The sequence below is a fragment of the Ipomoea triloba genome, chromosome 2 (assembly GCF_003576645.1).
Source record: "Ipomoea triloba cultivar NCNSP0323 chromosome 2, ASM357664v1".
NCBI classification, from domain to species: domain Eukaryota; kingdom Viridiplantae; phylum Streptophyta; class Magnoliopsida; order Solanales; family Convolvulaceae; genus Ipomoea; species Ipomoea triloba.
Window position 1 is genome coordinate 15642149 of NC_044917.1, and position 72089 is coordinate 15714237.

The 72089-nt window shown below is 33.6% G+C and overlaps 4 protein-coding genes across 5 annotated transcripts; all 4 read left to right on the forward strand.

Annotated features, from left to right (window-relative positions):
* Positions 1 to 2831: 2831 nt before the first annotated feature.
* LOC116010814 lies at positions 2832 to 4076 on the forward strand. Its single transcript, XM_031250320.1, has one exon. The coding sequence runs from the start codon at positions 2832 to 2834 to the stop codon at positions 4074 to 4076; it is 1245 nt and encodes a 414-aa protein (XP_031106180.1).
* Positions 4077 to 14860: 10784 nt separating this feature from the next.
* Positions 14861 to 18120, forward strand: LOC116005729 (cysteine-rich receptor-like protein kinase 29). Its single transcript, XM_031245969.1, has 5 exons — positions 14861 to 15194; positions 16395 to 16605; positions 16688 to 16925; positions 17038 to 17188; positions 17519 to 18120. The coding sequence occupies exons 1-5, from the start codon at positions 15006 to 15008 to the stop codon at positions 17888 to 17890; spliced, it is 1161 nt and encodes a 386-aa protein (XP_031101829.1). The 5' UTR covers positions 14861 to 15005; the 3' UTR covers positions 17891 to 18120.
* An 8921-nt stretch (positions 18121 to 27041) lies between these two features.
* On the forward strand, positions 27042 to 30132 carry LOC116011289. The gene is made up of 2 exons (XM_031250842.1): positions 27042 to 27389; positions 29029 to 30132. Exons 1-2 carry the CDS (start codon positions 27188 to 27190, stop codon positions 30027 to 30029), a joined length of 1203 nt encoding a protein of 400 aa, XP_031106702.1. The 5' UTR covers positions 27042 to 27187; the 3' UTR covers positions 30030 to 30132.
* A 12341-nt stretch (positions 30133 to 42473) lies between these two features.
* On the forward strand, positions 42474 to 45405 carry LOC116007660 (40S ribosomal protein S7). 2 transcript variants are annotated; one of them, XM_031248399.1, is made up of 6 exons: positions 42474 to 42604; positions 43151 to 43235; positions 43342 to 43415; positions 43498 to 43621; positions 44778 to 44960; positions 45070 to 45405. In XM_031248399.1, the coding sequence occupies exons 2-6, from the start codon at positions 43161 to 43163 to the stop codon at positions 45187 to 45189; spliced, it is 576 nt and encodes a 191-aa protein (XP_031104259.1). In that variant the 5' UTR covers positions 42474 to 42604; positions 43151 to 43160; the 3' UTR covers positions 45190 to 45405. The 2 variants fall into 2 exon arrangements, with proteins under 2 accessions (XP_031104259.1, XP_031104267.1); XM_031248407.1 differs by lacking the exon at positions 42474 to 42604 and adding an exon at positions 42724 to 42744.
* The last annotated feature ends 26684 nt before the right edge of the window (positions 45406 to 72089 follow it).

Below are 72089 nucleotides of genomic sequence, written 5' to 3' on the forward strand. Positions count from 1 at the left end.
GTAGGCGATTGGACGAGCTCCAAAGAAGATTGGAGATAGGGGAAGGAGCGCCGGTGCCGCCGGAAGCGCTAACCTCACCCTTCACGGAGGACATCATGGCCCAACCCCTGCCACGGGATGTGCGCTGGCCAACCATAAAACTTTATTCGGGGTCGTCCGACCCTCGGGCTCACATCAACAGGTACCTGGCGGCCATCATGATGACAGACGCCAGCGACGCCGATATGTGCCGAGGCTTCTTCGCGACCCTGGACTGCCAGGCTCAGGATTGGTTCACGACCCTACCCGAGGGGTCCATTTCATCCTTTGCCGACCTCTCGGGGCAATTTCTATCGCATTTTGCAAGCACCATCCCAAAGAAGAAACAATTCGCGACCATGTGCAAGTTAGAACAAGGGAGCACAGAGAGCCTGACCGACTACCTAGCTAAGTGGAAGAAGGAGGCGAGGTCAGTTGACAACTTCGACGAGAAGGCGGCCGTGCTGATCTTCACCAGCAACGTCAGGTCAGGACCCTTTCATCACGACCTCGTCCAGAATCCGCCGAAGACTTAAGCAGCATTGCTGGACCGAGCAACGAGGTTCGCAGAGGCGGAGGAGGCTGAGCGGAAGATGAAGGAAGAGGAGAGGGGGCGTCGAGACAAGGTACCTCAGGAGGACCGCCGTGCCCCGAGGCCCCAGCGCCAAGGCCCACGGTTAGCCCCATTGCGTTGTCTCACGCCCTTGACGCACCCGTTGGCCGCCATCCTAGAGCATGCCGAGGTCATGGGTATCGTGTCGACCCAGCTGAGTGTTTGAAGATCTCGCCCAACGCCGACCCCAACAAATACTGTCGGTTCCACAGGCAGATAGGGCACGACACGGAGGAATGCATGGTCCTCAAACGCCAGATCGAGGAACTCATTCAGAAGGGCTACCTTGGCCAATACGTAAAACGACCCAGCCAGGGCAAGGCTCAAGGCCCAGGCAACGTCTGGAAAAAGAAGGGTGGTTCTGGACCACCCGCTTCCGGGTCCCGCAAAAGGGAACTCGACCAACCCACGGAGGAAGAGGAGAAGGAATCGGATGACTCCCACTCCCCCCAGAAGAAGCAAATCCATGTCATATTCGGGGGGCCGGAAGGGGGAGACACGCAATCGGAGAGGAAGAAATGGGCTCGAAGCCTTTACGTAGGGGAAGTCGTCCGTCAGCCACACGAAAAGAAGCCGAGGAGGGATCCCATTGTGTTCACGGACGATGACCTCCCGGAGGGCCCCATACCACACCGCGACGCAGTGGTAATCAGGCTTGACATTAACAACATTATCGTGCACCGAGTGCTGGTGGACACGGGAAGTTCGGTGAATGTCATGTACCATGACACATTCGCCAAGCTTGGCCTGTCGAGGAAGCAGCTGATGCCAGTGCAGACCCAGTTGGCGGGGTTCACGGGGGATTCCATCGAGGCAGAAGGCTCCATCAACCTGGAAGTGGAAATAGGCGACCTACCACACGTCAAAAGGTGGGAGGTTGAGTTCGTGGTTGTGAGACTCGGGGGCGCGCACAACATCATCTTGGCCGCCCAGCCTTGGAGGACCTCCGGTGTGTCATATCTATGGAGCACCTGTGCCTGAAGTTCCCCACCCCTACCGGGGTCGGGACAGCGAGAGGAGATCAGAAGGTCAGCCGGAGCTGTTACTTGAAAGCGTGTCGCCAAATCGGCAATAGGGACCTCCAGGTCCACACCATCGCCGAGAAGGCACTACAAGGCGAGGAAAATCGGCCCCGTGCCGAACCCATAGTGGAGACGGAGGATGTAGTGTTAGACCTCGGACGGCCTGAAAGGGTCGTGAAAGTCGGAACGGGACTGCCGGCTGAGCTACGGGGCCGGATCGTAGAAGTCATCCGGCGTTTCAAGGACGTGTTCGCCTGGGGCCCGGAGGACATACCGGGACTCAGTAGGGAAGTGATCACACACAAGTTGGCGGTCGACCCAACGATCAAGCCAGTACAACAAAAGAAAAGGTACCTCTCGGCGGAGAGACGGGAATTTGTGAAAAAGGAGGTTAACACCCTCTTAGAGATCGGGCACGTTAGGGAAGTCTTTTACCCTGAGTGGCTCGCAAATGTGGTCCTCGCACCCAAACCGCCCACGTGGAGGATGTGCGTGGACTACACGGACCTCAACAAGGCATGCCCAATGGACCCGTTCCCGCTCCCGAACATCGACCAGCTGGTGGACGAGACAGCAGGCTGTGCGCTCATGAGTTTCCTCGACGCATTTCGCGGCTACCACCAGATTTTTATGCACGAGGAGGACGAGGAAAAAACGGCTTTCACCACGCCGGAAGGTGTTTTTTTGCTATCGGGTGATGGCCTTCGGGCTCAAGAATTCCGGGGCCACATACACGAGGATGGTCACCAAAGTCTTTAAAAAGGTGCTCGGCCGGAACTTACAAGCTTACGTCGACGACATGATCGTGAAGAGCGCCGAGACCGACCTCCACACCGATGACCTGACAGAGGTATTTTCAATTATGCGCCAGTTCGATTTACGCCTAAACCCCAAAAAGTGCACTTTCGGGGTACACGGGGGGAAGTTCTTGGGGTACATGGTCTCCAAGAGGGGCATAGAACCCAACCCCGACAAGGTCAAGGCCATACTAGAGATGGAGCCCCCGAGGTCCCTCCGCGAGGTCCAGCGCCTCAATGGTCGCCTGGCCGCCCTCGGACGCTTCCTTTCGAGGTCGGCCGAGAAATCCTTACCTTTCTTTGGGGTTCTCAAGAAGAGTAGCCGACTTCGAGTGGTCGGCTGAGTGTCAGAAGGCCTTCGAGGACCTCAAGGCCTACTTGATGTCCTTGCCTCCCCTGGCCAAGCCAGAGAAAGGGGAAGTCCTATATTTGTACTTGGGTATCTCGCAAGCCGCGATCAGTTCCGTGCTGGTCCGGGATGACGCGAGAGTACAACGACCCGTGTATTACGTGAGCAGGGCCCTACGGGGGGCAGAGCTCCGATACTCTCCAACAGAGAAGGCCATATTCGCTGTCGACGCCACAGCAAAAATGTTAAACCATTATTTTCAGGCTCACCCAGTGCACGTACTCACGAACCTACCGCTGGAGGCGGTGCTAAGGCGCGCAGGGTCGGCAAGCCGACTCGTGAAGTGGTCTTTGAGGCTCAGCCAATTTGACATCCATTTCAAGCCCAGACCAACCATCAAAGGGCAGGCCCTCGCAGACTTCATAGTCGAGTGCACTGCCCGCGACGCCACAGAGCAGGCAAAGAACGAGGAGGAAGAGTGGTGGACCCTATCAACTGACGGGTCCTCGAGTAGCAAGGCATGTGGAGGAGGGGTCGTCTTGGTAACCCCGGAAGGCTTCCGGGCATATTACGCCCTCCGTTTCCATTTTAAATTATCAAACAACGAGGCCGAGTACGAGGCGCTGCTGTGCGGACTCCAACTCGCAGTGAGCATGAAGGTCGAAAAGTTGAAGATTCGGTGCGACTCCAGGCTCGTGGTCGGCCAAGTGTCCGGCGAGTTTGAAGCGAACGAGGAGAGGATGATCCGGTACCGCGACGTGGTGCTCCGGGTCTTGGGGCAAATCGCCCAACACGAAATTTTGCAAGTACCAAGAGAGCAAAACGCAGAAGATGATACGCTCTCCAAGCTTAGCCAGGCTACCCCAGAATACATCTCGAAAATTGCAAGGATAGAGGACCTCCATAAGTCTAGCTTGGAGGCATATCCGGTCATGCCCGTGCAAAGCTGTCCGCCTTGTTGGTTGGACCATCTCGTGCAGTACAAGAGGACGGGCACCCTACCCCCGGATGAGGCCGACGCTAAGGCAGCCAAGAGACGCGCCCCGACATACGAGCTTATCGGGGACATCCTATACAAGAGGTCCTATAACGAGGCGCTGCTAAGGTGTTTATACCCAGATGAAGCTCGGGCTCTCATCGAGGAAATTCACGAAGGAACTTGCGCAGCCCATCAAGGAGCGTATACCATGGCCCGGAGAGCCATACTTTACGGCTACTTCTGGCCGGGGATGGCGAAGGAATGTGCGGATTACGCACGGAGCTGCCCGACTTGCTAACAATTCCAGATCAGCCCAGACCGACCTGCCACCAACTACACTCCGATTAGCTCTGTCATACCATTCTCAAGGTGGGGCATCGATATCGTAGGAGCCCTGCCCATGGGCTCGGGCAAGCGAAAATATGTCATCGTCGCGGTGGATTATTTCACGAAGTGGGTGGAGGCCGAACCCCTAGCAAGCATTACCAGCGTCCGGTGCAAACAGTTCGTATACTCCAACATACTATGCCGTTTCGGGGTGCCAATGCAAATCATCTCCGATAACGGTCGCCAGAAAATTGGAAGACAAGAAAAAAATGTAGGAAATGAAACATGACAGAAATGTACGAATATAAACAGTGTAAACGCTTATTTTCAAACTTTTTCTTTTAAAATAGAAACTTAAGGTGATCCCAAGTCCCAACTTTGTCAAACTACGAGTCACGCAATCAGTCCATCAGTCAAATTCTAGTATTCATGTAAACTCTACATTGCCGTCTCTAATCATGACTTATAAGTCAAGCGACGAACCCACTACGCTAAGCCTGGGGCTTTCAAACTTCTTTCTTAAATATATATCAATATTAATTAACTATCTACTAGTTCAATAATTAAAAGTAATGCATTAATAGTTAAATATTACAAAATCCACTTAAAATAAGAAATACAAGTTTCAAATAAGAAATGCGCGTATTCAAAAAAAAAAAGAAATGCGCATTTGGAAAATCAAAATTTTTTTAAAAAATTGTAATTGAGTTCTTGAAAATTTAAAAATTGTGCAATTAAATCAAAATGAACATGTTCCTCAGTACTACTAACATGGATTTCACCACTTTAAAAAATTAATTTATTAATTTATTTTAATAATTTTAAATAAAATAAAGTTAAAAAAAAACAAAACAAAACAAAAAAATTCACCCCTTCCCCGTTTTTGTCTCCAGTCGAAGACTAACCGGAGTCGAAGAAAATGTATTTGTCTCTAGCCTAGAGATGAAGAAACCTCTTTATCTTCAAGTCAGATATGGAAAAATGGCCTTTGTCTCCGCTGGTAGACAAAGAAAATGCATTTGTCTTCAGCGGGAGATGAATACAGGGAGGGGTGAATTTTTTTTTAAAATTATCAAAATAATAATTTGTAGAAAAATGATATTTACCCCTCTTAAATTTCTCCTAATGTTTTTCTCCTCATGATGTGCCTTATATTTATTAAGTGTAATGAATTAGTTGACCCACACTTTTAATTAAATGCCAAATGATCTAATTAGATGTTGCCACATCAGGATGGGAAATTCGGAGGGAAGTTTTTAAAAGGGACACCTAGCATTACTCTAATTTTTAATAGCGTGATCACCATGTCAATAGTAACCGCCTAACCGGGGAACATGTCAATTTTGATTAATCCCATGGTTTTAGACTACTCAGGGACCCATTTATAATTTTATTTATTTTTAGTTAAAATGGTCCAATTATATTTTTGTGCCTAATTCGGTAACCTATTTGTGATTTTTTTTTAAAAGCAGGCCATTTAAATATTTCACGATTAGAGATTTAAAACATGTCAAATTCACAACTAGGAGTCCAAAATTACTTCTTTTTTTTTTACCGGATCCTTTTGAGTCAAATGGCAGCTTATGCAGTATTTGGAGACGAATTCTACAAAACGCCCTCAATTATTCTGTATTAGTTTTTCTTTTAAAACAAATTCATAGATAATTAAATTAACAAATTTATTATAATATAATAAAGTTAAGAAATTTTTAAAATTTGGTGTATTTTGTAAAGTTGTATTATTATGTTTTGATATATAGATGGACATAAGAAAGAGTATAACTTACAAAACATAATTATAGTTTTATAATCCACAAAACATTGTAAAATTTTCTCAAAATATTATTTATTAAATTAAATAATAAATGCAAATATATTAAAATTATTATAATGAAAATAAATTTATTTTTGTTTATTTGTTAGAAATTCTAAATAAAAAAATATTCATTAATTATACAAATCATAAGTTATATATTTAATATAAATATTTTTAATAGTCATTTTTTCATTTTAATTACCACCACCATTAATTTTTTTTTTTCAAAAACATATTTTATCTTTCTCATTTTAGCTATCTTTGTTTACTATTTATTGGTCAAACCGTTTCATTACTTTTTAAATAATTTGTAAATTAAAATTTTTTGTTCAATAATATTTTAAAATAATTTCTAAATATATAAATCTATATCTATACTATATATAAAAAACAATATCCTCCCAAATTTTCCCGCCCAAACTTAGTGGCATTTTAGTAAAATCATTTATTTTATTCATTTATTATTTTATTAATTATTCATATATATTTATTCATAAAATCAGTCAATTGCTAAGAACATACCAATTTCATAGTCCAATTTCATTCACCTATAATTGATTAAGGAATAAGGTTCAAATTAGCCACTGAACGTAACCTGAAAGTGCAATTAGGCCACTGAACGAAAAAAATGTGCAATTAGGCCACTAAACAGTACAAATGCATGCAATTTCACCTGATAGCAGGTTACCTTCCATTTCATCAGGTTGCCTGCTTACATGGATGGTGAGTTGGAATTTTAAAATATTTTTTTAATAATAAATTTTAAAATTAAAATTAAAAAATATTAATATTAAAAATATTTAAAAAGTAATATTTTTTTAATTTTAATTTTAAATTTTAATATTTATTAAATAATAAACTTTAAAAATAAAAATTAATTAAAAATATTAGAATATTAATATTAAAATATTTAAAAATTAATATTAAAAATATTTAAAAATATTTAAAAATTAAATTTTTAATTTTTAATTTTTAATTTTTATATTTATTATTAAAAAATTATTTTAAAATGCCACATCATCATCCATGTAAGCAGGCAACCTGATGAAATGGAAAGTAACCTGCTATCAGGTGAAATTGCATGTATTTGGAGTGTTCAGTGGCCTAATTGCACATTGTTTTTCGTTCAGTGGCCTAATTGCACTTTCAGGTTACGTTCAGTGGCCAATTTGAACCTTATTCCATTGATTAATTATCCATATATATTTATGGTAATATGGTAATATTGTTAATATTAATTGGTGATTGGTGATATATTCATAATCTATACTATATATTCGTAAACATATATATATATATATATATATATATATATATATATATATATATATATATATTGAGTGCTACTGACTCTGTTACAATGAACTATCTATTCATAATTATTATATATTATTCTTAATAAAATCAAATCATGTATTATAATCTATACTATATGTATAAAATATATTATTTTATATTACTATATTATAATTATAATTATAATATTATAATATTATTTTGTAACATCCATACTATTATTTTGTAACATCCATTATATTATAATATTATAATATATTTTTATATATTTTATACGTATAGATTAGAATATATTTTGAAATGGCATTTAAAAATTAGAAAAAATATATTTTAATCTATATGTATAAAATATATTATTTTATATCAAAAGAACGAAAAAAATATAAAAAAAGTGTCCAGATTGGTGAAAAAAGGCATGAAGCACGTGTTACTATGAAAGTTATACATCTTTATAATAATAATAATAATAATAATAATAATAATAATAATAATTGGAAAAAATTATAATTTATACGTAGGATTAAAAATTTCATTTAGAATTAATAATTAAAAATGTCAAGCAATTAATTATACTTTCCTTTTGAAAAATTAACAAATTTATAATTCTCACCATTTCTACCTATAAATACAATGGATTGTTGATTTTGAAAATCATAATTCTTCAATTTTCACTGTTTGTCTCTTCTTCCCGTTCTATGTGAAATCATATATTGGTGGCTCTCTTATTTTCTTCTTCCACCGCCCTGTAAATAGAATGGATTGGTGTTGCATCCATTATAATATCGATTATAATATCATTTTACAATATCAATTTTATGATAACTATTATTTGTTGAAGCACAAGATTGCTTTTGTTTTAATACTTTGACATTAGTCTCAGTGTTTATACTTCGATTTATGTATGTGTATGAAATATTTGTCGCAGTATGAACACATGGTGTTGATGGAGTTACTAAACAAGGGTCATCTAGAGCCGGAGAAGAAGATATGCAAAGGAGTCGGTGACGATAAGAAGAAATGAGGGGTTTGACTAGTGATGTTTTTTGAATGCAATAAAAGGATAGCACACTTTTTAATTGTAGAATCCAATGTTTCCTTAGAACATTTATGTATTTGATTTTGAAGTAATTATTAATTTTTTTTGTCAATTTACCTTACGATATTGTATGGCATATATATATATGTGTGTGTGTGTGTGTGTGTTTTCCTCCTCATTTTCTTCTTCTTCTTAAATTTTTTAACCTTTTTATTAATACCTAATAATAATTACCATAAGTACTTATTAATAAATGTAAATTTATATTAGCTAATTATATTAATTATTATTAATTATTAAAGGAAATATAATTTATGTGTACTATCTTAACTAGTATTTTCGCCCGTGCGTTGCACGGAATGGATTTGTTATAATATTTTAAAATATTGTATAGCGCAACTGATGAAATTGGTTGGATCAATTATGTTGTCTGGTGTTTTCCTTGCTTGAATTAGAGCAAATAATTGTTCAATTACCGGTGCGATGCACAAATAAATTTTTTATTATATATTTAGATAATAAAAATAAAGAAAATTATTAAAAAAAATTATAATATTGAACTTGTACATTTATTTGATTATAAGATTAGTGCAAAAGTATAACTCAATTAATTGAAATATATATGACTTGTTTGTCTACAATTATCTTTAAAAGATCGATATGTAATATGACTTATGTAATTATATTATTACTAAAATAAATATGAGAAAAATGAGAAATAATTTAATTATAATTATTATAAAAATAAATTCAACGACCAGTGTTATTATCATAATAATTATTAGGCAACTATTATTAGTCAATTACACTAATATATGTGCAATTATACTTTTATACCTTAAGTATATTAATTTTCATCCTATCGCATTTAGTTTTTCTTCCTCCTTCATATTTGAATGAATTAATTGTAACTGTTATAAAAAATCTAACAGTCATGTTTAATTAATTTTTTTTAAGTTTTTAAATAATTTTCAGTCAATTAGTAAATCCATTCCCTTTTTCAATTTGCCTAATTTTCCTTTTCCATTATGATTTTTTTTATATTTTCAATCAATTAGTAAAATCAGTTTTCTTTTTCATTTTCTCTTTAATATTGTCTGGGCGGAATTTCACAAAGGATGACTGACTATGGAGAAAGCCACATACAATTGACCCTGACTAAAGACCGTTTTTTTAGCAATAACCAAACGTGAGTTAGTGTTTGGCCTTAGCTTTTGTTTATAGTCATGGCATATGCAAATATCAATGAGAATTGTTTATGCTGGAACTTGAAGGACAATCAGTGGTTATGCCAAATCAACATTATAGTAAGGCAAGACAGAATCCACGTGCTCCTCCCATAGAGTAACAGTGAGCCGACTACACCTGAGTAGTGAAAACAACAATGAGCATGATGATGCCTAAATTTATACTTAAACAAATCAAAAAGACATCCAAACAAACACATACCGAGAGTCTTCAATGACAAAATCAATCAACCTTTGAGGATTTGAATTAACTTGGACAACTTTTTGCTCATTAATGAAAACAACACGGCCAATCAAATCTGCAAAAAACCAAACAAAAGATTTGCAATAAATGACCTTTTGTATCCTATATTGCGAAACTAAAATTTATATATTTTGTAGCAACTAAATATTTAAAGTATTAATAAGGATGCATGTATATTTAATATTATTTTGGTCTGATAAAATGTTTCTTGACAAAAGATTTAAAATTGGCATTCATGAATGTATACTATTAGAAATTTAGTATAACAAAAAGAAATAAAAACACCAAAAAAAAAAAGAAATAAAAACACATCTAGTATAGAATAAGATTTAAAGAAGAATTTACCAATTAGCAATTTAGCATATTGCTATCCACTCCTCCGGGAGCCTTCAATGTTTCTTGAACTTAACCACAAACTCTTTAGGGATTTGTAAATGGATACAAGTTCTCTGAAGAAAGAAAAAAAAATATTGTAATGCTCTCCAGGTGCAAATATTAAATATGGCTATAGTGTTCACTACAAAATGCCAACCACCGCAAAATTTACACAACATTTTTTCCTCTAATTCATAGAACAAAATTCGGCCACGATATAGTCACAATCTGCTCTCCCTAATTTATATACACTTTTAAACTTAATAGCATTTACCTGGGAGTCATGGAGTAAGCACTCCAGTGTGTGTTGGTTGATTGTGGAATGTGGATATTCCCTTGACAAATAACAACGCATTAGCCGGAGTCTAATACAACTCCTTCTCGTCTTGGGAGATGGGTCGGAAGCAGAGACAAAAACAGACCTCATTAGTGAAAGAACAATATTGTTGAAAGATTTGCGTGACAATATCGTTTTACTATTTCGATTTGTGTGAGTAGGTTATAAAATTTATAATTGATGAATGTATTTATAATACGAATTGACGGAGGAATTGTAGTATAGGAATTGTAGAGGAATTGTAGTATACGAATTGTATTGGAATTGTAGTATAGGAATTGTAGAATAGTAGACTTCATTTTGTAGTATTGGATTTCGTGTTTTAATAGCAGATTTATTTGATACGAATTGTATTGGAATTGTAGTATAGGAATTGTATTGTTTTAATATTATTCTATTGTTTATACGAATTGTATTGGAATTGTAGTATAGGAATTGTATTGTTTTAATATTATTATATTATTTTAATTGTTTTAATGTACAATATTTTGGGCGGGAAGGAAGATTTCGTTTTGGAGGATTTTGTTTTTATATATATAAAGATTACGCAAACCATAATATTAGGAATTCTATTTGAATTTACAATTGTATTAGGGATAGGAATTGTATTACCATATTTTACAATATTACGCAAACCATAATATTATAGGTATGTTTTGGGAGGGAAGTTAAAACTGAGGATATTGTTTTTATTAATAGTATAGATAATTGTCAATCTGTATTAGGCAATAAAAACTAATACGGAGTACATAATTATTAAGTCAATTATAAAAATTTTTGTACAATAGACACATTATTTTTTTAATTATTTTGGTTTGATAATATTATTTCTTATTCATAAAAAATTAAAGCAATACTTTTAATACTACGGATGTGACTAAGAATTATTTTAATTATTAAGGATATGTATTTAGCTTAGTAATAAAAAGACTTAAAATATATGAATTATAGTAGCATGGTAATCAATTAGTAAGACAATTATATTAGGCAATCTAATTAATAATTTACTTTTTAAATTATATCATCTTTTTAATTATGAATATTTTCCTAAAGTATATACACAAATTATACTAATAAATATAGAGTTAAAAGTGTGTATATAAAAACAATATCCTCCTCCCAAATTTTCCCACCCAAACTTAGTGGCATTTTAATAAAATCATTTATTTTATTCATTTATTATTTTATTAATTATCCATATATATTTATTCATAAAATCAGTCAATTGCTAAGAACATACCAATTTCATACCCAATTTCATTCACCTATAATTGATTAATTATCCATATATATTTATGGTAATATTGTTAATATTAATTGGTGATTGGTGATATATTCATAATTTATACTATATATTCGTTAACATATATATTGTTCTTAATCAAATCAAATCATGTTTTGTTATGTTTAAGATATTGCATAATCTACCATTCATACTGGCTTATTAATTATCGTTTAAAGATTTGAAAAAATATATTCTAATCTATATGTATAAAATATATTATTTTTATATTACTATATTATAATTATAATTATAATATTATAATATTATTTTGTAACATCCATATTATTATTTTGTAACCTCCATTATATTATAATATTATAATATATTTTCATATATTTTATACGTATAGATTAGAATATATTTTGAAATGGCATTTAAAAATTAGCAAAAATATATTCTAATCTATATGTATAAAATACATAAATACATAAGTTACATGAACACTGCAGAAGGTCGAACATATTTAGTATATAATAATAATAATTTTTGTATATACGAATTGATATTCATGTTAACGAAAAATAATTAATTTAGTGTAATTGACTAACAATAATTGCCTAATAATTATTATGGTACTTAAGCTAAATATTGGTCGTTCAATTTATTTTTATACTCCGTAATAATTAAAGTTAAATTATTTCTCTTTTTCCATATTTATTTTTGTAATAATATAATTACTTACGTTATACGGAGTATTAAATATTGATCTTTTTAAGATAATTGTAAACAAACAAGTCATATATTATTCAATTAATTGAGTGATACTTTTGCAATCTTATAATCAAATAAATGTACATGTTCAATATTAGATTTTTTAAAATAATTTTCTTTAATTTAATTATCTAAATAAATAATAAAAAAATTTATCAGTGAATCGCACGGGTAATTGGACAATTATTTACTCTAATTCAAGCAAAGAAAACATCAAAAAACATAATCAATCCAACCAATTTCATCAATTGCGCTATATAATGTTCGATGTTATAATTTATATAATTGTATATCGATCCAAATATTCTTAAAGTATTATAACAAATTCATTTTGTGCAACGCACGGGCGAAAATACTAGTTTTATATAGTAATACAAACTTTTTTTTTGAGTACTATTGACTATGTAGTATCTATTCATAGTTACTTTCTCAACCAAATAAAGTACAAAAAAACCAATATCACCTTCACTTACCTTATCGCTGCAAATCTCTCAATTCGCAAACGATGGGTCCCACCTCCACATCACCCAATTTGCAAATAGTTTACTATTCACATTACATCCCTGCAAACCTAATCTATTTTAAAAAGTGGACCCAACATCACATCACTTGAAATAAAAAAAGGAAAAAAATAAAAGAAAGTACATAAAAAAATCAAAAATTTAAAACAAAATACAAAAGCTGCCGCAGCAGCAGTTGCGGTAGCTTTTGTCAGGATTTGCAAATTTGCAAAATATACAAATCTACAAATTCTGTACATCAAATAAAAAAAAAAAAGAATAAATGATGTGGCATTTGCCACATCATATTGCCAATCCCTCAATTGCAGGGATGGGTTCAGTCTAACACACAATTAAGTTCAAACCCACCCTCTCCCATGTAGAGGTACAATCGAGTGTTACTAGACCACAAGGTCTTTGGCTAATACTAAATATAATATTATACAAAATTAAATTATAAGTAATTTCAATTAAGCCTCTAAACGTAACTCAGAGTAACATTTTCACTGCTTTAACTAAATCATACTACAACAACTTTATCTACATTGATCTCACCAACCTATGAAACTATCTCTTGTGGAAGGCCTAAGATCAGATCATATACTATTGTGAATTTTGGTGGGTTTTGTCAAACCAAAAACCATAATTGTTTGATTTCAACAAATGGAAGTGAAGGTTTTTTTTTTAGGGGGGTTTTTTCTTCTCCTAATATTTTTTTTGTCCTATTTATTGTGTTTAAAATGTTAAAGAAATGTTGCAGGTGCATGTATTCTTTGTAATGTGTTCTCTCTGATTTGATTAATTAAAATCGTTTTACTTTCAAAAAAAAAATGTTAAAGAAAGGTTGCAGGTGCATGTATGGCGCACCTTCTGTGCCAGTATACGCTCCAATTGGTGTGTGTATGAGATCATCTTCTTTTTTTTCCTCTTTTTGGTAAACATTGCTTTTTTTTTTTCTTCTCTCCTACATGATCTGAAAAAAATCCTCAAAAAAGCCTTAACAAAGAGGTTGCTCTAAGCCATTCTTAAAATTTCCTATAAATTACAATTAATAATAACATATTCTTCTACTTTTCAAAAAAAAAAACATAATCTTCTACTATTAGAAATTTAGAATTCAAGCCGGCATGGGTAACTTAGTTGGCCTGTGGGCAATAAATTATGAGTAAAGATACTGAACAATATTTACAGTGTGAGAGTTACACCAATATGGTGGATTTTTTTTTAAATTTTATTTTGTAGGCACTAGTTATTAGTCATTTCACTTAGGATTCGTTTGGAAATTCATAAAATGACTTTTGGAAGTCATTTTTTGGATTTTCTTGTTATTGGGTATTCAAAAAAATAAGTCATTATGTTTAACAAGAAAAAGGTTCAATTCGGCCGAAAATGTCTTGATAAATTTTTAGTCCGAAGACATTTTTCTCGATTATTTATTTTTCCATATTTATATTTTGTATTATCTCTTTTATAATTTTCAAATTATTATTACTACCCACCACCACCACCACCACTTATTATTATTATTATTATTATTATTATTATTATAACAAGTAATATGTTCATTTTCAAGAAAATAGAAAAAAATACAATTTCATAACTTTCAGCCAAATGAAAAAAGATAGTTTGCTGACCTTCGACTAAACATTAGAAAATTAAATTAAATTTTAACAAATGAATCAATTTTTACAAATTATTTTTAAAAAAAATATTTTTTTCCAAAATTTTGAACAGACATTTAATAAATGGTTAAGTCACCTTGATTTACTACCCCAATTTAAAATTCAAAATTTGTTGTTGGACATGTGGCCACTCCGTGGGAAAAATAGCAATAGCAATAGCAAATAATGATGAACAAGTCTTCTACTTTTCACTCGTTCAAAGAGCACACCCTATAAATGGAGACTTCCGTCTTCCGTCTGGTGCCTCACACGTAACACATTTTGTCGTAGACGACATACGTATTCACGAGTACGACCACTCCACGGACTCATAGATTCAGCGTGGCCCAGTTCCAGTTTTCAATTTCCTCCCAGTAGATGCTTTCTTCTCCATGGCTTTCTGCGGCTGCCTGAGGCGCCGACTCGCACGAAGCCGCGCCGGCGCCGGAGATGAGGCGGAAAACGACGGAGGAGATGACTCGCCGGACTTGTTTTTCGACCTCCGCTCTCTCCAGATTGCCACTAACTTCTTCTCCGACCTTAACCGGCTCGGCCACGGCGGCTTCGGCCCTGTTTACAAGGTTAGTTAGGTCCAGTAATTAACCTTTAAATTTCAGTGGAAAATCCAGCTAAGATTGAAAGCGTTTTCTGGAGAACAAGTCATTGAATTGGCAGCTACGCCATTAATCTCATAGTTCATGATAGTTGGCCAACAATTATTCGTTAATAATGTTGACTAGTCTTCCTATACATATAAATGCGATTAATTAATTGCAGATTGGTCATGACGAAATTGTGATTATTTAACTAATCCGTTGATCAAGTCAGAACCATATATCTATATACATTGATGTGGCTTGTGAATCTGTGATCAAAATTTTAACCTCTATATGTGAATCAGCTTCCCAATAGCAAGAGTAAGTTTTGGTTTAAATATTATTGTGATTGAGAAAGGTTAAAGTCTGATTTAGCATGAAGTATCAGATGTAAATAATGGATTAACATAGAAAATGAAAAATGTTTCTACTTTCACTGAGGGAGATTTGTGTTTTAGTTTGTACCATTGCTCCAATGGTGGGAATTGAAGTTACAACCTGCAAAAGATTTGATGTGTGAAGGATTGGTTTTTCCTCCTGCTATATATTGTATTCCTTTGATGTTGCACTCTGTCTGCCCATGTATAGACAATCTTTCTGAATATTTAAAAGGTTACACTAGCTTCTTTGTTGTTGTTAGGATCAGCACTTACCACTATGCCAAAAGCTATAGCTAACTTTATTTTCTTATACCACACATTTTTTAGGTCAGCCGTGACCTATCTCTGATACCACTTGTTATGATTAAGCTCTTATCGCTGCGCTAAAAACTATAGCTAGTAGCGAAGGCGCAACTTTATTTCCTTGTACCGCCACACATTTTTGAGAGCACGCTGGACTCCGCCCAACATTTGTCATTTCATAAGTTTCATAATGCTTCCTGCCATTATAAAAAACATTTCATCAAAATGCTTCTGAGCATTTACCAACCATCTTTCAAAAGAAAGAAGAAAGAAGTTGTGGTTATATCTTCGGTCCAATGACTCAATTGGTGCTTTCTCTATGTGTACCTATATATCTGCCTTCTTTCTTTATGTTTCCCTTTTTTTTAATGGTTTTGTTACTGTTTCTTGCCAATGAAATCAGTTGAGCTCATTTTGTTACTGCACATAGAGGTCCAGGCTGCTGTTTTAACTCTTTTATGTGAGGTTTTATTTACACGTTTATATGCTTCTGGCTGCACAGGGGTTGATGCCAAGTGGTCAAGAAGTAGCTGTTAAAAAGTTGTCCTTAAATTCAAGGCAGGGAATAAGAGAATTTACTAACGAGGTGAAACTATTATTGAGAATTCAGCACAAAAACTTAGTTGTATTGTTAGGCTGTTGCGTAGAAGGTCCCGAGAAGATGCTTGTATATGAATATCTACCCAATAGGAGCCTGGACTACTTCCTTTTTGGTAAACTTAACCCTCTCTGATGCAAATAAGAAAACATCAAGCTAGCATGATATGAGACCTAATTAGTTATATAATTTCACAGATAAGAAGAAGGCTGCATCTTTAGATTGGACAACAAGGTTTCGAATTGTCACTGGCATTGCGAGGGGTCTTCTCTACCTACACGAAGAAGCTCCTGAAAGAATCATTCATAGGGACATCAAAGCCAGTAACATTTTGCTGGACGAGAAGTTGAACCCAAAGATCTCGGATTTTGGTCTGGCTAGGCTGTTTCCAGGAGAAGACACCCACTTACAGACGTTTAGGATTTCCGGTACACAGTGAGTATCGATCTCTTTCAGTTTCTTCCAACGTGTTTCATTTTCCCCGGTGGTGTCTTGATCGACTTTATCCCTTAAACTACTTGACAACTAAAACCTCCTCTGATTGCAGTGGCTATATGGCTCCAGAATATGCAATGCATGGATATCTGTCCGTGAAGACAGATGTGTTTAGTTTTGGGGTCTTGTTACTAGAAATTGTGAGTGGAAGGAAGAATCATGAGGGGAAGCTTGGTGCAGATAAGGCAGACATCTTAAACTATGTGAGTTTCATCCAACATACTTGCCAACCTTAACTCTTTCCTTAAACAACCAAAACAAACATCTTAGTCATTATTAGTATATGTTGGACGAGGCCGGTAAAGGCCAAGTCTAACACCTTGTAGCTGGAGGATTGTTGGGCGGATGCCGGTAAAGGGCTTAAAAAGGCCAAGTCAAGTCTAGCACTGCACCTAGGTCCTAGTGGTATCCTAGCACCGGGTGGCTGGGGGATTGTTGGGAGGCCAAGTCCGGCACCTAGCATCAGCTATAGCTTTTGACGTAAGTGTTAAGTGCGTGATCCTAACAGTATATATTGTTTACTACTCCTGCAGTCCTGGACACTTTTTCAAGCACGGAAGACGCTCGAGCTTGTTGACAGCAGCCTGGAGAGCTGCGATCCTGATGAAGCAGTGATGTGCATTCAGATTGGATTGCTATGCTGCCAATCAAGCGTATCAGATAGGCCGGATATGAACACGGTCCACCTCATGCTTTCGAGTGATTCGTTTACGCTGCCAAAGCCAGGAAAGCCTGCAGTTCATGGGCGTTTAGGGAGATGGACTACCACGAGTTCAAGTGGTTTTACTAAGAACACAAATGCCAGTACGCAAACGGGTGCCACCAAGTCCTCTGGGGCTGGGAGTTTTGCTGAAGACTATTCCAGGAATTCAATGTCGTATTCTTCCATGGATGAAGGAAGGTGACGACCTCCATTTCTTGATCTCTAAAGGACTACACTGTATATTAATCTTCATCCTCCATTCTTTCCAATTCTATTTTTTATACCATTGGTTTTGTGTAATGTTGTTTCATGAGATGGATATCAAATGCTCCGTATATAATATGGAGTACTTGTTAGTGAAAGTGCAATGTTTTTTTATAGGACAACAAATTACTAAAAAAAATATACTACTGCCATCCCATTTTGGTTGTCTGATTCGTTTAAGAGACTTGACTGAAGTTATTTTTCATAACATTAAATTTAGCATTAATATATAAAATTTATACTACGTATTATTTAGAAACTATATTAAAAGTACGGAGTATTAAACACAAAAAATTAAATTTAAAAATAATAAAAAATTACTAAAAAAAATAAGCAAGGAAGAAAGAGTTGGTTTGATCAATGAATAGTAAATAGGACAGGTAAAATAAGACAGAGGGAGTAAGTAAATATGTAATACTTGGTAAATCCATATTAACATATTACATATTCGTTAAAATATTACTCTATAAAATATTAGGGAGTACATATTTAAACTGATAAGTTATACAGAACTTATATTAGTTTATTTTATTGTGGTCGTTTGCTGACTAGAGTCACAAAGCGAGATTTACTTAGTACACATCTTCACATAATGGTTGTGGGTTTTCCTCGTATCTCGAAAAATTATTTTATATTTGCAATATTGTTTTATACACCCATTTTATATTTATTATATTTATTACTCCGCATAATTATAAATACTTGCAGTGTCAGAATAGATAGTATTTGGCCAAGACATTTGTTTATTTTTTCCCTTTTGGCAAATTCTTCTTGTGGGACCGTCCCACTCAATCCATGAAATGAGTTAGACCATAAGAATTTTTTTTTTTTGAATATTATTAATTCTATTACAATGCAGTATCTGTTCATAGATCATAAGAATTTGAGTCTTATAGAAAAAAAAAAAAAAAGGAATCCAAGTCCTATTATTTATTCACTTAATACTATTATTTTCTACAAACTGTCTAAGATTAAAGTTTGATTATATTTGTAAGTAATGACACTTTATTTTTTTGTAAATTGTCTATTATAATTTTCTATAAAAGTATTATATATAAGGTTTAAACTATTGATGATATCTGTAATTCTATTATGTTATTCCATTTGTCTCATTTTGTCTATCATGTTTATTTTTCATTGTTTTTTTAGTAATTTTTAATTATATTTAAATTTAATTTTGTTCATATTTAATAATAATTTTAATATAGTTTCTAAATATTCTTTCAAAAAATATCGTTTCTAAATATATAAATTTTATATACTAATATTAAATTTAATATTATGAAAAATTGAATTAAAAATAACTTCAGTCAAACGCCGTTAACTGAACCAGACAAATAAAATAGGATGGAGGGAGTATTACTTTATTTATGCAAATTGTCTATTACAATTTTGCTATAAAATACTACATTTATGATATAGAGTATTATATATAAGGTTTAAAATATTGATTATATATGCAATTATGTTATGTTATCATTTTATTCCCTATAAAATGTATATTACATTTATGTTATAAAGTACTACATTTATGCTATAAAGTATTATATATAAAACTTAAAGTATATATTATATCTGTAATTATGTTATCTTATTACTTTATTTCTCGCAAATTGTCTATTACAATTTTGCTATAAAATTTATATTTATGATATATAAGTATATATCATATAATTATATTTGTAATTCTATTATATTATTACTTTATTTCTTATAAATTGTCTATTATAGTTTTATTATAAAGTATTATATATAAAACTTAAAGTATTGATTATATATGCAATTCAATTATTGCGCATTTTTATTAGATCAAATCATAGATTCAGACACGTGAAACAGTCTAATAGGAGACTATCCCTTTCACTTTTTATTTGGTAAAATTATCTCCTTTTTAAACTTAAAAATGGAGTTGAATTTCAAACTTTGACTAGACCATTGAAACCATTTAACTTTAATGAGGAGATGGTAGTTCCAACCGAGGTAGACAAGATCAGTCCGGATTGCCCAACATCTGTCCTCGAGACTCCAAGACGAAGTGGTTATAATCCAACAAGTTGCGACCTTGTCAAACCGCCTCATTGAGGGGCTCTAAGGAGTAGTGCAGCCCCTTCAACTTGGCACCGCGACGTGCAAGGGTGGTCAACAGTCGACCCTCACCCCAACCCCTCCGAGACTAAGCGAGATGGATCCAGCCTCCACGAGTGCAAGGAGCTCAAGTTCGACCACCACGGGCGTAAAGAGCCCGAGCTCAATTGCTAAGAGCACGAGGAGCCTGAGCTCGGCTACCATGGCACAAAGAGCCCTAGCTCGGCTACCAGGAGGATGAGGAGCCCGAGCTCAGCTGTAATAAGCACAAAGAACCGAAGCTCGGCCACCATGGACGATGTGGATGATCCAAGTGGACTAAGGGGTCCTAGAGGCCCAAGAAATGGATTTGGATCCCCCTAGGAGCTTGGGTCGTGACTAGCAAACTATTCTTCTAAATGCGTGAGGACCCAAGCCCCATCATGAGGTTTGGGACCCTTTAGCGAATCATTGGAAGGAGTATGACAGATTTAGAGAACCAACGAACAGGTTGGACCCCCGGGGAGTCTCAAGCCGATATTTTTGTTCTAGAGAAAGTGCACCTAGCGACCCCACCCCAGAAGCCCAAAGCTATTTAATTTTTCAAAGGTAAATGGGGGGCTTAACTCCAAACATCGACATATGTTCTCCCTAGTAGAATTTGCAAAGTCCAACCTCGCCTAGCACAAGGCAAAGTAATCAACCCTATGGTCGCAGTTGTGCGCGCCGACCTCGACCTTGGCATTCCCTAACCGTAGTACAGGGGGAAGCCCCCGCTCACTACCTAACGAAAGAACCTATTATTGGCAGTTTTCCCTTAATAAGGCCGAGGCCAAGCAGGTAAGGAGAACCTACCTGCTCTTCGGTGATACACTCTGTAAGAGGTCCTGTAATGGCACCCTGTTGTGATCATGTGATGTCTATACCCAGAGGGAGTGAGATTAGTCCATGAAGGAAGGTGACGACCTCCATTTCTTGACCTCTAAAGGACTACTGGGGGTGGTAGTTTTGCTGAAGACTACTCCAGGAATTCAATGTCGTATTCTTCCATGGATGAAGGAAGGTGACGACCTCCATTTCTTGACCTCTAAAGGACTACACTGTATATTAATCTTCATCCTCCATTCTTTCCAATTCTATTTTTTATACGATTGGTTTTGTGTAAGATTGTTTCATGAGATGGATATTTACTTGTTAGTGAAAGTGCAATGTTCTTATTTTATAGGTCTAACAAATTTTTTTTTTTTTTTTGAAAGCAAGCGAAACTTTCATTAACTTAAATCAGAAACCAACAATTATCAAAAGAAAAACAAAAAAATCAGAAACCAACACATTACAGATGATAGGAGGAGGGTTGTGAAACCACTTCGAGTAATCAGACGAAGAACTGGATTGCCTAGCTAATTCATGGGCTACCCGGTTCGCTGATCTTTTGGTAAACAAAATAAACACATTACAAAAGTGATGGGTGTCGAAACTAACAAATAATAAATACTTACTCTTAAAAATTGTACTAGTGACGAGTAAGGTCGTATCCACAGAGACTGGTTAGACTTATCTTTAGCAATAGATTTAATAAATAATGAAATGAGAATCGAAACTTAAATAGCAAAAATAAAATGGAAAATTGAAAATAATATCAAATAGCAAATAAGTATCAAATAAATGTCAATGACAAATGGTATCCAACCCAAGGAATAATATCAGTTTAATTCTAACAAGACAGATATTGATATGCAAGCCAAACTAACTTAACTATTTACTAGATTGGTTATGGTTATTAACAAGCTTTAACAACCTGTCTTTCCTTACTTCGTCGGTAATTAAAACAAACTCTTTAATTACTTCCCTAGCTAATAAACAACCCTAAACAAGCTCTTAGGATTTAATTTACTAATAGCATTAAAAGAACTAGAAAGACTACCAATCCTAGCCAACAAACTCACAAGCTCGGTTCATTTAAGCTAGACTATATATCTTCATAACACAAACTGAAAATCAGTTATAATCAAATTGTGCTATTTGCTACCAATATCAAAACAAACAATTACGAATTCAAGGTTCTGACTAGCAATTTAATAACTTGACAATTGAACAATGGGCCCTATTGCAACAATTAATCAAGCAATAATTCATATATATGAATATAACAGAAGAAGATAATAAAGTGCAAAGAATAATTTAGACTAAATAAAGCTTACTGGTCTTGTAGAATCAAACTTCAATAATTCTTGAATTGGAAAAATAAGAACTCAACAGGACATCGCAGAGAGTCTTTACAAAATAAATATAAATTGATCCTATACAAACTGATCGATTTGCTACTAAAACTCCTACCCTCTTTATACTAATTTAGCTCAACAAACAACCCTAACTTTCCTTTGCTTCAATTTATTTTCATCCGTTCATGAACGCAACTCACGGTCGCTCATCGCACGTAGCAGATTGCGGAATCCTTGTCGCAGCACTCTGTCCGAATCGATCGCGGAAGATTCGTAGAAGAAGTCGCCTGTAATTTGGATATTTGCGTACAACATTCAAACCAAGAATTAAACAATTAAGTTTATGTGGAATTGGACTTAATAACATATTAATTAAATTATTTAATTGGGCCAAACAGTGAAAGCAATGAAAAGGAAGGTAATTAGCCCAATTCAACAATTAAATCCAATTCTTATTATTATGTTCATTAAACCTAGTTATTTAATTAATTATTATATTAGTGCAAAATATAAAATAAAGTTCAAAAATAAATATAATGTTAAATAAATAAAAGTAATTTATTATAAGAATCAAATATAAATAGGTATAAAAATAGTGTTTATCAAAAAGCCATTTAAGAGGTGTTTGATATCCTCAATGATCAAATGAAAAGAAGTTCCGCCCTTCGACTTTAGAGACTGAACAACCTGTAGGGAATCTGACTCTATTTGCACGTTGTTCATGTTTTGAGATTTCAACCAGCTTAAAGCTTCTCGAACGGCCACTGCTTCTGCTTCCCTTGGAGTAAAAGTACCCTCCTCGTCTCTGATGACGCTGCCAAGACCCATTAATTGCTGCTTCCTGTATGTTAATTGCAGCTAGCATCAACGTTAAGCTTCAGCATGCCTGAATGAGGTTTTATCCACCTTTGGGTTTGATTACAGCAGGCCTGTTGGGGATCAATATGTAGCTTTGTTGTATCTCTCCACTCTTTTAGGAAACACTTTGATCTTCTAACTAGTTGATGCTCCTGGATGATGGAAGAATTGTTCCAAATCTTCTCATTCCTTTGCTTCCAAATTTCCCAGCAAATAAGAACAAACAGAGAGTAACTGTCCTTATCAAGGTTAGTTGGCATAAATTTGATTCACCCATGTTGAAAATGGGATATCTCTTAGATCGCACAACTGTAGTCCTGCAAGTCTCCAACAAGTCCTAGCATAGACGCATTCCACTAGAAGATGGGCAATTGATTCATCAGAACAATTGCACATAGGGCACACAGCATCACATTCAACTCTTTTCCTGCGCAGAAGATCTTTCGTGGGTAAACTGCTCGTGCAAGCTTGCCAAAAAAAACACTTTAACCTTTGGTGGGATTTTTAATTGCCACACCGCTGCCCATGGATGAGCATGAACTTCTTGCAGGTCACCACGAATCACTTTGTAGCAACTTTTCACAGTATAGCATCCATCATCGTTTGCTGACCATATAACGTTGTCACGACTTTGCTGCTTGGCAAGGGGGATGCTCATGATAAGGTTGGCATCTCTGGGCGAAAAGATTTGTCTGATATTTCCTCGTCCCATTTGGTATCATCGGGCAGGATGAGGTCTGCAACTCTTGCATCTTCCATAAGGGGACAAGGAAAAGAATTCACCCTGGGGTTGTTTTTATCCGGGAGCCATTTATCCTTCCAAATGCTGATTTGATTTCCGCTGCCCACTCTCCACCTGCTATGCTTTCGGATTATTTCTTGAGTGCGAGTCAGACTACTCAACAAATTACTAAAAAATTAAATATAAGTAAATATGTAATACTTGGTAACTCCATATTAAAATATTACATATTTTTAAAAAAATAAAATAAAATATTACATATTCTTTAAAATATTAAGGAGTACATATTTGAACTGGTCAGTTATACACAACTTATATTGATTTACTTCATTGTGGTTCTTTGTCTATCAGAGTTACAAGACGAGATTTACTTAGTGCAAATTTTTGAATAATAGATGCGGTTTCCTTTATCATTCAAAAAATTATTTTATAGTTGCTATTCATTCTTCCGCATAATTATAAATGCTTGCAGTGTCGGAATAGACAGTATTTGGGCAAAACATTAGTTTGTTTTTTTCCCTTTTGGCAAATTCTTCTTGTGGGACCGTCCCACCCAATCCATGAGATGAGTTAGACATAAGAATTTGAGTCTGATGATATATTGACTAGCAAGCGTGCTTTCTTTGATGCATTCATGCATATTATTTTGTAGTAATTGTGAAACAATTCACAATTATAATTTAATGTTGTACAAATTCATCAAAACTACATCGTTTTAATTGGGTGAAAAAAATTTCCTAATTTGAATTTAAGTTAATTTCATTTTTATCCTAAATTTATAGGTGATAATTTACTTTTAGTCCTTTTTTTATTAAAATATTCGGACATTCCCATTTGGTTATAATATTATTGTTGCATGACCAATTTTAGTCCTCCAGCAACAAAATCGTTGAAATATCATTAAATATAAAGACATTTCAATCTTTTTTATACAAAGTATATTGAACCGCAATATTCTTTATGTTTATTTTTTTTTTTGAAAACATTCATAATTAAACACCGAAATATCCTTGTATTTAACGATATTTAAATTGATTTGTTGATATAGGACCAAAAATGGTCATGCCACAATAATACTAGGACCAAAAAATGATGTTCTAATAAAAAAGGACTAAAAGTGAATTGCAACCTATAAATCTAGGACAAAAAATGGAATTAACTCTTTTATTTTCCTAAACGGTTTGATCTTGCTTTATTATAGTAGAGGATTATATTATGTAGTATGATTTACCTTGCATGGCTGTTAACCACACTTCCTCGAAATGACACCATTTTAAATTAGTATTTATCTTGTACAGTTGACTCTAGTCCAAAATCTATCTATCTATCTATAGGGCTTGTTTGGTTATCGGTGGTTAGTGGTAGTGTATTGTGTTAGCGGTTATCAAATTAAATAGCGGGTTGCATTATCGATTTGGTAAACGAAATATATTAGCAGTTTGTAAAAAAATGTTTGATAAAATTAGTTGTTTAAATTAGCGGTTAACATGTAAAATGACCATAAGGGTATACATATAATAATACTCCGTAATAATAATAATAATAATAATAATAATAATAATAAAAGTAAATAATAATAATAATAAACAAAACAAAAAAGAAATAGAAAAAAAACTGAAAAGATGTGGGCCGGGATCATTTTGATCCCGCATCGCAAACTTTTTAAAAAAAAAGGCGTTGAGCTCCCTTATAAAAGGGAGCTCAACGCCCCTTAAAATTCTCCGCTTGCCCATCCCACATCGGATGGGCAAGAGAAGAGAAGTCTAAATAACTTGAATATTTTTTTTTTAAATATTAAGGGAGGGTGTTTTGGGGAAGAATTCAAAACGCCAACCACAAACGTTGCATTAGCCGCGTTTGATAACCAAGCATCATCGGTCAAATTGCTAAAGATGTCCAAATCTGTCAAAATTTGACGAATCCGCTAACAACCAAACATGCCTTATATAATCTATAAATATAATTACAAAGCATGGAACTCTAATGTCATTGGAGATTAATAAGCTCTTAGATCTAAGAGACACATCTAAGAGCATCCCTATCAAATTTTTTTTTTGTCAGATTAAATGCCACATGGAGCATAGAGAAAATAAGAGAGAAAGGTGGATCTTCTGCAAATGAAGAGTTATTTGTGGTCCGAAGAAAAAAAAAAGTTGAATGGAGTAACAAATGCATGGACATGTGTTTATTTTATTATTATATTTTTTAAATCAGATTTCTTTTTTTTTTCCTCCCCTCATTCACTCTTTCCTAATCCCACTTACAAAAACTTCTCAAAAATCGCGAAATAACTCCACTACTAAGGATGCTCTAACTCAGATACATTGGAATTGTAAGATATTTTGAATATATCATTGGAATGTGGAGAGTTTCAAATCTTGGGTAGTTGAGTGGTTAACAATAATCAATGCAGACTCCCTCTATGTACCCCTTACATACATCTATAAAAGGGAGATGGAGCGTGCAATCCTAAAAGCAACTGTTGATGTGATAAGTTTGTATGAGTTGTGTTGTACGTGTTTCTGCCGCAATTCCAAATCTACTTGCACCTTAACTTGGGTTCTATTTGTCATGCAAAATCATTTTGGTGCAACAAAGGTTACTTCTAGATGGTATGATGTCTCTATCTGTTAAACACATGAAAATTACAATTACCTTCTCTCAACTTTATATATATATATATATATATATATATATATATTATTTTGTGTATTGTTTTGTCCTAAAAGGTTATTTCACATATAACTCCCAACTGGGGAGAACGGTGCTTACTGGAAGAATGGTAAGTTAATAGACAACACCCTATGTAATCTGATTCCCATTTTGTGATTTGGTTTCTTTAGACTATTTTTTGTATTATGTTGCTATTTTCGTTGCATGAAGTATGAACTTTTTGATTTCCCTAAATCGTCTATACTGCCCCCAAATTCTTAATTTGTTGATGTTTTTTTAGGATGGGATTATTTTAGCTGTTTTCTGTAGTGCAAATGTGCCAAACAATTTGATTAGAAACGTTGTCATTCAAACCAGAAATCACTGGTTTAGAGCAGGGACGGACCTATGTTGTTAGTTAGGGGGGCCTTGGCCCCCCCCAAATTTTTTTTTTTTACTATTATACTGTATATATATATTATATATATTCTTGGCCAGTTGGCCACTTGGCCCCCCCCAACATATTTCCCTGCCCCCCCCTCCGCCCTTCTTAACTCTTAAGTCCATAAAAAAAATTTGTCATTAGTTTAGAAAAAGCCAAAGAGTTGCAGGAAGTATGGAGTACTTTTGTTTTTTTTGAAAGTTGAAACCCACTAGCTTTTGTTTTATTATTATTATTATTTTATTTTATTTGCAAATGTTGAAAGTTGAAATCACTTGTTGTCTACTTTCCTCCACCGGCTCCAGTGCTCCACTCAGAAGAGTAATTGAAGATTTGAACACTAAAGAAATTAAGCAAGCTCACTCCTGGTTTCATTTACAGAGTCACTCTTTTTGGACTCCTGAGTTTCATCATCTTCAAATCATCAATTTTCTGTTCTTCTTCAACAATAAATCTGGTAATTTTTTTTATTTTCTTGTAGCTCTGAATAATTACTTTGTAAATTTGTATTCTTATATATTTTGTAGAATTGTAGAAGAATGAATTTATAAATTTATTAGGGGTAGTATTATAGAATTAGTATTGTAAATAGTTGTTGAATTTTGAGAACACTTGTTTGAATTTTGAAATCGTAATTGCATAATTGCATAAATTAATAAATATGTTGAAAAAAAAAAGAGAGAAGGAACTAAGGAAGTTGAAAGCATATACATAATACATGGAATTGTATTCAGATTTAAGACATATTGAACTTGGTTAGTTTAAAAAGAAAAACACGAAATTGTAAATAGTTTAAAAAATAAAATATTTTTTTGTAATTATAGTAGCATTATATATTTAATTATTTTAATGTTTAATTGACTTGGATAATTTAATTGTTTAATTGACTTACCAAATTATTAATATTGTGATTTGTGAATATTTGTGATTTCTGATTTGTGAACACAGGAAGATTGAACTATAGATCCTATAATGAAAAAGACACAAAGGATAGATAACTTTTTTAAAAGAAAAAATTCTGAAGATTCAACATCTCAAGTAAATTCATCTACAAGTATTGATCAATTGAATTCTGAGAGTCGTCCTGAAAAATCTCAAAGAATTGAAATCAATGAGAACTTTGACATTCAAGCATTAGAACGTGATCCGGGATTGCGACTGCCAATATGGAAGTGTCCTATTGACAAGCGTGATAAAATTAGGAGAGCTTATATTAAGGCTGGCCCATATCAATGTTTGCTTTCAAAGTATCCAAAATCGGGAGAAAAGCATGCTCGTAGTTTTCAAGCATCTTGGTTTAAATTATACCCTTCTTGGCTAGAATATTCTCCTAGTAAAGATGCAGCATTTTGTCTACCATGTTATTTATTTCATACTCAAGAGGGGCCTTCCGGATTGCATGCTTTTACAATCAATGGTTTTCGATCATGGAAGAAAGTTAGAGATGGAAAAAATTGCTCATTTTTAGCACATATTGGGAAAGATCTCACCTCCCCTCATCGAGATGCCGAGAAAGCTTGTGCGGATCTCATGAACCAACAATCACACATTGCACAACATATTGAGAAATTCACATCTCAAGAAGTAGTTGAAAATAGACTTCGATTGAGAACTGTAATTGAGGCAACGAGATGGCTTGCATCTCAAGGATGTTCTTTTAGAGGTGATGATGAGTCAATAATCTTTGAGAAATTCACATCTCAAGGATGTTCTTTTAGAATGTATCTTTTCTATCTTATCTCATCATAATCTTGATGTTCAAAATATTCGAGGACAAGGTTATGATGGTGCAAGTAACATGCGTGGAGAATGGAATGGATTGAAAGCTTTAATCTTGGATAAATGCCCTTATGCTTATTATATTCATTGTTTTGCACATCGATTGCAATTGGCATTAGTAGCTTCTTCAAAGGAAGTCATCCCTATTCATCATTTTTTCACTCATTTGAACTCCATTATTAATGTTGTTGGGGCTTCATGTAAGCGCAACGACCAGTTAAAAGCTGTTCATGCCTCAAATATTGCTCATTTGCTTAGTATTGATGAGCTTGAAAGTGGGAAGGGTCTTAACCAAATTGGTTCTTTACAACGGCCAGGTGATACTCGTTGGAGTTCTCATTTGAAATCCATATCAAGTTTGATGAGAATGTTTAGTGCAACATGTGAAGTTTTACTAAACATTATTGAAGATGGAACTACACCTACTCACCGTGGAGATGCCGATGCAGCTTATGAGGTAATGACTTCTTTTGAATTTGTATTCATTATGCACCTCATGAAAAAAGTTCTAGAGATTTCTAATATGCTCTGCCAAGCTTTGCAACTCCAAACTCAAGATATATTGAATGCAATGCATCTTGTGACATCTACTAAATTGCTTATTCAAAAATTAAGAGATAATGGATGGGATGAACTAGTTTCAAGTGTGAAGTCTTTTTGTGAGAATGTCAATATAACTGTACCAGATTTTGATGCTCAATATATTGCAAGAAGAGGAAGGGCTAGACATCAACAAGATGAATTAACAATTGGACATCATTACAAAGTTGATATTTTTAATGCGGTGATTGATTCTCAATTGCAAGAGTTGAACAATAGGTTTGATGATAAAGCAATGGAATTAATTATTCTTAGTTCATCCCTTGATCCAAAAGAAATGCGTTTAGCATTCAGAATTGATGACATTTGCAAGTTGGTAGAGAAGTTTTACCCACAAGACTTTGCAGATTATGAGATTTTACAATTAAGAATGCAACTTGAACATTTTGAACATGTGAAACAACTTCATGATTTTAAAGCACTAGAAAGCATTTCTGATCTCTGTCAATGGTTGGTGAAAACTAGAAAGTTGGACATCTTTCCTCTTGTCTTCAGAATAGTAACTCTCATCCTCACGCTTCCCGTATCTACAGCTACTACAGAACGATCATTTTCTGCCATGAAAATAGTCAAGACTACACTCCGTAACAAGATGGGTGATCAATTTCTTAATGATTGTTTGTTAGTGTACATTGAAAAACAAATTGCAAAACAATTTAGTATAGATTCAATTATAGATGATTTCCGTGATATGCAAGAGAGACGTTCTAAATTTTAGTAGATTTGTAATGTAATGATTTATTATTTTTTTTAAAGAAAAGAGTAATGATTTATGTTAGTATATATTAAATGAGTATTTTATAGAGCAGTGTATGCCACGACATCAGCTGATCGGCCCCCCCCATCGTGTAATCCTGGGTCCGTCCCTGGTTTAGAGGTCTATTGAGAGTAATTTAAACTGTGAAATGAAATTAAAAATCATTTCACTTGCTCGTCTCGTGCTCAGGGATTCAGAGAAGCTGTAATGCAATCTAATGCCACCATGCAGCGCACACTCGAAACAGTTCTTGCTGATCTAGAGAAAATCCGAGAGGAGCAGGATGCCATCAAGCAGGGTCAGTTTGGACTAAAAGAAAGCGTTGACCTTTTATGTGAGAGGATTGATTTTCTCATCGAGAGTCAAGCTGTTCTTGGAGACAATCTACTCATGACTCTGAGGCAGATACGAGAACTATCAGATCTGATTGAATCCATGTTGAGTGGTCCACCAACAGCAAGCCGACCCTCAGATGATGCCGAAAAGCGGGAAGGATGCCAGTCCTTATACCGTGGACCATGGGTCATGGTTGATACTGCAGTTGCGTTGAACTGATACTGCAGTTGTGTTGAAAGGATACTGCAGTTGTGTTAAAAAGGGAACTGCAGTTGCGCGGAACAGAGACCGTGTCATCCATCTGAAACTGCAGTTGTGTTGAACGGATACTGCAGTTGTGTTGAACGGATGAACGGTCTCTGTTCTGTGCAACCGCAGTTTCCTTTCAACACAACTACAACAGTATCTTTTCAATACAACTGCAATATCCTTTCAATACAACTACAATATCACCTATGATCATGGTCCACAATATAATTTGCGGAAGGATATGGAGGAGGAGCTGAAGGTAGCGTAACTCAAGTGGATCTTTCCGCCCCAGGATCATCATCTCGTGCCGAAAGGTCATCATCCCGAGATGTTCAGCCTTACATGGCGAGAGGAAGACAACGAGGCAGTGCTAAAAAGACTTCCTCTAGGCCCAAGTACACTATTACTGCCGAAGGGAAGCGTGTTCCTTATGAACGATATGTGTTGGGAAGTGGCGCAAGATATAGAGGTTGCAACATTCCACGAATTATCAAGCACTGGAAATCCGAACGCAAGCAAAACTTCCTGATCTCAATGAACCAAAGGATCAATGAGAAAAAGAAAAGGGCTGAACAAGTTGAACTAGAAAAGAAAAGGCAACGAGAGGAGGCTGCTGGATATGCACGAGAAGTCAAAGTAAGGTTGATTCGTTGAAAATATTTAGGTAATGACAATAGAAAACAAGAAAAAAAGTTTTATATAACCAAGATCTATTGAAATATTTGTCATTCATCACTAAGTTGGTTTAGGAGAGAAAATGGTAATGATTTATGTGTTTTAGTAAGTTAAGAAAATATACGCAGATGAAGAATCTCTATTGTTTTTATGCTAATTTTAGCTCTAGGTATTCATGCGTTAGCATGATGTTGGTGTTTGAAATGTGTGTTGGTTGAAAATGGATTTTTCGGTAGGATTAATCGCAGCATAATTAGCTTACCAGAAATTAAATTTATTTTATTAAAAATATATTTTGAATAGAAGAGTTTATTTAATCCACACTAATGGTACATGTAATTTTTTAAAAATAAACATCTAATGTAATTTTTAATTTTAACTTGATGTGTGTGCATTTGGCTAATTTGATAAATTAATAGTATGTAAAATATTTGGTATGTAGCATATTTCGTCTAGATTGAGCTATATTTATTTTTTTGAAAATAAATTGAGCTATGTTTATAGTTATATCTAAATCTATTACATAACATAATAATGTGTAGAAAAAAATATTTCATCAAAACTATAAATGATATGTGTACAAAAAAAAGAAAGAAAAGGTATACGGCATTTGTGTTTCAAGAGAGCTATATATGTTAATTACAAATTAAATACTTTATGCTGGCAACTATGAGTGCAGAAATTAGAAAAATCTAATGCAATTTTTTTCGAATCATTAGTCATATAATACAACGAAGATATCATATTATTATATAGGGTCAGGTTCAGGTGTGGTCATGCTCTCACGTGCGGCCGTGCAGTTCACACCACACAAATATGCACTGTGGTGTGTTTCTTAACATTGAGTGGTGTATTTCGTAACATTGAGTGGTGTGTGACCACACGGGAGAGCACGACCACACCTGAACCAAAATCTTATTATATATTCTTAATTGTATATTTGGTTATTCAGTTAATACGTTTTAAATTTGTGACACTTGTACAAATTATCTAATTAATAAGAAAAATATTATCATAACAGAATTTGATTGTATTTTACTAATTGCTCAAAGTCTTTTCATCTATGTATAATTTAAATATGACTAGGTTTAAAAAAAAAAAAACCAACATCAAAGCATTCAATTCAATTACACGGTATCTATTTATACAAGGTACATAATTATAGAACATGAGACACGAATGCATATTCATATTTATTTTGTATGTTAAGGGTATGAAATAGGTACAGAATCAGTACTCTCAATCTCTAAATACAAAAATTCATAACACTGAACATATTTTCTTATAGCTGTAAACACAATAAAATGATGCATGTTAATGTTAACTAGCAACATGTAATAGATGATACAAACATTTTTACTATTAATCTTGGGAATTTGATTCAAAATTCAAATAACATTAACTAATTCTCACAGTTATGTCTAATCTTCATTGAATACACTTATTCCAATAATCAATAATTTTAAAACATTTAACAATTATGTCTATTAGTTTTCAACCTTCACATTACTTTCTAGACATTCACAAATTAACATTAACATGTATCATGTACAAAATAAAAACTCATAAGGTATAGAAATTTATTACACCAGACACAAAATCATATAACATGATACACACATGCATTTTGCATATTTAATTTGTACCTTAAGGGGGCGTTTGGTTCACGGAATCTTGGATTACCCAAGGTAATAGGATTACCTCTAGGAAGGTAATGTGAGATTTTGAGAATGTAAGATTACCTGATTTGTTTGGTTTGGATTATGGAATATAATATTACTTTGTTTAGTTAAGGGTTATATTTTAGGTTATATGGGACAATTTACTATAATGTCCTTATATATATATATATATATATATATATATATATATATATATATATATACACACATGTATATTTGGTTATATAAACATATATTTATTTATTTTATATACGTTATTGTGTTAGTACTATTATTATTATTATTATTATTATTATTATTATCTACTATACTAATAAGAGCCAAAGAGAGTTAGGCCTAAAATGGGTAGAAAAATGATGGTCAAATTATTTAATCAAATAGATGGTTCAGATGAATTATTTAATCAAATAGATGGTTAAGATAATTCAGATTAATATTATTAATAGAGATTACCTAATTTAACCTTACTTTTATGATTATCCGTTAAGTTTTCCGTTAAATATTCTCTTCTTAATATTCCGTTAACTTTTAACTTACCCATTAATTTCTATAACAAAGGTCTTAGGTTCGAACCTCATCTCAATCAAATTTGACATAATTAAGTTTCGCACTCTATTTTACTCTTATTAAATTAAATAAATTAGTAGTTACAACAAAAAATGATACATATATATTTCTTTAATTTAGAATTATGTGTCTACAATACCTTTATTTGAAAAAATTATTCATTATCAAAAAATTAAATTAAATAAGATAAACAATTTCATTAGTTATATTGTCTTTATTTTCTCTAATGCAAAGATTCTTTACATTCAAATTTATCAATTGATATTCATTACATTGTCCATTATCTTACTTTTACAATATCTTGTAATTAAATATCAAAGTTATAGTACAAAATAATGTTATATATTTATTTACCAAGTATTTTATTAATACTATGAAAAAAATTTTAAAATAATTTGAAGCTAATTATATTAACTACTTGGGGATTGGTTGACAAAGAGAGTACTCAAATAATAATCCAACAAATTGAAGCGGAATCACTCTATTTTACTCTTATTGAATTAAATAAATTAGTAGTTACACCAAAAAATGACACATATGTATTTTTTTAATATCATAAAAAAAATAAAAAAGAATAGTTTGAAACCAATCATATTAACTACTTGGGGGCCAAAGACCTTGTGGTCAAGCGGCACCCGGTGTACACTCCCATGTGGAAGGGAGTGGGTTCGAGCCTCAGTGGAGGCACCCGGTGTACACTCCCATGTGGAAGGGTCTGTCTCTTTGTGCTTCAATAGGTTGAGAAAGTAGCTTATGACAGAGTCAGTAGAAGAACTCAAAAAGGCAATGAAAGTACTCAAATAATGGCGAGAAACTATCTTTGGAATACATAATATTTTCAAATTTTTATTAATTAATTTAATATTTTTTCTTAAACTAGGGATTTCTTTATCCACAATAACTCATTCAACAATAATGGTTGAACCAAATGAACCCCATGCAGAACACCTAAAGGAAAGTCCATAGCTCATATATCATAATCTCATTGCATGACGTTGTCATCTATGCTACCAACAATATCCGAATTGCAAATAACACACTACCAACAAAAAGGAAAAGAACAAATAGTAAATATGAAGACAATGACAATGTTACTCAAAAGAGAATTAAGAACACTTAGAAAATTTCAAATTAAAAGTAGTATTTATTTACACTATCATTTTTAGACCAAATATTTAGACTATCGATTTTACAAGGTTGCAAACATTTATTTTAGTAATAATTATAATGATTTTTCTATATTATCTTGGATTCATATACTTTGAGTTAGATATTTAAATAAAAAAAAATCGACATTCAATTACTATAAACTTCTCTTATATAATCTTGCATTGATATACTTTCAAATACTTATTTAAATATAAACATTAGGCATTAACCCATTCGCACAATGCGCGTATAAAACTAGTTATTATTATAAAGATTAGTTAACAAGGACAAAGTTGGAATAATCGAAGGTAATCTTAGATTACTTAAAAAAACGGGGGTAATCACATTACCTTGAAACATTACCGCCACATCAGCTTTGAGGTAATATAACATTACCAGGTAATCTCATAACTTGAAACAAACAAGATAATATAACATTACCAGACTCAGATTACCTAGGTAATCTCAGATGACCCGAACCAAACGGCCCCTAAGAGTATGAAATAAGTACAAAATTCATACTCTCGAGATACAGAAATTCATAACAATAGACACATATTGGTATAACTGAAAACACAATAAAATGTTGTATGCTAATGTTAACTACCAACATGTAATACATACATAATTTTTACTATTAACCTTGATAATTTGATTCAAAATTAAAAAAAAAAAAACATTAACTATTTACCACTATTATGTGTATCCAATAATCAATAATCTCAAAACATTCAACAATTATGTCTATATGTCATAAACATTCATTCACTTTCCACACATGCCCAAATTTTATACATCAGTGTTCAACATTTTCAAAGAATAATTTTTCCAACAATTAACAATTGAAGTTTCATTATACCATTCAAGTTTTCGCGTTTACATGCACAACAACCTGTTCGAACATCAACTTCTGAGTAACAATGTAACCCCTTCTTGCATTTTGTTTAAATCTAACCTTCGATCATTGAAACTTCTTTATCTTTACTGTTTTTGCAACACCATTATATCTTTGCTTACCCATCCTCACACTAAAACCTAATCTAAAAGTATAGTCATTATACATCACATATGCATCATCAACAAAACTCACTGACAAACCTAACAAATCCTGATCAATTGCAAAACACACGGTTTTAAATAAAACAAAGATTGAATCCTATATATGATGAACACCATATTTCTAAGTAGAGGGGGTTAAGGGTATGTCGAATAAATCCAGCTATGCTCTACAACGAAATAGAGTCTTCAATATATCTAGCTAAAGTACACAAACTGGAAACACATAACTAATTAACCTTTACATCATTCTATACAAATAGACTTAGGCACATAGTTTATACCATATAGGTACACAATCTCAAAAAACAAGACACATAACCTAGCAACACAAGGTATGTAAACATTATATATCTTGACTCAATTATCATACTGTGATATTGATAGGTGCCAAAAATACCTATAGGAAAAGGGTCTAATTGGGACGAAAATACAATACTTTAATGCCTTTTTGTGGTCAATTCATATTGAATAAGCAAATGGTGATCAAATCCAGAGATATGAATATCAAAACACAATACAAATAAATACAAATATGCATCATTAGGTACGCATCACAAAAAAATACACCACTAGGTATGCAAATATACATCACACAGTGTTCAGAAATGCACAATTAGGAACAGTGGAGTTATGTGTGTGTTTTTGTTCATTTTCATTATTGTGAATTTCCTATCACTAGTGGTGTATTTTGTTAACACTAGTGGTGTTAATTGCACCAACCGCACGGGAAGCCGCGACCACATTTGAGAATATGTATATATATATATATACACACACACACACACACACACACACACACACACACACACATATATATATATATATATATATATATATATATATATATAGTCATGATTAGATGTGGCCGTGCGGCCTATTATCAGCCATTAGATCATATCAACTTATCAAATCAACGCGCAATCTATATATGTTACAGAACACACCATTCTACGTACTAAAACGCATCAGAGGATCGATAAAATACACCATTCTATACAATACACCAAATGCACCTATTCACTTAAAATTCATCAATATACTTAATAAAACACATAATTCTATGTGTTAAAATGTACCACAACGTGCCTCATGTCAGATTATAAGCATACACTATTTACAAATATTAGAAAACATGTGCTAAAATATGCATCATTCGACGTATTAAAATGCACCACACGTATTAGAAACACATGTGTTAAAATACACACCATTCAATGTATTAAAATGCAGCAGACGACGTATTAAAACACACCATTCCACAACACAGTTAATGCACCAACATACGTAATAAAATGCACCACAACATGTATTCAAACGCACCACACTATGTACTAAAATGCACCATTCCAAGTCACGTAATATAAATACTAAAATTACCATAATAACCCACTTAAACATACATGAATTTCAGTAGGATTAATGAAATTGGACGGTGTATATTAGGCCGCATGACCGCACTGGAGCTCGCCGCTGCATTTGAACAAAACTCTATATATATATATATATATGTGCGGTTTACACCACTCAATGTTAAGAAATGCACCACTCAATGTTACGAAATGCACCACAATGAAAATGCATAAAAACACTTCATAGCTCCCCTGTTTCTAATTGTGCATTTCTGGACACTGTGTGGTGTATTTTTCCATACCTAGTGGTGTGTTTTTGGTGATGCGTACCTAATAATGCATATTTGTGTAGTGCATTTCTTAATATTGTGGTGCATTTCTTAACATTGAGTGGTGTAAACTGCACGGCCGTACGGGAAGGCACGGCCACACCTGAACATGACTCTATATATATATAGAGAGAGAGAGAGAGAGGGTTGTTCATGTGCGACCTTGTCATTAGGTGTGATTGTGCGACCTATTTTCAACCATTAGATTAGATCAAGTAATCAAATCAACGCGCAATATATATATGTTACAAAACACACCATTCTACGTACTAAAATGCACCAGAAGACTGATAAAACGCACCATTCCACACTATAACCAAATGCACCTATTCACTTAAAGTTCATCATTATATGTGATAAAACGCATCATTCTACGTATTAAAATGTACCAAAATGTGCCTCATGTCAGATTATAAGCATACACTATTTACACTATTAGAAAACATGTGCTAAAATACGCACCATTCTGCGTATTAAAATGCCCCACAATGTGTGTTAAAATACACAATTCCACTTATTGAAAATTCTCATCACAAATTATAAACATGCACTATTACACTTATTAAAAAACATGTGTTAAAATACACAACATTCAACGTATTAAAATGCACCAGAAGACGGATTAAAACACAACATTCCACAACACACTTATTAGAAACACATCTGTTAAAATACACACCATTCTCCGTATGAAAATGCACCAGAGGACGTATTAAAACACACCATTCCACAACACAGTTACAAACCATTCTACGTATGAAAATGTACCTGCGGATAGATTAAAACACACAATTCCACAACACAATTAATGCACCAACATACATAGTAAAACGCACCACAACATGTATTAAAACGCACCACACCATGTACTAAAATGGATCACACCATGTACTAAAATGGACCACACCATGTACTAAAATGGACCACACCATGTACTAAAATGCACCATTTCAATTCACACAATATAGATACTAAAATTACCATAATAACCCCACTTAAACATACGCGAATTGCAGTTGGATTAATGAAATTAGACGATGCAGATAAGGTCGCATGACCGTACTAGAACAACAGGCTGCATATGAATAGATATATATATATATATATATATATATATATATATATATATATATATATATATATATATANATTAATGGGTAAGTTAAAAGTTAACGGAATATTAACGGAAAAGAGAATATTTAACGGAAAACTTAACGGATAATCATCAAAGTAAGGTTAAATTAGGTAATCTCTATTAATAATATTAATCTAAATTATCTTAACCATCTATTTGATTAAATAATTCATCTGAACCATCCATTTGATTAAATGATTTGACCGTCATTTTTCTACCCATTTTAGGCCTAACTCTCTTTGGCTCTTATTAGTATAGTAGATTATGGATCAGGGTCCACTGTCCACATAGCATTGTGAACTCTGGATCAAAACGACGTCGTTTTGATATTTAAATTTCAACAGAATCTTTAATTTTCATTTTTCATGTTTCAACACAAATTTTAATTTAAGGTACAGAATTTCATAACAAGAGACAGAAAAACTCACAACACAAGACATATACACATATTATATATTTACTTATTCTCAAATCTGATTTATGTAGATAATTTATGCCCTATAGGCACATAATTTCATAATACAAGTCATAAATTTGTAAAATAAGACACACAATATGTTGTGTGTTACACAACTACTAATTTATTCAAGTACAGAATGCAAATATTTAAGGTACAGAATTGCATAACATGAGACATAGAAACACATAACACAAGACACATACACATGTTTTATATTTACTTTCATTCAGGTATAAATTCAAAATTCTTAAGGTAAAGAATTATATAACATAAGACACAAAAACGCATAACACAAGATACAAAAACACATAGCACAAGACACAAAAACGCATGTTACATTTATTTTATTTCAGGTACAGAATCCATACGCTTAAGGTACAGAATTGCATAACATTAGACATAGAAACACATAACGCAAGACACGTAAACATGCTTTACAGTAAAAAAAAAAAATCCTATAACGTGAACTAAATAACTAACGATCGGTATCAAAATTTAAATTCAAAACGATGTTGTAAAGGACCAGGGTCCACAGTGCACTATGGACCTTGGTCCACGGCATAACAATTGCATACAATTTTACATTATACTAGCAATGTATATTATTGATCAAGGTTCACATAGCATTGTGGACCCTGGATCCAAACGACGCTGTCTATTTTTTTTTTTATGGGATTAATTCATCACTCCTGTTTTCACCCATTATATGTTATTTCCTTAATATATATATATATATATATATATATATATATATATATATATATATATATATATATATATATTAAGGAAATAACATATAATGGGTGAAAACAGGAGTGATGAATTAATCCCATAAAAAAAAAAATAGACAGCGTCGTTTGGATCCAGGGTCCACAATGCTATGTGAACCTTGATCAATAATATACATTGCTAGTATAATGTAAAATTGTATGCAATTGTTATGCCGTGGACCAAGGTCCATAGTGCACTGTGGACCCTGGTCCTTTACAACATCGTTTTGAATTTAAATTTTGATACCGATCGTTAGTTATTTAGTTCACGTTATAGGATTTTTTTTTTTTACTGTAAAGCATGTTTACGTGTCTTGCGTTATGTGTTTCTATGTCTAATGTTATGCAATTCTGTACCTTAAGCGTATGGATTCTGTACCTGAAATAAAATAAATGTAACATGCGTTTTTGTGTCTTGTGCTATGTGTTTTTGTATCTTGTGTTATGCGTTTTTGTGTCTTATGTTATATAATTCTTTACCTTAAGAATTTTGAATTTATACCTGAATGAAAGTAAATATAAAACATGTGTATGTGTCTTGTGTTATGTGTTTCTATGTCTCATGTTATGCAATTCTGTACCTTAAATATTTGCATTCTGTACTTGAATAAATTAGTAGTTGTGTAACACACAACATATTGTGTGTCTTATTTTACAAATTTATGACTTGTATTATGAAATTATGTGCCTATAGGGCATAAATTATCTACATAAATCAGATTTGAGAATAAGTAAATATATAATATGTGTATATGTCTTGTGTTGTGAGTTTTTCTGTCTCTTGTTATGAAATTCTGTACCTTAAATTAAAATTTGTGTTGAAACATGAAAAATGAAAATTAAAGATTCTGTTGAAATTTAAATATCAAAACGACGTCGTTTTGATCCAGAGTTCACAATGCTATGTGGACAGTGGACCCTGATCCATAATCTACTATACTAATAAGAGCCAAAGAGAGTTAGGCCTAAAATGGGTAGAAAAATGACGGTCAAATCATTTAATCAAATGGATGGTTCAGATGAATTATTTAATCAAATAGATGGTTAAGATAATTTAGATTAATATTATTAATAGAGATTACCTAATTTAACCTTACTTTGATGATTATCCGTTAAGTTTTCCGTTAAATATTCTCTTTTCCGTTAATATTCCGTTAACTTTTAACTTACCCATTAATTTCTATAAGAAAGGTCTTAGGTTCGAACCTCATCTCAATCAAATTTGACATAATTAAGTTTCTCACTCTATTTTACTCTTATTAAATTAAATAAATTAATAGCTACAACAAAAAATGATACATATGTATTTCTTTAATTTATAATTATGTGTCTACAATAATAACTTTATTTGAAAAATTTATTCATTATCAAAAAATTAAATTAAATAAGAAAAATAATTTCATTAGTTATATTGTCTTTATTTTCTCCATGCAAAGATTCTTTACATTCAAATTTATTAATTGATATTCATTACATTGTCCATTATCTTATTTTTACAATATCTTGTAATTAAATATCAAAGTTATAGTACAAAATAATGTTATATATTTATTTACCAAGTATTTTATTAATACTATGAAATTTTTTTTAAAAATAATTTGAAGTTAATTATATTAACTACTTGGGGATTGGTTGACAAAGAGAGTACTCAAATGACTCAATAAATTGAAGCGGAGTCACTCTATTTTATTCTTATTGAGTTAAATAAATTAGTAGTTACACCAAAAAATGATACATATGTATTTCTTTAATACCATGAAAAAAAATAAAAAAGAATAGTGTGAAACCAATCATATTAACTACTTGGGGGATTTGTTGACAATGAAAGTACTCACATAACCCATTACCTAGCAAATTGAAGCGAGAAACTACCTTTTAATATCTTTGGAATACATAATATTTTAAATTGTCAAATTTTTTTTATTTTTTGAAAATTTTCAAATTTTTATTAATTTATTTAATCTTTTTTCTTAAACTAGAGATTTCTTTATTCACAATAACTCATTCAACAATAATAGTTGAACCAAATGAACCCCAAGTAGAACACCTAAAGGAAAGTCCATAGCTCCTATATCATATTCTCATTGCATGACGTTGTCATCTATGCTATACCAACAATAACCGAATTGCAAATAACACACTACCAACAAAAAGGAAGAGAACAAATAGTAAAGATGAAGACAATGGCAATGTTACTCAAAAGAAAATTAAGAATACTTAGAAAAATTCAAACTAAAAGTAATATTTAGTTAGACTATCATTTTTAGACCAAATATTTAGACTATCGATTTTACAAGATTGCAAACATTTATTTTAGTAATAATTATAATGAATTTTCTATGTTATCTTGGATTCATATACTTTGAGTTAGATATTTAAATAAAAAAATTCGACATTCAATTACTCATGCATAAACTTCTCCTATATAATCTTGCACCGATATACTTTCAAATATTTATTTAAATATAAATATTAGCGCAATGCGCGCATAAAACTAGTACTACCTATAAATTGCGAATTGTATGTTAGTCCTATACTAACCAAACGGATCCTTATTGTACAAAGACTTTGGGCTTAGAATTCAATAATTCAGGTTCTGCGTGGCCCATGATCAAATCTACACTGCTAAATGAATAAGCAAATCCCAGCCGTCAACTAGCTGTTGATAAACTTCTAAACCCTAGGGCTTCTTTCCTCCCCGTCTCCGAAGCCGAAAGAGAGCTGAGCGTTTCCTACGCGCTCACAAGTGAGCTTACTCGTCAGGGTTAACTCGCCGGTACTCTCTACTCTGTTATTACTCTTCTTGCAGTTTTTCATATAAAAGATATGATTTTTAATTTACTTTTTGGCTGTCAAGAACATGCTTGAATGGATAAGTATAATTACTTTAGGCATATTGCAAGATTTTGTATAAATGTAACTCCATTCTTTCCTCTATTTTTTTTTTCAGCCATTTATGTCAATTTACATTATATTCTTTGATCATAAGTTGTTTGGATTTTTGTTGTCGTTGTTGTGTTTTTTAATTTTATTTTAAAGAGATTTTTTTGGTGCCTTGATAAAAAACTCCCAGCATCCCTAATGACATTAGTATCCGACTAATCCGAGATTGAGCTCCCATAATGTCTTGTGCTCTAGTGTGTGTATAAATGAGTTTTGAGTGCTTATTGGTTCCATAGTGCATTTTATTTGCCTTTTAGCATGCTTATAGATTTTTTGAGCTTTTTATTTACTTTTCATTTAAATTTCTTTATCAAATGCATAAATGTTTGTTTTTGAAATGAAATTTAATTAAATTTGGCATCAAATGTTTGAATGTTAGATCGGTGAAGATGTATACCTCGTTGACAAAAATCCGGAAGGATAAGGAGGCCGAGCCTTCAGAATTTGAGGAGTCAGTGGCACAGGTCATCTCTCATTAGTACTGATAACTTTTATGGTTTACCTGCCTAGTCATTGACATTAGTTCTTAACTAGACATTTTAATAGAATTCCAAATCTTTAACATAACAGGCCTTGTTTGATTTGGAAAATACCAACCAAGAGCTCAAGAGTGACTTGAAGGACCTGTACATCAATGCTGCTGTGTAAGCCTGATTTGTATGAATTATGATGCTTTATTGGAAAAAAATTGTTTCAATTCTAACTACGTTCTGTTATTTTCTGTAGACAAATTGATGTCTCTGGAAACAAGAAGGCTGTAGTTATCCATGTGCCATACAGGCTGAGAAAAGCTTTCCGCAAAATTCATGTTAGGCTTGTGAGGGAGCTGGAGAAGAAATTCAGCGGGAAGGTATCTGTTTTTTTTTTTTTTATTCATACTTTTGGATATGAGTGTTATAGAAAAAATCATTTGGTTGAATTGCAAACATTTTTTGTATTTGTTACAGCTTATAATTTTCTGTTATCATTTCAAAATTTTAAAATTATGACTTAAAAGAATTATAGCTGGTAGTTACCGGGTGATCTAGGAAGAATTATAATGTTCTCACATGTCAATGGTTAGTTCTCAAATTTCAAACCCCTCTATACAGCAGTTAAGACTCTTGTTTGAGGATCCCGCTTCCCTTTGTTTATCTAGTTAGCAACCTTGAGGGATAAAAGTTTTTTGCTGATATTTGCAAGGATTGAGCATGAAATGTGCATTTGCATGCAATTGCCTGCCAGTTTAATTTTCCACCAGGCTTTTTGAGGCAAATGTGATATTAGGATTTTGATCCATCTCTCTCTTGAAGTAAACTCTAGATATGCACATTGGAGAGTGTCAGTGGTCTTTGCTTTTAGTTTTTTATTGTTATTTTGATTAAAATTTGCTTGACATGGAAGGGTTCTTAGCTGTAAATTTTGGTTGGTGCATACAGAATAAAGATGGCCTTGAAATTTACTTCCTCTGTCCCATTTTATGTATATCTCGTTCGATTAACGAGACTTGACTGAAGTTATTTTGAATTCAATTTTTCATTACATTAAGTTTAGTATTAGTATATAAAATTTATATATTTAGAAACTACATTAAAAGTACTATAAAACACAAAAGTTTAAATTTAAAAATAATTAAAAGCTAATAAAGAAAATATGCAAAGAAGAAAGAGTTGATTTGACCAATGAATAGTAAACATGACAGGTAAAATGGGATAGAAAGGGTAATAACTAAGAGAGTTGAATGGCATGGCCTTAAGCAATGACCACAAATGCTTTTCTCATCTCAATTTAAGACCTGTCAGATGGTCATGGAATTGATAATCGAACATTTAATTGAGCTTGTGGGGCTCCCTTTCTGATATCTAAAGTTGTAGTTATTCGATTTGTCTTTTTTTTTTTTTTTTTTCTCAACATTTTTCGATGAAATCTTTAGTTTCATGTTTGCTACCAGGAACATCTACGTGGCTTTGTACTCTGAAGAGGCTATTTCTTGCTGTTTCTTAACTGATCGGTAATATATTTTGTAGGATGTGATTCTGATTGCCACCAGGAGGATTGTGAGGCCCCCGAAGAGAGGTTCTGCTGTTCAACGACCACGCAGCAGGACACTCACCTCTGTTCATGAGGCCATGCTAGAGGATGTTGTTGTCCCTGCCGAGATCGTTGGGAAGCGGATTAGGTATCGCATTGATGGATCCAAGATAATGAAGGTGAATGTATAAATCTTTTGTTTCATAGTTTTTTTTTTTTTTTTTTTCTTCGATTAGATTGATTGAATACAAACAAAAATTTATTGACTGGCTAATCGTTTGTGTTCAGGTGTTCTTGGACCCAAAGCAGAAGAACGACACAGAATACAAGCTCGAGACATTTTCTGCAGTTTACCGGAAGCTTTCAGGTAAAGATGTTGTCTTCGAGTACCCTCTAACCGAGGCTTAGCGCTCCACCCTACTCGGGCTTGTTATTATGCAAACTGGAAATTAGTGAGTTCTTTTAGAAACATTGGCGTTTGTAGTTTTGTTAGAGGGCAATGATCTAAAGTGGCATCTACCATTAAGATTTCTTCTTTTGGAGAATTTCCATTTGCTATTATGTCATGATGTTGCAGATTAATTTCAAGAAAATTTTCATATTTAATGTACTGTGTTTGGTGCATTTACGCTTTATGGTATGTTATTGTTAGTGGGAATACTGACGCTTTTGTCAAAAATGATAAATTTTGTCCGCACGGACTTAACTCACTGGTTCAGTAGGCAGTATGATAGTGGGATTCATTTGTTCTATCACCTCCCTCCCCCCTCCTCACATTGGTGGGAAATCAAAGGGGTGGTGAGGTTCAACTGGACTCTCATATTTAGAGTTAAACTGTTCATTAGCAAACACCATATTTAATACTACCTCCGTCCCATTTTGGATGTCTGATTCGTTTAACGAGGCTTGACTGAAGTTATTTTTAATTTAATTTTTAATAATATTAAGTTTAGCATTAATATATAAAATTTATATATTTAGAAATTACATTAAAAGTACTATTAAACACAAAAAAATTAAATTTAAAAATAATAAAAAATTACTAAAGAAAATAAGCAATGAAAAAGGAGTTGGTTTGACTAATGAATAGTAAATATGACAGGTAAAATGGGACAAGAGTATTTTGACTTAGTCGAAATATTAAATATGGTCAAATTCACCAAATTTTGAATCCACCATCAACCAAACAAGGGGAATGTTATTATTTTCCTTAACCAAATACATCCTTCATTAAATTAGAGTAGAGATTGGGCTAGGAGCAGGGACTATATCTCTTATATTTTTCTCATGATTCATCTATCCTCCTACCGAATTTGGGTATCCATTATAGATATTCCCAGCATTCATTCGTTATATTAAAACATAAAATAATAAAATATTTAAATATACTACGTAATAATTAAATTGTTAATGTTATTTTTTTTAAAAATAAACCTATAAGTTTAGAACTAAAAATAGAAAAAATTTAACATGAGCTATAGAGACTTTTAGAATTAATTGTAGACAAGGACGGATCCAGTAATTTTGTTTAGTGAGGATGAAAAATAAAAATATTTATGGTAAAATATTAAATGGTTGAAGTAAATTATATATCATTTCTATTAGTATGATATTCATAATTTTTTTTTATTTTAATTACATAAAATCTAAGTATTTCTAGAATAATTTAAATACGATGACATACGCTTAAAACTTCTAAATTACATTGACTAATAGTTCTTAAAAAGTAAATTTTCTTTTAAAATATTTTTCATAATTGAATTACAAAACATATTTCGTATCAATTAATTAATCACTTTAAATAATTTTTATCTAACACATTATAAATTTAACAATTCATATGCAATTAGAATTATGCATATATCTCACAAATTACAATTTTAATTCCAATGAAAAATTAAAATTAAAATTAAATTAATTATACATTCAAAGTGTGTTAGAGAAAGATAAAATTAAAATATACATATATTTAAGATGTGTTAAGGAAAGATAAAATTGCCAAGATCAAACCCGGTGGTCCAGTGGTGGTGACATTGATTCTTTGGGCTCAAATAGTGTAGTGAATAGTTTCATCCTTTCATAAAAAACAACTAAACTGCCTATAATTTCCATGTATAATATTATACTTGTATTATTTTTTTTTCTAAAGCTAGGATATACTACATATATATACATACACATATATATATATATATATAGAGATTATACCAACTGGGATCCCTTGATTATTGTGATTTCTTTGTAAAAGTTCCATAATGATTTTTTTGCTCGATTTAGTCCCTCAATTACAAAAGCGTTACCTAAAGTAATCACCTGTTAGGTAATGTTTAACGTAACAACCGATTTAACGTAGCTCGATTTAGTCCCTTAATTTTTTGCTCGATTTAGTCCCTTAGGTGACGTTGCCAATGCACTATGAAGATAAAAATACTCATGTGTCAACTGCCGATTTAACGTAAAATCTAACAAATGATTACTTTAGGTAACATTTTCATAGTTAAGGGACTAAATCAAACAAAATATTAATTAGGAGACTTTTACAAAGAAATCGCAATAATAGTCAAGGGACCCCAACTGATATAATCTACACACATAGCGTTAGGTGAGTTCTATACAAGTTTTGTATATAAAATTCACACCCAACTCAATCTACTATAGGCTTAATTTTTAAAGATCTAACCTTAATCTACTCTCCGTTATCACTTATCACTCAAAAATCTCGATCATGCGAAGCAAATGTAGATGAATTAAAATTGTCATATCTAATTTTGGTGTTAAGTGAAGTGTAACCTTAGTTGACAAGGGAAGGGGTATGGTCCTATGGTTGATGTCCACTGGTTTTTAAAATATGGAATAAATAGTTTGACTAGTTGTTGCAGCAAAAGTTGAACGTGGTTCACGCGAATTGCAAATGAGTCACCATGTTGAAAACTTGGAAGTTTTGAAGACTGCAGTGATGATTGTAATGTAATGTAATCCGTGTCCTCCATATTCCATATTTATTTATTGTTTAAATTCATATTCAACAACCATTCCCAAACAATGAGCAAAAGAAACCAAACTATACTTTAAATACAGTTTTGTATTCAAAAGTTGATCCTAATATTTAAAATAAAAAAAAAGGTTCTCGAGTATTAGTCTAACGGGTAAGAAATTTCAATTAAGACTTCTAGGCCCGCTTCCAGTAACAAAGTGAGATTTCGATTCCCGTCACGAAAATTGAGGGTTTACGTTTGACTTGAGTTAAAGCATGTGCTCCATCTCAACTAAAAGCCTAAGTTGATAGTTGGACTGCACAGATTATATGTATGCTCACAACTTGGGCTGCTGTGTTGAGTCACGAACACTCTTATAATTTAGTATCTATTCATAGCTACTTTTTCAACCAGTTGAAACACAAAGAGTCAACAGTTGTCTCCATGAGACTCAAACCCACTCCAATCATCCATATGAGAGTGTAAATCAGGACACCGCCACGAGGTCTTTGGCATATCCAGAATACTGTTATATCGATAGTACATTTAGTTCTTAATTTTAAAATTTACCACATTTAATTTTATGATGCTATATTTAATACTATTTCTATCTAATTGTCCCGTTCTAGAACGTGCAATATGGTATTCTTAAAATTTTAGTTTTCTAGTTTTGCTATAAAAATCATAAATGACATAATATAGCAAAAAAGAAAAAAAAAAAAAAAAGGCTTAAAAAGGGTCTATCCAATTTTGACATAAAAGGGTCTATTTTTGACCCAGTCTCTCAATTATGACCGTATTTATTTTTAATCCTTCAGTTATAAGTGAAGTCACAAATTTGATTCTCACGTTAGTGATTCGGCTCGACATGAAGAAAAAGTAAAAAACACTTCAATATTATAAGGATAAAGTAAAAAGTTTACAGTTTTTTCTATTTCTTATATTGAAATCCATTGCACAATATTATTTTCTACTTTCTTACCATCAATCAGTTCGTAAACATACACCACAACTTGTAGCCCATCAATATCCATGAGAAAAAAATTGGGGTTAACATTATAGGTAGCATTGCTGTGAATGCCAATAATAGATCCTGGATTTATAACAATACTTGCTTCGTGCTTATATACAGTGAACTAGTGGGTGTGATCACTGATCAATATGTCCACATCCAATTGTCTTTGGAGTTGTAGACTGAAAATTTGAAAATAATTATTTTTAAATATTAATATATTTGAATCCATTTTGGATAATATTGATATTATCTAGTTTGTTTAATTAGATAATATCAAAAGAGTTTGAACATATCCAAACTTTTCGTATCCTACAACTATAAATAGGAGCTCTTATCTTTGGGAGAGGAAGGATATGAATTTTCAATGTCTACAAATGCTCTATCGAAACTTGCTTGTACGCCACTTGAGAGCATATACCACTCGAAAGTATGTAGTGCAAGGAAGTCTCAACACTATAAAAAGATATAATGTTGTTTCAACTCATACAAAAGAGTATCTTGAAGGATATGAGGCTGTTTCGACTTGTGCTAAGGAGCATAAACGATATGAGGCCATTTCAACTCGTGCCAAAAAACCTTTATGGATATGAGGCCGTTTCGACTCGTGCAGGCCAAGGAGCTTTGGACGCTATGAGGTTGTTTTGACTCGTGCTAAGGAGCTTTGGAGGATATTAGATAGTTTTGACTTTAGCTTCCTCCATTTCAAATTTCATGATGGGTTTGCCCCCATCATCGATTGAAACGTATGTGCCTATGAATAGATAAGAGTTAGAGTTGTCCTAAAGGGCATGCCAAAACTTGTGAATGCAAAATAATTCAGAGTTTTTACATATTGAAATCCAAACTGGTTACAGTCAGTGTCAATACAGTGTGGGTACAAGATCTCTGAATGGTTATTGGATTTCATCGCTGCACAATGCTTACTTTCCAGGGGGTTACCTATCTCGCGACTGTTGGAAGTCAAACACGCTTAACCACAGAGTTCCTTGGCTATCTGGTCGCCATATCCTACTTAAAACCAAATGGTGATAAGTAGGTGGACATTAACCATTTCACCACATCCCTTTATGGTAAGCCATAGCACCACGTCTCGAATCGAGTAGGGGCTGAACTTGGCCAACCCGGCCGTCGTCCAAAAATCCCCCTCCCAGCACCTGCCACAACCTTTGAACCCCAAGCCCTATTGCGCAGCATACCTGACTCAATCCTTAGGCTCCGCGCCTCATCCCCCTCCTGGGATTGGACTTGGCCCGACCTACGCCCACATCGCATTTGGGACTGGACTCGGTTTTTGCCTCGCTATCGATTTGAACTCGTGACCTTGGCTCTGATACCAATTGTTGGATCTCAGCGTTGCACTGTGCTTACTTCCCAAGGGGTCACCCATCCCGTGACTGTTGGAAGTTAAGCATGCTTAACCACAGAGTTCCTTGCCTATTTGGTCGCCATATCCTACTTAAAACCAATTGGTGATAAGTAGGTGGACATTAACCATTTAATCACATCCCTCCATGGTAAGTCACAATGCCACGTCTCGAATTTAGCAGGGGATGAACTCGGCCAACCCGACCGACGCCCAACAATGGTCCTACAATTCTTCTACACTCCACTGAAGGGTCTCTAAAACTCAAGTGGCTTGATTTTCAATGGAAGAGCATATATATCTTGCTCTCCTCTAGACTCAAATGCCTTTATCTTCATTGGAGGGTTGGATGAACATGCTTGGCATGATTTTCATGGAGGGATTTTAGAAGTATTTTATTTTCAGAATTATGGTGATCTCTGAATAAGTTTCAAAGCTTTCAATGATGTTTCTATAATTTTTTCTCTCTAAATGAGAGTTCCTATTTATAGTTGTAGGATATATGATGACTTTTGATATGTTCAAACTTTTTTGATATTTTCTAATTAAACAAATTAGATAATATTAATATTATCCAAAATATATTCAAATGTTTTAATATTAAAAAACAATCATCTTTATCAAATTTTCAGTGTCAACAGGAGCATAGCCAACGAGTCCAAGTCTACTTATGGAATAACATTTAGTATGATAACAATCAGGAAAAATAGACAATTATAATTGGTTATAAACAAAAATATATGTGCCTGAACAACCAGGATGTAGTGGAACATATCAAGAAAACATTAATTTGTGTATTTACTAAGAGAGCTTTGAAAATGAGATGAAATAGCTTGATGCCTAGTCATATGGACATGTATACAAGCTGGAACCCCAAGGCACCATTACAATTCATATCCTTCAATTATAAGATGAAATTGAATAGTGACAACATAATTTTAAAAGAGTTAATTTCACTTTCGGTCCTATGACTATTTGGGTATTGTTAATTTGAGTCCACGAATTTAAAAACTGTCAATTTGACTCCACAACTATTTAATTTTGGCATCAGTGTCAAATAGCCCCATCTACCACTCGTAAGTGCTCAATTAACCCCTTGTTCTAAAATAAAATCTAATTGACCACATTTACTTTTAGGGGCCGTTTGGTTCGGGTCATCTGAGATTACCTAGGTAATCTGAGTCTGGTAATGTTATATTACCTTGTTTGTTTCAAGTTATGAGATTACCTGATAATGTTATATTACCTCAAAACTGATGTGGCGGTAATGTTTCAAGGTAATGTGATTACCCCTGTTTTTTTTAGGTAATCTAAGATTACCTTGGATTATTCCAACTTTGTCCTTGTTAACTAATCCTTATATATAATAATAATAATAATAATAATAATAATAATAATAATAATATTACTAACACAATAACATATATAAAATAAATATATGTTTATATAATCAAATATACAACATATATAAAATAAATATATGTTTATATAATCAAATATACATGATATATAAAATAAATATATGTTTATATAATCAAATATACATGTGTGTATATTTATATATATGTTTATATAATCAAATATACATGTGTGTATATTTATATATATATATTTTTAATATTAAGCATCAATACATTCATACATATAAATAAATAAACATACACACAATAAAGGCACACAAATAAATAAATAAATAAATAAATAAATAAATATATATATATATAAGGACATTATAGTAAATTGTCCCCTATAACCTAAAATATAACCCTTAACCAAACAAAGTAATATTATATTCCACAATCCCAACTAAACGCATCAGGTAATCTTACATTCCCAAAATCTCACATTACCTTCTTGGAGGTAATCCTATTACCTGGGGTAATCCAAGATTCCGTGAACCAAACGCCCCCTTAAAGTTGTGTTGGCTTTAGCATTTTCTCAAGGTTTCCATTAAGTAACCCCTCTATAATGCTTGTTAGTGTTTAAATGCCATTAGCCCTAACTTGTAATTGGCCGAATTATTACGACAAAATTAGATAGGTTAAGTCTTAGTGTTTTTCAGTGAATTGAGTGAAGACTTGATCGAGCAGACACTACGCCAAAGATTTCGAAAATTAGCCGTTGGACTACATCGACCTATCCGGGATTATCGTATCAAGTAGTTACTTGGTGTGAGGTTATTTTACAAGAAAGCACTTATCTCCTGGTACACCTCAAAGGGTAAGACAATAATCTTCTTTATGGAAATATCATTGAGATTACATGTCTACCTAAGTTAGAGAGTCTATTTAAAGAGATAGTTGATTCAAGAAACTTAGAGACACTACTACGAAAGATTTTTTGACATTTGAATCACTAGAATACTTTCTCAACATTATAAGAATGATACTTTGACATATCTTCTTCTCAAGACTTATGATTTGAAGCTTTACTAAGAGAAATTTGAGAAGAAAATCTCTGATGATGAATTAGTAGACGTTAGACCATGCAGCTGTGGGATAGTGTAGAGTGAGTCAGTGATGCAGAATGCAATAGAGTGACTCTCCAAGAAAGGATTTCTTGGACTTCTAATTACACATATCTCTAACTTCAACGATCTACTATAACGATCTACTAGTGGTCGTCCCCCATGCGTAAATACATGTTGTATCGAATTGGATAATTAATATATGTGTCACTTACTTTCTGCATGTTAATTTCCACACTATATTGTTCACTGTTGCTATAACTGGTAGATTACACATTTAGGGTTTTGCGATAATAATAGCAAATTGTTTTAAGTAAAAAATTTGATCAGTCATATTAAGAAATCATATACGCACTAAAATCACACTTGGTATCAGAACTTTTAAGTCTACATAGTGACTTCATCCATATGGAGGCTCTTTTGTTTAATGTTTTTGTGATATTCTTGACTAAATATAGATATTGTGATTAGTTTATTGAAGTTAATAGTGTATCTTTATTCTGTGTATACTGTGTTTTGCGATCTATTTGAACAGGATGGACAACAATATGAACCAATAGAAATTGATGGTACCAACTACTTGTTCTGAAAGGCCAGAATACGGATTTACCTTCAAGCACAAGGAACTAGGGTTTGACGCTTAGTGATTACAGGATGGACACCTCTAACATTGAATGGTCAAAATGGTGCAACTATTTTTAAGCCAGAGGTTGATTGATTTGATGTAGAAATTGCTCTATTAGATTACAACAACAAGGCGCTGAATTGATTGTGGTTCTCTACACGAATTTGTCTTTACTGTCGTAACAGGTTTTAATATAGCCAAGATGGTACTCTCTGAGTTTGAAGCCTTGAAGATGAACAAAGATGAAGTAATCACAGATTTTCATAGTCGAGTGCAAGATTTGATGAATCGGACATCGATTCTAGGAGAACCCTTCACTGAGTAAAGAGTGGTTAAACAGATCCTTCGCTCACTTCCTAAGAGGTTTCGCATGAAAGTCACAACTATACAAGCAAATCAAGGATGGGAGAAAAAGTTTGTAGGAGAGCTCATGGGGAGTCTGCATACTTATGAGCTTCAAATTCTTATAGAAGACAACCTAAGTTCTTCGAAAGAGGGTAAATCTGTTGCATTCATTGTCGATGCGGAGAATGAATATGACACTAAAGATCTGGATGATGAATCTCTTACTTTATTAACAAAGAACTTTAAAAAGATTCTAAAAGGTTTTAATCGTCATGTTAACACTTCATGTTCTGGTAAGAATCTAAATCGCTCAATCCAATGTTGTGAATGTGAGGGGTATGGACATATACTGGCTGAGTGTCCAACCTACCTCAAGAGGAAGATGTATGTGACAATCACAACATGGAGTGATGATGAAGAAGATGGTGCAGACCAAGTGACTAACAAAATGACAAAGAACTTCGTTGCATTCTTTACAACAGCAGGAGATTTGTCAGAGTTAGAAGATGAAGATTATATGTCCTCTGATGATTTTGAGGAAAGACATAGTCATCTAGAACAGGAGTATGCAAAGTTGGTTGCTAGCTAGTAACAACTTATTAAGTTTAACAAGAAGTTGAATGAAAAGTTGAAACACCATGAAGAGAAGGTTAAGAAGCCTAATGTTGATCTAGTGATGAAGGATGACTTGATCAATTAAATAAGAGCCCGTGAAGGAAAATTGATGAAGGAACTTGAAGAATTGAAACGGAACATCAAAATGATGGACACTACCTCTACTTTGGATGAGATTCTAGACTCAGGAAGAAAATCTCATAATAGGTCTGGTTTTGGATTTCAAAAAGGAAAAACATCCAACACTGAAACTGTATTTGTAAAAGGAAGTATTTCTATTTCCAATACTTCTACTACAGTATGACAACCTCTTCATACAAGGATGAACGGAAGGAGTATTAGAGTTAGATAGTATATTCCTACTTGTCATTACTGTCAGACTAGAGGACATACTAAACTAGAGTGTTATTATTTTTATAATGACCAAAGAGAGGAAAAGTATAAGAAAAAGAACACCACCCCTTTTACGAGACGAATTTGGGACATAAAAGCTGAAGTGATCTGTTATCCAACAATTGTCCTATTTGCTACTTTGACTGAGGCTAGATGGTACTTTAACAGTGTTGTTCGAGATATATGACGGGGAATTCAAAATTCTTAAATATAGTTCAATCTAGCAGTGGCTTAGTGACTTTTGGTGATGGTTAAAGAGGAAAGATCATTGGAAAAGACACCTTGAATATACCTGGTCTACCTCACTTAGATAATGTTCTATTGGTTCAAAGGTTACTAGCAAACCTGATAAGCATCAGTCAGCTATGTGATCAAAACTAGAATTTCTACTTTAACAAGTATCAATGCAGTGTGCTGAATAATGTGAATCAAATTGTGATGGAAAGTACTCGTTATTCTGATAATTGTTAGATATTAACTAATAATGTGACTCATGATATGACAAAGGCAGAAGAATCAAAGCTTTGGCATCAACAACTAGGTTATATGAACTACCGTGATATGGACAAGCTGATCAAATTAGAAGTTGTTCGAGGTATGCCAAAGGTGAAGGTTGATAATGATGGTGTGTGCGATGAGCAAACAAACAAGATCACACCACAAGGCTGTAAAGGCAATTACAACTAAGTAATGCTTGGAGCTAGTCCATATTGACTTAATGGGACCGACACAAACATAAAGTATAGGAGGTAAAAAGTCCATTTTTGTTTGTGTTGATGATTTTTCTCATTTTTGGTTAGTAGCTTTCTTAAGGGAAAAGTCAAAAGCATTCGAATCATTCAAGACCATGTGCATTAGGCTTCAAAAAGAAAAGGATGAGTCTATAAACAAAATTCTAAGGTTGAGGAGTGATCATGGGAGAGAGTTTAAAAATGCTGCCGACTAAGAGTTTTGCTCAGAACATGGCATTGCACATGAGTTTTCTGCTCCAAGAACTGCCCAGCAAAACGGAATTGTAGAAAGAAAGAATAGAACATTACAAGAGATGGCTAGAGTCATGTTAAATGCAGTCGATTGCCACAACGCTTCTGGGTAGAAGCTGTTCACACAACATGTCACATAGTCAACATGATTTATTTAAGGTCGGGAACTACTATGACTCCATATGAAATATAGAAGAGTAAGAAACCTAATCTGAAATATTTCCATATTTTTGGTACTAAATGTTTTATTTTGATTGATCGTGAACAATGAGGCAAGTTTGAACCTAAAAGCGACGAGGGGGTATTTTATGGATACTCACCAAATAGTTGAGCTTATAGGGTTTACAATAAAAGGACACGAGTAATCATGGAGTCAGTCAATGTAGTTTTAGATGATCAACTAGATAAAAGAAATGCAGTACTTACCTCAGACCTGTATGATGACCTACAGCCTAATCCACCAAGGAAGTCAGTGGATGAAGCAGATAACACTAATCTAAATACTGATGATGCTGAAGATCAATCCCTAGATGATGATGAAGAAGATAGACCATCTTGCACTCTAACTGACAGAACTAGAAAGGATAAATCTTCCAGAGTGGAGAAGAATCATCCATCAACTAATACTATAGGTGATCCATCAACAAGAATTCGGACTCGAAATAGACTGAGAAGCAACCTGGTGGAACTCACTAAGTACTCATGCTATACATCTAAGGTCGAGCCAAAAAATGTAAAGGAAGCTCTGCAGGATGATCTATGGATAAAACCAATTCAAGAAGAGCTTGGACAATTTGAGCGTAATCATGTTTAGGATTTAGTTTCTAGACCAGAGGGTGTCAATATTATTGGAACTAAGTGGATTTTCAAGAACAAAATTGACGAAGCTGGTAATATTGCAAGGAACAAAGCCAGACTAGTTGCTCAGGGGTATACTCAACTTGAGGGAATCGACTATGATGAGACATTTGCTCATGTTGTAAGATTGGAATGAATCAAGATTTTGTTAGCAATTGCATGCATCCTGGAATTTACATTGTTTCAAATGGATGTTAAGATTGCTTTCCTAAATGGTTATCTTCATGAAGACATCTATGTGTCACAACCTAAAGGATTTGTAGCCCCAAACATTCCAGATCATGTCTACAAACTGAGAAAAACTCTATGCGGATTAAAGCAGGCACCTCGTGCTTGGTATGAGCGTCTGACGTAATCATTGCTAAGCCAAGGTTACAAGAGAGGAAGTGTTGACAAAACACTATTTGTCAAGATTACTAGTGAGCATATTACTATAGCTTAAATATATGTTGATGATATTGTCTTTCGATCCACACTTCAAAAATATACTAAGGAACTCGTAGAAATTATAAAAAGAGAGTTTGAGTTGTCTATGGTTGGTTAGTTGACTTATTTCTTGGGTCTACAAGTGAAACAAGGAGTTGAAGGATATTTTATATCACATAAGAAGTATGCTAAGAATTTTATCAGAAAATTCAACTTGGAATCTTGTAAATCCCCAAAGATATCTATTTCAACATCAACAAAGCTTTCAAAGGATAATATCGGTCAACCAGTTGATCCAACAGTCTATAGAAGCCTAATTGAAAGTCTACTATATCTAACAACTAGTCTCCTAAATATCATGTACAATGTTGGTATGTGTGCAAGATATCAATCAACTTCTAAGGAATCAAATCTCATTGCATCTAAAAGAATACTGAAGTATGTCAATGGAATGGAGCAATATGGAATTTGGTACTCAAAAGACACTGAAGTTTGTCTTGTAGGATATTTGTGATGGTGATTGGGTAGGTAACATTGATTATTGGAAGAGTACTTCAAGAGGTTGTTTCTTTATAGGAAAAAATTTGGTTTCATAGCTAAGTAAGAAACAAAATTCTATCTCCCTAAGTACTACTACTAAGGCAGAATATATTGCAACGGGTGGATGTTGTGCACAACTGCATGCTTTGGATGAAACAAATGCTACTGGACTATGGAATCACTCAGAATATTATGACACTATATTGCGATAATATAAGTGTCATAAACATATCAAAGAATCTAATACAACGCTCAAGGACTAAACATATTGATATAAGGCACCATTTCATAAGAGAGGTTGTTGAGGGAAAGGAAATTGAGTTAGAGTATGTGCAAACAGAGAAACAACTGGCGAATATATTAACTAAGCCACTAGATGTAAATCAATTTGAGACCCTCAGATAAGCTCTGGGAGTCTGTCGAAAAGAATGCTACTTGAGTCAAACTCTAAATCAGAAGGAGATATAGTACATATAACATTTGAATTTATCAGTAAATCTTTATATGGTATACTTCCTATATTGTGAATCTCTCCCCAAATCTTCCTTCTTTAGCCTAATTGATTTAAATTCCATAAGTATCCCCAAATTATCTGATTTTTTCTAAGTTTATCTCTAACAAAAAATATGAGTTGAATTTCTATCCTAAAAAATTTCGCTTTCCATACCGTCATCACCTCTGCATGAACTATGTGCCCTCCTCAACACATTACCTCTCAATAAAAGAGATGACCATTTCTATGAAAAGTAAAACTTAGTACTATCTCTCCCATTTCAAATCAAAACAGAGTCCATAAGCTTTCCAAGTCTCGGCTCAAATCACATTCTCTCCCAAACTAAAACACCAAAAACCTAGGGTTTTTCCTTTATTCTTTGAACATCATACATCTCAGCAATGACCGTTGTTATAAAGAATATGATCGTCAAGATTCTCAATGTTAATCACAGTCATGAGGAGGCTCTAAAGTTGCTAAGATCGTTCATTAACATGGTTGCAAGGAACACACTAAAGCTAGATCCGGTTCTGGTTGAAGAAATTATTGTGACACTCATAGATGGATTTCCAGAATTTATAAGTCATTTGTCGCTTGAAATACCCGTGTTTTACTCAAAATTGCACAGGATTCAAACATAACGCCAACAATCATTCCCATACCGGAAGATGGAAACAGGGCATGGGCGTTTCTACGACATTTTGGGCAAATAGCAATAGACTTGAAGTACGTACAACAACAAGTATGAAAACATGCTCGTGAACTATCTCAACAACGAATACAGACTCTACAATCTAGGTCACAATCATCTCCTTAAAAACCTAGGTCTTCTGTAGGATTGTCTTCTCAGTCTTTACCTATTAATACATCTGTTGAGTTGCCTAAGTCATCTAGTTTAGCTCTATTTGTTGAACATGTGCTTACTGTCTCTGTTACTGAGTTAGTTACTACTGTTGAAACAATCAATCATATTCCTGTATATAAGCCTGAGAATATGAGTTAGTTACAGTCTACTATAACTCAGTTCTCTGATCTACCCCCTGATCCTCTATTTTTTAAGAGTCAAAAAGACTTTACACCTATTCCTAGTGAGTTTGTATCTGCTAAACGTGTTGATTTGCACGGTATTGATATTGAAGTGTCTGATCCTCTGACAGAGGATAATCCTATGCCAATTTCTAGTTTAGAGTTTGAAAAAATTGATGTGACCAATGATACTGTGATAGACATTGTCCGTCAGGTTTTTAAGTTTGAAACAAACATTGTTTATCCTGAAGCCTCATTTTCCAAAGTTTGCAATTTGCAATATGTTTTATCTCAATGTCCTGTTGTGCAATCTGAACCTGATTCAAGAGTCTCTACCACATCAGTTACTAGTTTTCATGTCAAGGAAACAAAGCAAAGAAAGAGAAAAGGTCAACTAGAGAGGTTCGTTGATTTGTTAGGTGAATATGTTCTAGTCTACTGCACAAACAAGAAGAGGAAAACTCAATTTACTGGTGATGTTGAGGTTTATCCACCAGTACAATAAGTTTTTAAACAGTTGAGATCTGCAACCATAGGAAAGGCTCCACTTGTTACACCACCACCACCTCCAAAATCAAAGAAGTCAACATAAAAAACTGCAAGGAAGAGAAGTGTTACTGCAATGATGATTGATGTCACTGATACAACTGATTTCATTCTAGTGTTGGTGAATGAAGAGGCAGATGGAAAATGGGATTCAATGCTTAAAAGGGAGTTGATAATTCAAAGGAATGTGGATGTCAACCAATTGAACTCTATGTGTGATATAATCCCTCTACTACAAGAAGTTATACTGATGAGGACTGTTGAAAATGTTAGGTCAGACTCGAAGTAGCTTACTAGTGAATTCTACTGCAACTTGACTAATTGAGTCAATGATCCCACCAGTCTGAAACATTACAAGGTATTCATCTGAGGTATATGGTACAAGTTCAGCCCTGATGTAATCAGTGACTAGTATGGACTTGAAGCAAAGGCTGAAGATGAAACAATTAACTGGGATCTTGTGGTTAAAACTCTCATTGGTGGAGTCTATACTCAGTGGCTAATCAACAATCCGTTGGATGTGTTGTATAGTGTTGATCTAAGTTCAAAATTTATAATTCTGCTTCGCTTATCAACTTTCAACTGGATACCATCTGCGCATCACTATTCCATTACCAAGGATCTTGTCGCACTCTTATATAGAGTTGGCACCAAAAAGGATTCAATCTAGGATAAATTATCTTTGATCATATCAGGACCTTTATTCATCCAAGAGAGCATAAGCTAGGTAAAGTTGCCTTGTCCAAATGTAATATTTGGTTTGTTGTCTGCTCAAGGCTTTACTCCACTTGGTCATGAAATTATGAGGACATCATTGGTATACAAAGAGGATGAGAGGTTATTGAGTGGCAAACATGTGAAGGATGTTAAGCCAACAATCCCATCAATTGTGCCAGTGTTATCTGATGAAAATGAAGAAGGTCTCACCCCTTGTGTTCGTGATTTGAGACATTCCATGGAGCTTAAGAAACAGGTCAATGATCTTGAGATTGCTAGTCGGATAGTTAGTCAATAACTAGACATTGCCTGGACTAAGTTAGCCACTGTGTTGCTGAGGCTGAGCTTTGTTGAGGCGGATATTGCCCCAACTACCGAGAGTGGAAGACATACTTCTACGATGGTCTGATCTACTTTGTCTATTACTTTGACAAAAAGGGGGAGTAGATGCTAATATTAAGGAGGAGTGGTAATTCTTATGGTCTTTAAGTGCTATTTTACTTAGATGTTTATTGGTTACTTCTTACAGACCACACTAGTTTAAGTGTTTTGGTCTTTTGGGTCTGTAATGTTATGTTTTGAAAAAATTGTCCTTTAAAAAGTACATTATATTTATGTTACGTGTAACTGCTTTTTATTTGGTTTATTTGGTATTAAATTGTATTTAATTCTATTGAGTTGTTTTGCCAAATAATAGTTAAAGGTGGAGTTTGTTAGTGTTTAAATGTCATAAACCGCAACTTATAATTGACTGAATTATTATGAAAAGAATAGATAGGTTAAGTCTTAGTGTCTGTCAGTGAACTAAGTGAAGACCTGATCGAACAGATACTACACCAAAGCTTTTGGTAACTAGCCGTTGGACTACACTAACCTATCAGAGAGTCTATTTAAAGAGAGAGTTGATTCAAGAAACTTAATGACACTACTACAAAAGATTTTTTGACATTTGAATCAATGGAATACTCTCTCAACTTTTAAAGAAGGATACTCTAACATATCTTCTTCTCAAGACTTATGATCTGAAGCTTTATGAAGAGAAATTTGAGAAGAAAATCTTTGATGCTGAATTAGTGGACGTTAGACCATGCAGTAGTGGGATAGTGTAGAGTGAGTCAGTGAAGCGGATTGCAACAGAGCGGCTCTCCAAGAAGGGATATCTTGGATTTCTAATTACACAGATCTCCGACTTCGACGATCTACTATAATTATTATAGATTGGGAACAAATCGTGTGGGGATCACATTGGGTGAGATCGTTTCTATAACCTTCTATAAGACTTGGTGTTTAGATAGTGGATTAGACACACTGATGGTCGTCCCTCAAACGTAGATACATGTTGTATCGAATTAGGTAATCAATATGTGTCACTTACTTTCTGCATGTTAATTTCCTCACTATATTGTTCATTGTTGCTATAACTAGTAGATTACACGTTTAGAGCTTTGCGATAATAACAACGAACTGTTTTAAGTCAGAAAGTTGATAAGTCATATTAAGAAATCATATATGCACTGAAATCACAATGCTGACATGAAATTTAATTACAAATAATTTGATGACTTGTTTCATTGTTGATTGCCAATCTTTGAGATAATAATAGCGATCTATTTTAATAATTTGATGACTTGTTTCATTGATGAAATTTATATAAAAATAGATAAAATCGCTACTCTCTCCCTCCTCATCCTCACCACCATCATCGCGACTGTCGATATGAAAACTAAATCAGCAGCTTCTCTTGGCTTTACACTACCATTTAAGCTCTCCCTTATGTGCTCGTGAAATGTTGGTAAGTGATAGCCCTATTGACACTCTACACATCCAAAATGAACATAATAGATGCACTTATTGGCTATCCAGTTCAACGTTTCCTAGCAAATTTGGTTTCGAACAACTCCTAGATTATAAGACATTTTAGAGTTGGAGCATGCTCAACCAAGGTAGTTGAAGCAAACAAGAAAATGAAATTCCAAATTGTGACTATGAGCGCACGGTCATAATTAAGTTATGCCTCCGAACATGTTCAGGAATTAGGCGGCGAAGAGTTTCTGAAGGGATGCCAATGAGCTCTACAGCAAAGCATGAAAGGGCATGCTAGTAAGCATATAAGTATCATATAACCATAGAATTTTTCAGCAAACCCATACTAAAGATATTGTTGGATTACTTGGGCACACACAAGTAACAACTGGGAGGCAATAAATAATTTTCAGTTTTAAGATTGGCAGTTGCGATGATCGTGGTGAGGATGAGGAGGGAGAGAGTAGTTGTTTTATCTGGGTTTGAATGAGTCAACAATGAAACAAATCATCAAATTATTTTTATTTAAATTCCATGTCAGCATTACGGAAGGGTTACTCATGGAAACCAAGAGAAAATGCTAAATGAACATAATTTAAAAAGTAAATGTGGCCAATTAGATCTTATTTTAGAACAAGAGGTTAATTGAACACTTGTTAATAGTAAATGCACCTATTTCACACTTTAGCCATGTGTCCAAATTAACGAATCAGATGTAATTTTTAAAAAACGACGCGGTGGCATTTTCGTAAATAACTCAAACTTTAGTGCAAGTAATTGTGTTATAAGTGCAAGTAGCTTGTGCACATTTGCAAGTAAAAAGTGCAAGTAAAATAGTACACCTATTTTTTCTTACAAGTACAAGTAATTTACCTTGTTAACATTCGTGCACCTAGGTGCACCTAATTATAACGTTAGGTGCAACAAGTTATAACTTTAGGTACACTTAGTATTGATGTTCAATGTACATTTTAGTTGCACATGTAAAACAATTTACTTGCAGTTGTAATACAATTTGCTTGCACTTAGGTTCACTATATGAAACTGCTATTTGCACTTGTAATACATTTTACTTATACTTCGATATTCAATTATTTACAAAAATGCCACAGCGTTTTTTTTTAAAGAATCAGTGTTTTCCATCCGTTAGATCTAGACACGTGGACGAATGGCATGCGTCCTTATTTCTTTTCTCGGCGAGCAGTTCGCACCTGCACGCACTCCTCTCTCTCTCTCTCTCTCTCTCTCTCTCTCTCTCTCTTTTTATATATATATATATATATATATAGTCCTGATCAGGTGTGGCCTAGTCATTAGGTGTGGCCGTGCGGCCTATTTTCAGCCATTAGATCATATCAACTCATTAAATCAATGCGCAATATATATATGTTACAGAACACACCATTCTACGTACTAAAACGCACCAGAGGACCGATAAAACACACCATTCCACACAATATACCAAATGCACCTATTCACTTAAAATTCATCAATATACTTAATAAAACACATCATTATACGTATTAAAATGTACCACAACGTGCTTCATGTCAGATTATAAGCATACACTATTTACACATATTAGAAAACATGTGCTAAAATATGCATCATGCTACGTATTAAAATGCACCACACTTATTAAAAACACATGTGTTAAAATACACACTATTCAATGTATTAAAATGCACTAGACGACGTATTAAAACACACCATTCCACAACACAGTTACACATCATTCTATGTATGAAAATGCGCCAGCGGATAGATTAAAACACACCATTCCATAACACAGTTAATGCACCAATATACGTAATAAAACGCACCACACTATGTACTAAAATGCAGCATTCCAATTCACGTAATATAAATACTAAAATTACAATAATAACCCCACTTAAACATACGCGAATTTCAGTAGGATTAATGAAATTGGACGGTGCAGATTATGCCGCATGACCGCACCGAAAATCGCCGCCGCATTTGAACAAATATATATATATATATATATATATATATATATATTCCCGTTAATTCTAGAGATGACTTGAATTGGACAGCAACCTTCCAATAAGGATGTCATCTCATGATTAACTATGGGCTTGGGGTTTACAAAACACATATCTTTGACTTTTGTTTAGGCAAGAGTTGAACAAGTTCACCCAAATTGTAGTGTAGTACGTTGAAAACTTTGAAATTTTGACAATTGAAACGAAGAAGTAATCAAGTCCTCCACAATCCCTATTTCTTTATTCTACATTCGTTCTTATATTAGTAAAATAGGATAAGGTTGGGTGTAACATTGTTTTTTAAAGGTTGGTATACCTAATTTTAATTTTTCAAGTAGGAATGCAAAAGAAAATGAAATTATCAATTTTTTCTTAAGAAAAAGATGTGTAAAGGGCTTGTGCCCTTTAATATTCACTTTTAATTTTAAAACTTAAATACATATTTAATTAAACTAATAATAAAATTAATAAATACAAAAAGAGCGATGCAACTTTCATATCTTTATATTCATTCTCTATATGGAAATATATGATTAGTTTATTTTTGTAATTCACTATTAAGTGATTTTTTAAATTAAAACTTGTTGAGATCGATTGATTCATGGGTTGTTAATAAATATAGATAATTTTATTATGACATATAGAAACATTATGAGATAAATTTAAGAAAAGAAAACAACATTTTTCATAATCCAATTAAAGTGAGAATTAGAGAATTACATAAACTACTATATAGGTCAATTTTTCATTAAATATTATAAATGACGTAGCATATATGTTATATGGATTATAGTCCCTTTACATAATTAATTATAGAATAATACTATCTCTCTTGATTTTATCTCTTAAAATTCGAACTTTAATGTGTTAATAAACTCTTTTATTTATTCTTCTCCCACTCTTTTATTTATTCATTATTATGAAGGGGCTGACTTCACTCAACATTTAAAAAAAAAATCTATTTATTAATCAAATATAAAATCAACTAGCCTCGAGAGAGGTTATTAAGTGGATAAAATATGATTATCGGACCAGAAAGTCACGAGTGTAATTTTTTTCAACATCCTCTTAGGGTTCATTTTCTAGAAAATGAGTCCTATTTTAGAAAACATTTTCCTTTCCCGTGTTTAACTACACAACAGAAAATTGTCTTTGTGTGTTATTGATTCATTTTCTGAAAAATGAGTAGAATTGTATAATTAAAAATTTTAAATATTTTATTTAGAATATAAAAATATTTTAATAATAATAAAATTAATATTATTTATCAAAAATTAAAAAAAAAAATTAACTTGGTTTCCGACAAAAACCAGAGCAATGGTTTCCAAAGGAAACCAGACTTATGGTTTCCGCCAAAAACCTTGTTCTAAGTGTGACGGAAAATGACTTTCGCCAAAGTTTGGCAGAAGTCATTTTCCGCCAAAATGACTAGACTTTCCCTAGTCAACGGAAAATTCAATCACAACCTTAGTCGAATCTATTGTACTCCGTCTTCTTAGTGTAATTTATCTCTTATTTACGATTTGGATGTTATTACACAGTTGTTGCACACCTTAATACGGAAGAGATAATATTACTCTTAATTATATATAGGTTAATTGACTTTATTATCTTTGAGTAAAAAATATTTTGATAAACTTAACATTTTCCTTTTATTTTATATATGAGATGAGTCGATGACTTTGAAATGGGAAGCAGCCTTGCCAAAAGGGGAAACTTCCAACCAAGCAACAGTTCAAAGTTCTCTTGAGAGTCTCCCTGCACTATTATTGATCTTTGTTTCCACATTCATGGCCCACTTTTAAATTGTTTTTTGTGGACAGCAATTTTTTTAAAAGAATTATAATAATTGTTTATTCTTTCATTCAATAATTCAAAAATGGATGTAGAGAATTATGGCTGTCAATGCGTGGTTGATGGCAAATTTAGAATTTGTCTTCTATTATTGATACAATACTTCTGTGATGAAGACTAAGACACGAATTTGAAGTCGACGCAACGTTAATGTTCAAAGCCTCTCTTCTCTCTCTCTCTCTTTTTTTCTTTTTTTTTTTTCTTTTTTTTTCTAAAAGATAAATATTAGTCAAAGATTCAACTTCATTATCAGATATGCAATAAATAATGACACAAAAATAAATTAAATTGAGTACTATTATACGAACTTTCAATTTTACCTTATTATTATTATTGGGAGAAGATGGAAATTCATTCATTATCTGAGGCTGTGCACGGGATAAATCATGCTCTTGTGTAAAGTCTGCAAACCACATATGAAATGTTATCCACATCCACTAGAAAGACCTTATGTGACACGCTTGATTGAGAGGATACTGACAAAAATCGAACTAGTAACCTTCATTTTTATTTCTTACTTATATGACATGCTCTGCTTCTCTAAAGAGAGGTGGGTCACAATTTTCATTCATTTGTTTAATTTTTTTAATCAATAAAAATATAAAATCGTGACACATGATAGGTGTTTTCCTCCCTAAAAGTCCTTGTTTTTTTGGAAAAGACTCCCCGTCATTATATCTTAACTTTTTTTTTTTTTTTTTGTAGTAAAAATTATAGTTGGAATTGAATCATGTGCTCCATCTAACTAAAAGTATTTATGTTTATAACCCTTACGTGTGCGGGCCGATTAACGGGCTCCAAGCAACACGTGGACCATAGTCTTTTTTTTCGGGCAGCGCGGAGATTCGAACCCATGACCTTTTGGGTGGCTCTGATACCAAATTAAATCATGTGCTCCATCCAACTAAAAACTTAAGCTAATAGTTGGACTGCACATTTATGTTTTTACATTATATGCTCAACAGTTGGTGTTATATTGAAATTTAATTTTGATATCATGTTAAATATTTAAATTCATATTAATATAAAAATTAGATCGCAAAAGAAAAATAGAAAGGGAAAAGTGTCAAAAAGTTCCTTAAACTTTTAAATCAAAAGTCAATTAGGTTATTAAATTTTACACGAAAAGTTAATTCTATGTAAAATTCAATTCATGATAGACATGTTTTTTGTTCCCCATGTTGCAAGCTCTAGTTTTGGCGTAAGCTTCTTTGTGACAATTGTCAATAATAAGAACAATTTCATTGTCGACAAGAACGGCAATGTAAAACCCAGATACTAGTTCAATTCGGGCTCGGACACGAATTTTGCCCGGTAAAGATCCCAGAAAACATAGGCATTTTTAAATCCGCCACTACTGATTTGGAGCTTCTTGGATCCCTATTTCTTCGAAAACATAAAGGGCTTGATTAAAAAATGGAAGGGTGGAGACAGCGTTGGAGTCATCGACCAGGAAATAGAGTTGGAAAGATCGGCCTAGGAGGTAATGGGAAAATGTAACAGCAAACAACCCCAATCCCGTCCGGTAGAGGCTGATAAGCCTGTGCAAAACCGCCCGACCCGAACTTACCATCGCCAAACGGAAGGGATATCTGAACCTGATCTCGGAAATTCGAACCGCTCTGCGCATTTATAACGTGTTTAATTAATTCGGGTAGGGTTAGGATATTCTATATTCGAACCCGTCTGAAACCCGAAGTTATATATATATATATATATATATATATATATATATATATATATATATATATATATATATAACGTCGTCGTTTGAGATTTGTATTTAAATAATCCATTGGCTAGGGTTTCTCATTTCAGTCATTTGTGCAGTCGCTCGTTCTCTCTGTCTTCTTCAATTCTCCGAGTTCTCTCTTTGTCTCATTTCTCTCCTCTCTTTGTCTCTACTCTTTATTCTCTAATACTCTGATTCCTTTTCTTAGTTCTCCATTTCTCTCTTCATCTCTATGCAAAACCCATCCCTCCCGAACTCCCTTTCGAGTCTTCGACGGGAATCGACGTCGTTGTGGTCTCTGATCTGTACTCTAGTGGAAGCTTTGCAAAGACGTTATTGGCTGTTGCCATTCTGAACTTCTGCTATTCGCTGCAATCACTGGTGGAAGCCCCTATCCCGAAGTTGATATTTGAAGGCTTGAAGCCCTAGTTTTCTAAGGGAAAATTTGAGAGAACAAGTAAATCTAAATTTTTTTTATATATGTTCATGTTGTTGCATGTTAGTCTGTTCTATTAGGGTTCCTACTTCTTGATGTATTCATTCTATGATGTTGCATTGTTGCATTGTAAGTGAGTCCTAATTTTTGGGGCTTTACATATGCGTGATGAATTTGTATAAATTCTAATATATGTTTGTAAGTTTATGGTTAGATGACCCTTACATTTTGTATATTATTATTGTAAGTTGTAAATGTATGGTTGTCGTGGAAGCCTATTGAGTACTGATATATGTTTGTAAGTTTATGTATGTTGATTGGTGACTGTTGAGCCCTAATTTTTGGGCATTTCCATATGAATGATGATTTCTGGTGTTAATCGTTAATAATGTGGTGGAAGCCCTAATTTGTGGGAATTTTCATAAGATGATGAATTCTTGATTATGGAAGTAAATGTGTATGTGTAAGTAATATGTTATATGTTGAATATGGACTATTGAGCCCTAATTTGTGGGCATTTTCATAAGATGGTGAATTATGAAATACATAAATTCCTGATTATGGAATTAAATGTGTATGTGTATGTAATATATTATAAGTTGACTGTTGACCCCTAATTTTTGGGCATTACCATAAGATGATGAATTCTGTACATACATGAATTCCTGTCTTCTTGGATCATGATTTTGGAAGTAAATGTGTAATGTGTATGTGGCGGAAGCCTTTTACTGCTAATCTGTTAATCTGGTATACTGTAACTCTGATACCCAATTTTCCATCTTTATAAATGGAGAGCAATCGAAGCACTAGTGGAATTAAACCACTTCCAACCTCAACATTAGATGAACAAGGAGTACAAACCCAAGGCATTGAGGCAGATACTCACAGCCTATGGTCACTCATACTATTCTTGCTGCTAAGAAGAGGAAGGAAATTGAGTATAGATCCAAAGTCTGGGATCACTTTGAAAAGATCATAGATTCTGAGTGGAAAGTGATTAAAGGCAAGTGTCTTTACTGTGCAAAACTATTTGCATGTGAATCTAAAAAACATGACACGTGATCTTTGAGAAATCATATGTTGGGCTGCCTTAAAATCCTTATTCAAAGGATACAAAGCAGTCCATACTCACATTCAATATTGTTTTCCACTTCTAGAATAGAGGTTCATGGGGGGTTTGGGGACATGGGTATTTAATCAAGAGGTCATTAGGAGGGCCTTGTGTGAGATGATAATCATAGATGAGATGTTTATTCTTGTTGAGGGCCAGTGGTTCAAGAGGTTTATTCTTGTTGCTTGTCTTAGGTTTCAGATCCCTTCTAGGTAGACAATTTCTATGGACATCTACCAAATATTCCTTGATGAGAGGCTGAACCTTAAGAAGTTGTTTAGGGTGAGCACCCGAATTGTCAGTTTAACCATTGATACATGACTTCTGTCCAGAGGATTAATTGTATGTGCATTATTGCACATGTTATTGAAGACTAGTGGAAGCTTAAGAAAAAAAATAATTTCCTCTGTCCATGTTTTTTCTCATAAGGGGGAGTATATTGCAAAAGCCACAGAGAGTTGTCTATTAGAGTGGGGGATTAAAAATGTGTTCATTATTATAGTGGATAATGCTTCTTCTAATGATACAGCTTTGGAGGTTTTTTTTTAAGAGCAAGATGTTATCTTGGGGTTCTTCTTCTGTTAGGGTGCAGTACATGCACATGAGATGCATAACCCATATCCTAAACTTAGTGGTCCAAGATGGTTTGAAGTTTGCTGATGTGTCAGTGAAAAGGGTTAGGGATGTAGTGAGATGGGTTAGGAACTCACTCACCTGCTAGGTTGAAAAAGTTTAGAGATCTTGCTGAGCTCATTGGGGTGGAAGCTAAATCAACATTGCAGATTGATGTTCCTACAAGGCTGAACAACACCTACATTATGCTTAACACTACAACGCAATATCAAAGGGTGTTTGAAGCATATGAGCAGAATGATCCATCTTTTTCTACTAACTTGGATGATTCCGTTCCTTCTTTTCTAGATTGGTGTCATGTGGAAAGCTTAGTGAAGCTTCTGAATTTTTTTTTTGTGAGATGACAGTGAGAATTGTTGGTTCTTATGTCACATCTAACATATTCTTCTCTAAGATCTCTGATCTAAGTTGAATGCTGGAACATATGGTTACAACTGAGGCTGGGACTGAAAGGTAAACACTTTTAATTTGATTTTCTTTGTGCTTGATTCTGTTTTAACTTGTAATTTTTTATATGCTTTCTGTATTTAACAGGCAATGGGGACAAAAATGAAAAACAAGTTTGAGAAATATTGGGGGGATCCAGAAAACGGAACTTTGTCATTTTTTTGCCAGTATTCTAGACCCTAAATATAAGGAGGAGTACATGTCATATCAATTTTTCCATCCAACTGTATGGAGAAGTGAAAGGCAAAACTTGTTTTTTCATGGTCCGAGCTGCAAAGGTTGAGTTGTATAATGATTATGCAACTACATACTTTGTCAGTTCTACCTAGTCAAAATTCTCTACTCAATTTGTCCAGTTTGAGGCTACAAATCCTACAATTGATAGGCCTCAATCAAGGTTGAAGAGTCAATTAAAAAAAACAAAGAATGGAGAGTGGTGGTGGAAGCAGTAAGCAGACTGAGCTGCAAGTTTACTTGAGTGAAAAGATTGTGGAGGATGATGAATCTGCTGGTTTTGATGTTTTAAGGTGGTGGAAGGTTAATAATGAGAGATTTCCTACTCTCTTCAAAACAGCTAGAGATGTGCTTGTAGTTCCTATATCGGCAATTGCCTCTGACAGTGCATTCAGTACAAGTGGAAGTGTGCTTGATACATTTAAAGAGTTCCTTTATTCCTAGAATAGTGGAAGCTCTACTTTGTGCACAAGATTGGTTGAGGTTACCAAATCAGCCAATCTCAATTGAGAACTTAGATGATGTTGAAAGATTAGAGAAAGGTAATTCTTTATTTCCTTATTTTTATTCTTAAACTAATTATTTTTTTACTTAGTTTCTTAATTATTTATTTCCTTATTCTTATTTCCTTATTTTAATTTCCTTATTCAGTTTTGTAGAGTTGCCTACTGGAGCTGCATCTACTCTACCATTAAAGTTGCCATAAATTCCTGTGATGTATTTATTTCCCTTTTGTTTGTAGAGTTGCCCACTGGAGCTGTATGGTGTTGTTTGTTGTTAGCCTGTTGTACTCCACAAGTTATCTGCTGTTTAACCTCTAAGTGGCTTGGCAACTTTCTATTATTGAAAAGTTGTTTCCATTTTTTGGAATTATGGTAAGAAAAAACTTCAACCTGCTGCTGCAATGCTGGATTTCTAGTATACCTCTGACTTGCAGTCTTACTCTCGGTTCATTTTTAACTTTTAATGCATTATTTTGTTTAGTAAGTTATTAATGTGTATTTTCTTGGTTGGTTATGATGATGCTTCCAGCTTTGTCTGAATAAATAGAACGGAGTTGGTATGTTGTTAATGTGCTACTATAACACATGGAGCAATTTGCCCCCCATCCTTACTTGATATGGAAAAATATATTCTTAGTCTATTAGAGTATTAGCTCAATGCCTACAGCCTAATATTGTTACTTAGTTAGCTGTTACTTAGTTACACTTGCCTAATATTGTTTTAAGTTTTGATATTAACAAAAAGAAGAGTAATGTTAATTGTACAGTTGCTGACTGCTGGCTTGCTATTGCTGACTGCTGAAAGACTTAACTCACTTAAGACTGAAGTTTAACTTCAAAGTTTGTTGAAGTTAAACTTAGATTTTTGTTGTAGAAATATTATATGTTTCTATTTATAAGTTGTAATTGTGTATAATTGTATTTGCTATGATTGTAAGTTGTAACTTGTATATCTTATTTTGTTTACTTATTTACTTATTTTGGCTAGAATAGGTTGAATAGCTTATAGCTCTATACGAGAGTATTTGTAAAGTAAAATAGCATTTTGTTTCAATTTTTATTAACTTTTTCTTTAAAAAATTATTTTAAAAATTATTTTAAAATTATTTTAATAATATCAAAATACAAACCGAAATCCAAAATTGGGTAACCGTAATCCGAA

What these genes read in the sequence shown, in the direction of transcription:
- LOC116010814 (XM_031250320.1), top strand. Translation starts at nt 2,832, where the DNA reads ATGTCCTTGCCTCCCCTGGCCAAGCCAGAGAAAGGGGAAGTCCTATAT.
- LOC116007660 (XM_031248399.1), top strand. Translation starts at nt 43,161, where the DNA reads ATGTATACCTCGTTGACAAAAATCCGGAAGGATAAGGAGGCCGAGCCT. An exon ending in CTGTACATCAATGCTGCTGT is followed by an intron (nt 43,416 to 43,497) that starts GTAAGCCTGATT and finishes TATTTTCTGTAG; the next exon opens with ACAAATTGATGTCTCTGGAA. An exon ending in ATGGATCCAAGATAATGAAG is followed by an intron (nt 44,961 to 45,069) that starts GTGAATGTATAA and finishes GTTTGTGTTCAG; the next exon opens with GTGTTCTTGGACCCAAAGCA.
- LOC116005729 (XM_031245969.1), top strand. Translation starts at nt 15,006, where the DNA reads ATGGCTTTCTGCGGCTGCCTGAGGCGCCGACTCGCACGAAGCCGCGCC. An exon ending in GCTTCGGCCCTGTTTACAAG is followed by an intron (nt 15,195 to 16,394) that starts GTTAGTTAGGTC and finishes CTGGCTGCACAG; the next exon opens with GGGTTGATGCCAAGTGGTCA. An exon ending in AGGCAGACATCTTAAACTAT is followed by an intron (nt 17,189 to 17,518) that starts GTGAGTTTCATC and finishes CTACTCCTGCAG; the next exon opens with TCCTGGACACTTTTTCAAGC.
- LOC116011289 (XM_031250842.1), top strand. Translation starts at nt 27,188, where the DNA reads ATGTTGAAAGTTGAAATCACTTGTTGTCTACTTTCCTCCACCGGCTCC. An exon ending in CTTCTTCAACAATAAATCTG is followed by an intron (nt 27,390 to 29,028) that starts GTAATTTTTTTT and finishes TACAACGGCCAG; the next exon opens with GTGATACTCGTTGGAGTTCT.